The sequence below is a fragment of the Sinohyriopsis cumingii genome, chromosome 4, assembly GCF_028554795.1.
Source record: "Sinohyriopsis cumingii isolate HCF-2022 chromosome 4, ASM2855479v2, whole genome shotgun sequence".
NCBI classification, from domain to species: Eukaryota; Metazoa; Mollusca; class Bivalvia; order Unionida; family Unionidae; genus Sinohyriopsis; species Sinohyriopsis cumingii.
Window position 1 is genome coordinate 139,020,094 of NC_142964.1, and position 72,089 is coordinate 139,092,182.

General features: G+C 35.5%; 2 protein-coding genes across 3 annotated transcripts in view; one reads left to right on the forward strand and one right to left on the reverse strand.

Annotated features, from left to right (window-relative positions):
* The window catches only part of LOC149802180 (actin-related protein 2/3 complex subunit 4), a 19,424-nt gene extending 12,900 nt beyond the window's left edge, over positions 1–6,524 (forward strand). For both annotated transcript variants that reach the window (XM_089956595.1, XM_089956596.1), the window contains exons 5-6: positions 2,091–2,275; positions 5,543–6,524. In XM_089956595.1, the coding sequence (XP_089812721.1) occupies positions 2,091–2,267 (177 nt within the window). In that variant the 3' untranslated portion in view covers positions 2,268–2,275; positions 5,543–6,524. The remainder of the gene's footprint in view (positions 1–2,090; positions 2,276–5,542) is intronic.
* A 12,208-nt stretch (positions 6,525–18,732) lies between these two features.
* On the reverse strand, positions 18,733–59,113 carry LOC149802181 (mitochondrial carnitine/acylcarnitine carrier protein-like). The gene is made up of 9 exons (XM_089956597.1): positions 58,922–59,113; positions 47,374–47,466; positions 45,572–45,699; positions 40,629–40,719; positions 38,144–38,261; positions 35,756–35,828; positions 32,686–32,795; positions 26,283–26,407; positions 18,733–19,999 (listed from the first exon to the last, which is right to left on the reverse strand). Exons 1-9 carry the CDS (start codon positions 59,015–59,017, stop codon positions 19,922–19,924), a joined length of 912 nt encoding a protein of 303 aa, XP_089812723.1. The 5' UTR covers positions 59,018–59,113; the 3' UTR covers positions 18,733–19,921.
* Positions 59,114–72,089: the final 12,976 nt, after the last annotated feature.

Here is a 72,089-nt window from a genome sequence, read left to right on the forward strand (position 1 = left end):
TTCTTTTTGCCCAGTATAGTGCCAATCTCTTCAAGGGATTCTCATCGTTTAACTAGTCAATTTCCCCATTTTGGGTCTGTTAAGTGGAAATTTTAGGAAAGGAAATATTTTGAATGGGCACATTTAACAGTATTTTGATCTATTGAAATATGTGCCTTTGAATTATTCAGAAGTGCATCAGGAAACAGGATGTAGTAACACATATTGAAGAAATATGTGGTCAGCCAGGAAATACATTAAGTGTTTTTGATTCATTATCAAATGAAATGTTAAAATGTTTCAATTCAGTTAGAGAGAGAGACAAAGATGACAGATATCTGTACATATGATTTGTATGCAAGATTGACCAATAAAACGTTTTCATTGTATTTTGACTATAGTGTTTGACAACTACTCTAAATAGGATAGTATTTCAGATGGAATCTTTTTTGTTTAATTACTTCCAAATATGAACCAAAACAAGTTTGTGCATGCTATAATTTTTGTCAATCAGACAAAGTTCTCATCACAAGCACATGCTTGAAAAAGAGTGATAAACAAATAAAAAGATTTTACTGTTAGCTTCAGTGTTTCATAGCTACAGTATCATAATGTTGATTACAGCAAAGAATTTGTTTTTAACTCTTAGTTTCAATTCACATCAAGGAGAGAGAGAGGACACAAGACTTGCATGCACAAAATAAATATCACTGAGTTTGTGTTTGTTTATCCTATAATTTTTTTAATTAGCCTTATGTGAAATTAAAGACACCCTTTCCATGTAAAAGCCTGAAAGCAACAGTATCTGTGCAGAACACCTACAAAAGCCAGGCCCTTGATAATGTTCATTGTATGTCATACTGCATCAGAATTTCATTAAGGGTAACCATTTTGTACTTTTCACATCCTGCAAACACCATATTGACATAAGTAGTTCTGACGTTGTTGTGTGGTTTTAACACCATATTGACATTAGTAGTTCTGATGTTGTTGTATGGTTTTAACACCATATTGACATTAGTAGTTCTGTTGTTGTTGTATGGTTTTAACACCATTTTGACATTAGTAGTTCTGATGTTGTTGTTGTATGGTTTTAACACCATATTGACATTAGTAGTTCTGAAGTATATGACATACAGTGACATAGTAACATTTGGGCAAGTGCAGAAAGATCATCACTGAGAAAAATTTAACACGGTCTTAAGGAATGTTTGAATGCTATTACTATCCAGTCTCTAATGATGAAATACTAATAACATTTCTTTCATCTTCCAATCCTCCAGTAAACTAACTTTCATTGCGACATCACAGTATGTGACATTCAGTCCGGTGTATATACTGGATCACACCTTTAGGTTGACCTCGTCCTAATATGTCCACCTTCTTTAAGTTTGGGTTTTGCCATATGTGTTGTTTTGGAGCACATAAATAATGACCTTCTAGAGGAATATAGATGTAGGAGGATCCAAATAAAATGAATAATCAACATTTAAAGGTACATTAGATCCAATGCAAAAAACGACACACCTGTTACTGAAATAGTTAGCACTGAACACATACATGTTTTATATGCCTTTTTACTAAAGGTTAGTGCTGCATTCCTATGCCCAATGGATTTTAAAGACAGAAATGTTCTACATTTTTTAAAAATGTATTGTTGGTGTGGTTATGATTCTGTGTTTATGTTTATTTAATATGAGACATGGCAGTGCTAATTCTATTGGCTTTTTTATTATTTGAAAGTATGTTAAATGCTGAAAAGAAAACAAATTATGTTTCTTTTATTCAAATATAGAATTTACAGTCATTTTCTATAGACTTCTATGAGTAAATAACTATTCTCACTTGTACAGCATGAATTATTTGGGTCATGCACACTGCCCCACCCCTTTGCCCTCTTGGGACCACAATCATCTTTTTAGAGTTTAAAAAAACACTTCCTAGATGGTTGGTAGGTGTAAGATGTGTCATTTGGGTTAGTAATACTTATTTTAATGTCATTTAACATAATTTATCTTTTTCTGAAATGTTTTTGTTTTGTTTGCCTGTTAGTGCATACTTGATGTACAGTAAATGCATCTATTAATTTATCTTCCTCTTTTGTTTTGCAGGGCTTTGATATTAGTTTCTTGATAACAAATTTCCACACAGAGCAGATGTACAAACACAAGCTTGTAGATTTCATCATTCATTTTATGGAAGAGATAGACAAAGAAATCAGTGAAATGAAACTAGCTGTCAATTCAAGGGCCAGACTTAGTGCAGAGGAATTCCTAAAGAGATTCTAGCTTATTTGGTGAGTTTCCCCCATATGTTCTCAAGAAAGACATGCCATTCAAAGTTGCATTACCCTATTAGGAGGCAGTATAAAGTAAATATACATTTATATTTCAGATATATTGTCTTGCCTTTGAAGGCATAGGTAAAATGTTGCAAATTATACATTTAGGTATCATGATGGCTAAAATAATATTTGTGACTGAGAAAACGTTTTAGAAAAATTATATTAAAATATGTACACAAGGTGTAAAGTTGATATTTCATGTATCACTGCTTTTTTAATACAACATTCAATATAAAGTTGGAACCTTCTTAAAACTTTTGATAAATGTTTAGATGCACTTGTGTCTTCAGTTTATGTATTTTCCTAAGAACATTGGTCCTCTTTTTATAAAACCTCTCAGTATTTACCAGTGACCTTCCAATCTATAAAACCCATTAGTAAACCACTATTCTCCTATAATGCATTTGTGGTAATGGACCACATTCAATTAGACAAAGAACAAGTGTGATTTTAACAGGATTTAGGCTTTGAAATTGATGTTTATTTAACCCTCAAAAGTAAATTTCAAGAAGGCAAAATATGTTACAAAAATCAACATCCTGAAATTATCCTGGATAAAAAATGTCATGTTTTTTACCTTTAGATATTTTTTTTTAAAAGACTAGATTGATATTTTATAGGTTTTTTCCCCAAATTTTAAAACATTTTGCGCAGGAATGCAAGGAAGGAGCTCCAAAAATCTTGCTCCAAAGATTCTGCTAACAAAACACTGTAATTTTAATGATGAATCAGAGGTTCTTGACTGCATTCTGTGAAAAACATTTTTTTACAGTAGTTTATAATGTGATTTTCATTTGTAAATGTATCGGGGTTAAAAGTGAACGAGATTAAGTATGCAGTCAGTTTAGTTCATTTGGTGCAGTGATCATTGGGTGTTACTAGCAGTCTCAGATTCAGTGTTATGTATTACCTTTCTCCTTATTAACCAATCAGAATTGAGTTATTCTACTTCTTTTTATTATCAAATAACCTTAGACAATTCTTTATATTTCTAATTTATTGTTTTAAAAATATACGGTTTTGTTTTATTCTTGTTGGCTTTAGCAACATGTTTATCACATTGACTATATAATGCTAGCAAAATGGCAGCTACAATAAGTGACTTTCCCAAGGTCAAAACCAAGTGCTGTCCTGGACGGGTATGTAGCAAACAACCTTTGGAATATAAGCTTGATGCTTTAGCAACTAGGCTACTGTGGCTTATCTGAAAATATATGTAATTGTATTGAAGTAGCATTTTCGCTTCTCTGTTTGATAATACAAAGATGTATACCGTTATAATAGACTCAGCTGATTCTTCATACAAGTAGCAGCACTATAAATAGCTGATACGTGTGTCCGCTTGTATGAGCATTCAAACAAGGTGCTTTATTTAGGACATTTTCTCATCAGAGTCTGCCATGTACTTTCATCATTGCTACTTTTTTCATTTTCATCAAATTTTTGGTCACAAGAACCAATTATAACAAGATTTTACATAATTAAATACACTATTTTTCTCTCCATTGGTCATAGACCCGATGGAATGCTCTGATGTATGTTGTCCATTTGTGCCTTAGCACAAATTTATCACTACTTCTCCTAAACTGTTTGGTGGATAGTCTTGAAACTTTACACATGCTTTCATCCCATGGTTTAGTTGGTCCTAAACAAAGATAGTGGGGGGCCCCGAGTGGCCGAGTGGTCTAAAGCGCTCTCCGTTACGGATCACTGCCATCTCACCTCTGTCTGCGTGGGTTCGAGTCTCGGATTCGGCTAATGTGGGTATGTGAGAAAGCTTGCCAGTAGCTTCTCGTGGGTCGGTGGTTCTTTCCGGGGTTTTCCCGGGTTCTTCCTCCACCATTAATACTGGCCGCCATGTATAGCCTATCGTGTGCTGAAAAATGGCGTTAAACCCTACAACAACAACAACAAAGATAGTGATGCTTGGACAGCCAACATGATCACTGTAGCAACCATCTTGAATGTCTTGTTGCTACTCCTCCTGAATGGATGTTCATATCAGCATGGTGTTTTCACTTATTTTGATTTCTCGTTCTTCATTAGTAAAAATGGTGCAGATCTGATGTCTGATATTGTAAATCATATTATTGCTACTTCCTCTAAATGGATGGTCATGTTGAAATGTGGTTTTGACTTAAAGACTTATTTTGCTGCCAAGCTGATCCTGAATAAAAACGTATGACATTCAGTATGGCCGCCATGTTAGCCATCTTCTAAATCTTGCTTCACCTTTACTTAAACATAAAGTATTGTTTTCACCGGAATTATGTTGATACCCTGTTGGTCTTAAATGAAAATGGTGCCATCTTGTATCACGTATAGCCACCAAGTCAGCCATCTTGAAAATTGTATTATTGCTACCCCTTTATAGAAGTCATATCTTAAAATTGTTGCTCCCTAAATGGATGGTTATATCACCATGGGATTTGTTGTATCTAATTGATCCTCAATGAAAATGGTACCAGTCTCTCATCTTGTCATTACACCCCCTGAATGGATGATCATTATTAGATGGGGTTTGCACCAAAAGACTTCTAATGTCTGCTGGATCCTGATGAAAATGGTGCCAAGCTGACATCCAAATAATAATATTTCCACAGCAGCTAATCTGAAAACCCTTTTATCACTCAATAATATCAGCGTTGGTTTCAACATACTACAGATAGATGTCAGAATGCTCTTGAATTCCTGGGATTCATTTCTCCCAGTAAAGCATCAGTACCTTTGAAGGGCTCTTGTTGTATTTTAATACACTATCAAGACATAGCCTTGTTGAAGCATCCATCAGTACAAGACACCCTCACATATAATGTGAGTTACATTTATGGCTTTCCTGAACAGTGTAATAAGAAGGATTCTATGTATCATTCTTTGAAGCTGGAGAATGGAATTTTGCTATAACTGTGTTCAGGGCTATTGAATTTTTTATGCTGAGGAGGAGTTTCACTCATACAGCAATCAATGTAATGAATATGCTATTTTTATCTTTAAGACTAAAGTCAGCATACTTATAAAATCACAAAAAATCACATTAAATATAAATAATGTTTAACAGAAATGACCTGCCGACCCTAATTTTAAAACTAGTGTAATAGAAAACATGGACATTTGTTTTTGGGTCTGTTTGCATTTGTCTTATCATTCAAGTAACCTCACTTGTCTAGTCCTGTTCTCTCTGTTGGGATTATTAATGTGTTTGTTTTCTTTGTCTTACAGAATGGACTTGTCACAACAGATACAGCTATGATGAAAGAACATACATTATGGATTGAGTGACAAAATTATCATACTTGTATTGTTTTCTGAGTACTGAGATGTTCACAGACAAGTTAGAAACTTTGTTAGACCACTCCCGTCTTGACAAATATGTTCGCAGATTTCTTTTCAGTAAAAATCATAGAATTTTTTCCTTATTTAAATCGAACTAACTATTGGTATCTTAACTTGTTTTAAGCCATTTGTTGTCAGTAATCGTGAATAAAATCAAGTCAAAAGTTACTTTAAGTTTTAAAAAAAAAAAAGACTTAATATGATTTTGCCTGCAGCAATATAAATTTTAGCAGTAATTGTGACAACACGTGTTTAAAATCAGTAAGATGAGGAATAAAAGTCATGCAAGTGCACTTAAAAGCAATAAATGAAGAAAATCTACTAAATAATGTAATGAATTAAAGGCATGCGTCAAAGATTTTAATGAAGTCTAACCTCTTTTAACATTCAGAACGCATCATAGATCATAAGATCTTTGATTCAGATAATCTGGGCATTCATACAAATTTATGCTCATTATTTCCAAGAAATTTCAAACACCAAATCAAATCAGGAAATTTAAATCAATTTATGATCTTGTCTTGCTTCATAAATTGATGAAATTTGCCTGTAGCTTAGTATGATTTTTATGTATGCAAAAGTAACAAACTTTGGAATAATTGTAGTGTCAACTATTTCGTTACTCTAAGGTTCTCTCACATAGGCTGTTATTGAAAGGTATATTTTGTACAATTATATCATGATTTTTTGGGTAGATGGGGGGAAAAGTATCTTTCAAGATTTAATTGATATTAGGCAAGGGGTTACTGTAGTTGTAGAATATTAATACAGATAAATTTCATATTCATACTAATATTTATGTACCTAAGCACATCCATGTACTTAACACATTTACCATGCATATTAAATATACACATTTTATATGAAATTGTTGTTTTGGGTGGTGTTATTTCTTTTAAAATCCAAGTGGCAAGTTAGTCAAGTCACTTTTCTCAGGGGTAAAGCGAAATCTCATGTTTTACACTTGGTAAGAGTTGATTCGATTCCTTGAATGATTTTGTTGTTTCTCCATTAAATCCATTACCCATCCATATTTTATATTCTGGAACCTCCTGAATCTAGCCCCGAAAACAAAAAACAACTTATCTTTCCCATCTCTTCCAATATAGACCACACAAATAGAATCTGTATGAATTACCATTATTATTACCTGCCTTGGTCACCAGTAGGTAACTACTGTATACTTGATGTTTCAGTTTTAAATTTTCACACAATACAGGTAGCATCATATAAGCATACCTCCTGAAATCTGTTGAATGTCTTTAGAAATATCAGTCATCTTTGGCAAGATTGATACTGTTTTGTTGAATTGAGTTTTTTTTTAACTTATCATCAGTAATTTGCATATTGTGGACCTTGTTGCCGATTATGCCATTTGTATGTTTTTGCTGTTTGTCAGTATAACATTGATTTATTGTTGGCACTATTGAATTTGATTATTATAAATTACAGATTCAGTGCATTAATTTAACTACAGTATGCACCTTTTTGTAACTCATTTCATGGTTTTAAAATAGTCATTTGTATTGTAATTACACGTAAATGTAGTAACTGGATGCACCAAGTGTAAAATAATGTTCATGTTATTGGAGAACACTAGATATAGTAAATAGTGCTCTGGTGGTTGTTCAGAAGGGATATGGTCCAACGTTGTTGTTGTTGTTGTAGGGTTTAACACCATTTTTCAGCACAAGATAGGCTATACATGACGGCCAGTATAACTGGTGGAGGAAGAACCCTGGAAAACCCAGGGAAGAACCACCAACCCACGAGAAGCTACTGGCATGCTTTCCCACATACCAACGCTACCCGAGCCTTGGACTCGAACCCACGCAGACAGGTGAGATGGCAGTGATCCGGAACAGTGAGTGCTCTAGACCACTCAGCCACTCAGGGCCCCATGTCCAACATTGTGCAAAAACAACTGAAGGGTGGGAACAAACACTCAGGATCAGTTGTGAGTATAGTGGGAGATGGTCCCACCTCCCAAATTTCTCAGAATTTGACATTGGTGAACATAATTTCTGGAGAGCTGAAGCAGGAAGAAGAGGATGTTATAGATGCCATTTTCTTCACTGTTCAAACTTTAGATTAGATGACTGATCCAAAAATACTTTGAAGATGTTGACTTCTGGATATTTCCTTTTTCATCTTTCTTCTACCATTTCACTTCTGACTTCGATAGAGTGGAATAACTCACTCCGTCTTTTGGGCAGCACATTGGGAGCCTGTCCCCCTACATGCCAGAATCATGGCACATTGGTAGCTTGTCCCCCCCACATGCCAAAATCATGGCACATATAGTTTCTGTCAAAGTTTAGTTTTTCTTTCTTTGCACCAGCCTCTTTTACTATGTGCCACTATCACAGCACATGATCAGACAATCCAGCTGACCAACGAGTCATTCATTTATACTTTTTCTTATCAGATCAGGTCACAAATGGGCCAACAATTTCTTCTTGTATGGCCTGTTATGGGCAACTCCTTAGTTGTGTATGTATGGCCATCACACTTTGTCTCTTTCAGCATTTTCACCAATTGCTGATCTGTCGGTTCCGACAATGGCTCCACACTTTAATGCATATCATGTGCATAGGTTTCAGAACTGATACTGCTTCTTCCCATCCACCAGTAATGATCAATGCAGAGAGGTTGAAGGCTGGCATGACACATAACAAAAAACACATTACACTGAAGTTTGAGTTTAGTTTACAAGCTGTAATCACTCACCACCACTGTTTTTTAATTGTGTGTGTCACGGTCTCACTGAACACAAATGATGTCAATGATAACTCTCCTTCCTGCAACATTATCATCACATCATGGAGGTTACTGAATGTATCTCCAAGAGGATTCAGAACCCTGGCAACTTTGAAGCATTCAGATATTTAGACATTTGACATATAGTAAATTAGAATGGACAAAGATTTAGCCGCAGAATAAAAATCAGCTCTGCTTTTATGTAAAACATGCTATTGGTGAGAAATATTTTTGTTACCTCATCTTTGACTTGCAGTCTTCAGATTTGTGGAGAAAATGGGTAGCATACATGCCTGGAAGTCAGCATGATGAATTGCAAAAGTTGTTAACAGGGCAGCTTACAACTGTTACAGTACAATAATACTTGTGTAACCTGAATTTAGTGAGACAGGATGCTTTTCTTTGTTTATCTTCACTTGGGCTCCACACCACTCTATGCTTTCATTACATATTGGTTCACTCTTACTGTTTAAAGGTTGCAATACAGATGCGAGGAAGCAGGTTGCAAGAAAAATTGCCTCTTGAACTCACCTTGCCCTCTCTGTCTTTTCTCTGCCTGCAGCTGTTGCAGCCCAAATTGTGAGACTTGCTAGAAGGACAAAGTCCAATGAGCTGTAGTAATTTTACTGAAACAGCATTATTCCAGATGGTAACAATCTTCACAGTACAGAAAAGTCTATTTTTTCATCTACCAAGACTTAGAGTAAATTGCAGTGATTCTTAGACCTTGCCATTCTGCAGAATTAGCTCTGGAGGAGCCAGGATCTTTCATTTCAGCAAGTTTTCCTTGACATATTAAAATGAGTAATCCAAGGTGTTTTCAGGATCTAATTCACTGAGATCACATTTTGTCCTCTATTGTGATGTAGATCTTGGCAAGTCATGTGAAGGCAGCAATTTTCCAGACGGAGGTCCTGACTTATCACTTTTTATGGTGATCCAGCTCAACAGGTTTATAGCTGTTCCAAGGCTTGAGATGATCTGTATGCCCTTTCAGTTGGTTTTTGGTTCTGCTTGGATGGTTAGGTGGTAGTAATGATACAACCAAGATTCAAGACCAAGAACCAGTTGCTCTTCATTGGTAATCAGAAAGTGATGTTTTGTTCAATCACCCTGCTAAATCCTTCAAAAGAAGCACATTTCCAAAATTCAGTTCATACTAAAGTACTACCAGGAGGATGGACCACTCTGGTGGCCTAGTGGTTAGAGCGTCCGCCTCAGATGTGAAAGGTCGTGGGTTTGATCCCCAGTCAAGTCATACCAAAGACTTACAAAAATGGTACTAACAGCTGCCTCGCTTGGTGCTCAGCATTAAGAAGTTAGTGTTAGGACTGGTTGGCTTGGTGTCAGGATAATGTGTCTGCAGCATGATGCCCCAGTGCTAGACATAACTATAAACTGTCACACTGCAGACATTGTAGCACTATGACTGATTTTGTTTTTAAAGCTACGTTAAAATCCAAATCACACACACACCAGGAGGATGACAAGGACTTTTTTCCATTTACAGAGGAAAAAACAGGACACTGCATGCCAAGTTTTGACTTCTTGGCTTAACTGGATGATTCGCTCAGCATATTTGGAGCTCTGAAGTGACTGAGTTATACTAATCAGTTGAAGGCATTATTGAACCCATCAGCTGGCATGCACAGCCCGTTTTTTCAAGCCTTTATCTTCATGATTTAGCCTCACAGAGAAATGACCTAGCTGTGGCAAGTACAGTATCTGTTGCCCAGACAAACACCTGACTTTGTGAAGGCCAGCACAACCTCTTCAAAATTGAAGCTTTTTGTTGGATTTACCCTGATTTTTTTTGTGGCAACACCATATGTTTATCATTGCTCTTTAAGATATCATGGTAATCACATGTTGCTGGCAATTATCACTTGGTTGTGCTACCTCCTGGTAGGAGAGTGGTTTTATCCTTCACATGAGAAGCCAAAGCAAAACATCTGCAAAAGGGTAACGAAACTGGATGCTCATGCATTTCCTTCATTTACCTAAAATGCAATATTTATTAGAAATTGTTCTCTTAGAATGCTTACACAATTACAGATAAATCTGTTTGACACTTCCCTGCAAATGTGAGTGTGCTTGTTGATTTATTGCTCAGACTTACTCTAAACATCTGTTAAATGTAAGCCACCCAACTATGACAAGGGGAGGTAATTATAAGACATAAGATTTACTTCCCATATGTACATACATAGTGCTATAGTGGAGCTAAGTGGGAAATGTCAAAATTTGTTTATTCTTTCTGGAAAGGTTGGATTCTGGAGGAAGCAGAAATTCATAGCTAGTGTGATCCAATATATATTCTTCCAGAAATTTTATTGTAAATTATACTTCTCAGAAATGCATTTGGTTGACTAGACTTCATAGGAGTCTTAATCAGACTTTTTGGAGAAGTTATAAAAACGTAGCCTCTGAAGGCAAGTTATTACTTATAAAATGTTAATTTTTACAATAATATGGATCTTGAAAGAATGGTTAAAAGGTACTACATGCATATTATGCTCTGATTAAAAAAACAGGTATGATTGCCTCGACGAAAGTTATGAATTTTGTCCTTTTTTAAGAAGAATAAAAGGGAAAAGTTAATAAGTAAAACAAAATTATGCAGGCCAAATGTAGTCATTTGTTTTGTGTGCAGCCTGGAAAAGGAAAGAGTGTAACAATCCATCAGGGCATCAATGGTGTGTGAAATTCAGGGTTGACATGTTCATACATCTTGTCCAGAAATGCTGCACATTGTTATGTAAGAATACGTTACAAACTTGTTGCATGCTTTTCCTGCATTCTGTATATGAAAATTTGTGATATTTACATGTCAACACAAAAGGGGTACAATGAGCTATTATTAATAGTTCAAAATACATAGTGGATAATGAATGTAATTTTTAAAAAAAAAAAACAAAATCAGTATAACAAATGCAAGTAGAAGGAAATTACATGAATTAAAACAACATTTTCCTTGGTATTTCAGTTTATTTTTGCTTTTTATTTGTTGTCGTAATGGCATGGCCAACACATTATTGGATATATCATGCCAAGAAAAGAAAGTCACGTGCCTTTCCCAATGACATGCTGAAGCATCTGACCCGAGTTATTGATCTGGCTACCCTTGGATTTCAAGTCCATTGCTCTACCAGCTGTTACTTCTTCTTCAGTTGGAAGCTTTAAGAAAGGTTCAGTTATTCCACAGTAGAATTATAATTCATTGGGTCACAACAACAATGAAAACCATGACAGTTGGTATCCCATGAAAAATAGTATAATCATCTGATGATAGTAAAGACATTGTATAATTTAAAGTGTTCATCATCACTGTCTTGTGGACCACACGAAGAAAACAGACTGAAAGGGATGACTGGGATATTTCTTTTTATTGGAGTATAAAGTCTTCATTTTACCAACTTAGATTTGAAAAGAACCCTAATTCTTGAAATCATGGAAAATGTCTACAACCAAGAGTAGTGTACATAAAATAATATAACATTTAAACATGCACTCTTCAATTACAGTTTAAATAGCAAGAGTGGTTAGCTTGATTATTGGTATCAGTATTATTGTTGTCTGTGGTGCTCTCAATCTGTAATGCACCTAAGTCTGCATCATTACAGTCAGTGATTCTGTAATGATCCAGATCATTGTGTAATTGATGCAGCAAGCATTTTGCATCATTGTTACATGGTGATTTTATGAACAAAGATCTATCTTTTGAGGGGGAAAATACACTATATTTTCACTCTAAAATGAGTACTAAAAAAAATGAAGTGAATAATCATATTCATTTTGAAGGGGATAAAGATAAATAAAAGAAGTGTTCATTTTTTATATCAGAAATATTTTTTTGAAAGATTACAAATATAACACTATGTAAGTCATACATTGTACAGCACAATTTATTAATACCTGTTGAAAAGGCAGTTGGTCATTGCGTAAAATTCTGACACATGACATTTGAATATTAAGTTTTACTTTTTGGATGTCATTTTGTCACCTCAAGGTCATGTCATTTTGCCTTAGCACTTCCCCCTGGGCCTGAATAAGGCATAGTGATTATGTCCCAGAAGAGCTACTTTCAGCATGTATCAAGTGGTATTTTTGGGAACTGTTATTATTATTAGTAGTATTAGTATTATTATTGAAGGAGACAGAGCAAAACCATAAACCCTTAGGATCAAATAAAATTGTTTTTGAGAGATTTTCTGTTTAAATAGGTTTTCACATATTTGAAAAAAAATGTCTTTTTCTAAGCACATGTATGAATATTATGAAAAAGCATTAGTGTTTGTCTAAAAGTACTTAATATGAAACAGTTATTTTAAAAAAAAATATTTAGTATAAAATTAGCTGAACAGCATATGTTCATTCTGAAAAGAGCGTCTTGTGACATGAATACAGTTGTTTCCAATAGAAATGGTCTACCCAAGTGTGGAAGGCATTGTAAATGGCTTTCATTTCCAGGAGACTGATGTAAACAGCCATCTCTTGAAGCATCCACATGCCACCGACCATTGCAAATCCAGTAGTAAGTAGTGTAAGTGTGCTTTCCACCCTTATAAACTTTCAGGTTCAATAGTGTGTTCCACAACCTGAAAAACTGGCATTGTAACAGGTGAACCTGCTTATGGAATAGGCCAAAGAACTCTAAGAAACTTCCTCAGCTAACAACAGCTTGCTTTATGCTTTTCTGATACATGAGTTATACTTTTCATGCATTTGGGAGAAAGATGCCAAGTTTATGTGTTAAGAGTTCCAAATCTTGATGGAAACAATATTGAAAAGGGATAAAGTCCACTATCAGTAAGAGTAGTTAGGTTGATCATGTTGTGAACCAAAAAGCATTAGCATGTACTAAAGAGCCATTGTAATTGGAGACACCTCTCAAATCCATTCTCTGTAACCTTAAATTATTTACACTTCTTGGACTTGGTTGTCAACACTGTAATGAAGAAGAGGAAAAATTGCATACAAATATATATAAAAATTGAAATAAAATTGAAAACCATTTTCTCTGGATGACTAAGAAGTGTAATAGTTGATAAGTACAGCACCTGAAAATTCATCCAGTGACAGAATGTTACCAGTGAAAATCTCGTGGGACAATAATGAACAGTACAATCATTGCTAAAATAGTAATAAATTCACCAGAACTCAAAAAATGTGTATACACCATATAAAACAATATTTTTATAGCTAATTCACTAAAAATCAAAATATGGATAATGAAATTTGAGGACAATATTGATATATTGATGGATTCTATGTAGGACACCTTTATACCATGAGAGCAAAAGTAAAAACTGGCACATCTGGGTATAATGGTAACCATGGAGGCGGGGGGGGGGGGGGTGTTGTTGAATGGAAGTTAACCTGTAAGAGTTGCTTCCTTTTGTCAATAGAGAAAGAGAGATTTTTCACTTTTCATTTTTCAGGCAGATGCGGAAGTGTGCGGGTTTGAACCCTGGCCAGGTCATACCAAAGACTTTAAAAAAATGGTACTTGCAGCTGCCTCACTTGGCACTCAGCATTAAGAAGTTAGTGTTAGGACTAGTCGGCCTGGTGTCAGGATAATGTGACTGTAGGACATGATGCTACATGTCTTTGGCATGATGCCCTAGTGCTAGACATAAATTTAAACTGCGCCACTGCAGATATTGCAGCAATATGGCTGGAAAATTGTTAAAGCTACTTTAAAAATCCAAAACACACTGTACAAAAAATGTAGTTTTTTATGGTGGGGGGGGGGGTAAAACTAATTTTAATGACATAATACATATCTGTTGCCATTAAATAATTAGTACTTTTCCAAGTGGAAAATATCCCAATAATATGGTGAGAAATTGTCCTCCCGTTCGGCTCAACCAGAAGATTCCAGAACAAAGATAATTTACAGGATCACCTATAGATATGTCGCCATTTGTACAGCCCCTTTATTCTTTTACTAGGGAGTAGCCTAACTTGGGACATCACTGTAGGGTGAAAAGAGAGAATCTAGCAATAGCAACAGGTAAGTATTAATAATTAAAATTAGTTGTACTCCACCTAAAAAAATCACTACATTTAAATATCAATAATACCATACCTGTTGCTATTGCATAGCTGACTTTGTGAGTTTGATGGAAGGCTAAAGATTCTCCAACTGGAGAATAAAAGCAAACGCTAAAGCTTGTTGAAGAGCTGGAGACTACTGGAGGATAAAATTCACATGGGCCACTTTTTGAGCAAGACAATCAAGTCCAAAAAGAAAATGTCTTCACCTTGTTGGGTTAGCAAGCGAAGGTTAAAGTCGAATGTAGTGTGAGAGTATGTAGCTTTAATCACATCCTCCATAAATAGTTAAATAGGTCCATGAGGCAGCAATGGTTTGAATTTCATGGTCTTTAATTTTCAAGAAAGACAGGTCCTTATTGTTAAGGGAATGCCAAGCTCACTCAATAATCAACCTAGCAATTGTGGAAGCTGGAATGTCAGCTGAACCATTCATGCAGAGGAAAAGATGCTGCTTCCTACCTTTCTTTTTGGGGCCCTGAGTGGTCTAAAGCTCACACCATTACAGATCACTGCCATCTCACCTCTGTGTGGGTTCGAGTCTTGGGTTCAGCCAATGTGGGTATGTGAGAAATCTTGCCATTAGCTTCTAGTGGGTCAGTGGTTCTTTCCGGGAATTTTCCCAGGTTCTTCCTCCACTATTAATACTGGCTGCCATGTATAGCCTATCTTGTGCTGAGAAATGGCATTAAAGCCTACAACAACTACAACTTTTCTTTTGCATTTAGAGGCTTCCAAATAAAACTGTTATGTCCTAACTGGACATAAAAGCCTATCTGAATTATCCCCAGAAAAGATACCGGGGATCTCAACTGAAAGTATAGACACCAAAAGAATCTGAGAGGTCTTATTTGCTGAAAAAAAAACCTGCTTGGCAATGGAGATTAACTGACTAAGAATTCCTGTTGAACCTGATGCAGCCCTGCTATATGGACAAGACATAAGCTTACTCCTTTGTCTTGAAGATGTTAAAGTGAGTAAGACAGGGGATACCCCCAATGTGGCAAGGTCATGGGATGGTCCACCAGTTCACCAACATCATTGAACCATGATTGCTGGGATCAAAATGGGCTGAGCCTGACTTTGTTGGATGGCAAAATTGAGCATACAATCCCACTTAAGGCTGAAACCATCCACTACCCAGGTGGTCTAATCATGGACTGGGGAAACATAAATGGGGAACTTCTTGTTTAGCTTGATGGCAAACAAGTCCACCAAATGAGTCCCCCAAAGTTAGAACAGGGAGTCTGCTTTGGATTGGCAGAGTAACCATTCCTTGAGGATTTCACTACCATCTTCCCTTTCCTTGACAGACAGCCAAAATGGTTTCTTCTGCTGGGAATGTGGCATACTCTGAAGGTAATTCTTGCCAAAGTTGCCTAGTGAAGGAGGTTCCAATCTCCATGCAGACAGAAGGTGAATGTTTGCCTCATTGTTGCCCGAGGTACAATGCCATAAATGTGTTGTCAAAGACCATCACACATCAACTTCTTATTTGGTGGATGTACACTGAAGGTCTAAAAACACTGCACCCATTTCTAAATTTTTGATGTGGGGGTAGATTGTTTCCAGGACCATGAACCTGGCTCTAAATGAATGTCCCACCCTAAATCTGGTGGGTCTGCAAAATGGGAGGAGGGAGAGGGTGTATGGGGGACTCCAGCCAGAAACATGTTTATGGCATCTCCCAGAGGCAATCATGAGCGGAATCTTCTGGTTCATCCTAATGACAGAAAAAATTCTCATCACATGCTGTGCAAAAGAAACTTTGGCCCTGGGCTGGTGACTTTTAAAATGTCATAAGCCCTGACTCAAATTAAATAAGCCCTGAAACCAGTTTCCTAGTGCACAAAATTGCCCCTTTTTTAATATTGTTTGTCACATACCACTGCAACTGTTGCACTTAGATATGAAAAGATAAAACCCAAAAAATCACAAATTGTGTGTTTATGTGGATCTCAAAATATTTCACTTAATGTTTTCCAAAAGATCCTGAGGTCAGCCACTGTCTAAGTGCTCTATTAATGTTTTTACTCAGTGGATAAACTATTTTATGTTCATTAGCATCTGAAGTGTGTCTTGATTTATAGTTTTTGTTTACACTTTTGATGTTGATTATTGGTGCATTTTAATGTTTTTTTAACCATTGCTGCATTACACTGGTATAAGCGTGAGTAAGGGACAGCTCAATTATTATTCATTAAACTTTATTTTGAAACATCTTGAACAACACAATAGCTATTAAACAAGACCATTTGAAAAATTCAAAATAATTAACAAAGTGTTTTGGCACAATCATTTTTGTGGGTCTTTACCTTTTATCTCCACTCCACCAAAGGATGGCCAATATTTAATCAAAGACTCAGAAGCCAAAATGATCACATTTTATCCCATTATTACTTGCATTCCTCAAAAAACATCCCATTTGGCCCAAACTCTCCAGATCACAACAATAAAGTAATCAATTAATAGCTTGTGTATACACACTATACTTATTTTCATTACACGGCCACACAACATTGCACTGGTTACAGTGATTGCTGGAACAGTGCTGGTACCCGCTATATTTGTTCTGACTGATTTCTGCACTGCACATAAATATCCAAAATGGTATTTTAGAATTACATCTATGTAGACAAGTTGCACTAGTTGTAGGTAAGCCCGGCAATCTGTTCCCTATTAACAAGTCACATGCATCGCTTTGTACCCAAAAGTTTTGTTTTCAACAGCCATATGATAAGTAGATGATTTTCTTAAGGCAAGGGTATACAAGGGATAAATATTAACAATTTACTAGTTTTCAACATCTTAAAAATAAATCTCCACATTTCATCAGCAACAATAAAGTTTAAATTGATCAAAGTTTTCTCAAATTGTTTTAAAAATACCTAATGGGCATCGCACTTAGAATACAAGAGGGGCCTAATCTAAAATCAGACAGGCCTCGAGCATCGGGCTATGATTTTTTTAGCACTGATATGGTCTGGGTATTTTAACTCGGAACAGTATCAGCTATGTAATAGCAACTGGTATTATACTACTGATATTAAAATTATCAGATCATAATACATTTGTCATATAAAAAAATGGTTCCATATTCAATTAAATATGGTCTGAATCTGCTGGCACCAATGAGATGTATTTTAAGTTCATCAAAGGCTGAAACTAACATGAGTACTGTAAAATGTTACATTATACAGCCACCAGGAGTCAAAAAGTACAATACTTTTATGTAAAATCTTCATTTACTGGTCACATACTCAGGTACTAATAAGAATGGTACCAGTTTAACTCCTGTGCTATGCCACTCTCATTTTGAAGTTTAACCCCTCAACCCCAAATCAGTAAGTTTCTTCCTAGCCTCATATGCAAGTCATCTACAAAGTTTAGTCAAATTGAATATAGTCATCTACAAAGTTTAGTCAGGTCAAGTCATCTACAAAGTTTTCTCAGATCAAGTCATCTGCAAAGTTTAGTCAAATCAAATGTAAGTCAAATACAAAGTTTAGTCAAGTCATATGATACTGAACATGATTAGTTTTGCTGATATAGTTTTTCCATCTTTCAGTCCCTTGAAATTGACTTTTGACCCCAACATGAACTGGCATCTCTGCTCTCTCAGATGCAAGCCAACAACAAAGTTGTCAATATAAGTAATAAAAAAAATTTAAGATATTCTGCAGAAACCTTTTTATTTTCTTTGTACGGTCATAATGACCATGATATATTGACCCCCAAATCAATAGGCGTCTTTCGTTTCTCAAATGCAAACCATTTTACAAAAGCTTGGACAAGGTATCTGGGATACAAGTCAGATTCTATGCAAAGTTTCCATCTTTCAGTCCTTTGACCTTGACAATCCAAAATTAAAAAGTTTCTTCCGTGCCACAATTTCAAGCTACTGAAAACATTTGGCAACAGTGATATGGTGGAAAATTCAAAAATTCAAGTTAATGTGTGGAAACATAATTGGGAACAGAGGACTGGATGGATAACAACAACCTACGTAAAGAATGTGTTCTTCACTTAAGTCATCTTGAATTTCCCAAAAAAACTTGTTGGGAGTTGATATTAAAATAAAAATGTTTGAATTCAGAATGTTCACAAGCATGTGCACAAATGATTAGATGGAAAGCCAGACTGGAGAACAGATAGACACCATTTTCCATGTCCTTTGCTGATGTGGTGGAGAACAACAAGCTGTCCATGTTCATGAGATATATTAGCCAAGGAAGCATATATTTATAATAACAACTCTGTGCATAATATAAAATTTATTAAATTTTATTATGATTAAGTACAAGTAAGTTAAAAGGTGAAAAATCAAGATAATGGCAAATACGAAGCATACATCCTCTAATGAATCCAAAATTTGATTAATATGAAGGTTGTAACATTTTACTGGATATTATTATCTTTTGTTAAGTGCAATACATGACTCAAGTCTTAAAAAAAGATCAACTTCATGTGAAAAATCCTTCATAAACTTGGTTTTCTTAAATCTGAATAATGGCAACAACAAAAAAACCAAATTGCAAAACTCTACTTTCTATTACTGTTTCAAAGTTTCTAGTTGTAATGCCCTAGAATAATATAAAAAAAGGATGTATATCAAGACTGACAAAGGCTACTAACTCAAAATCTTATGAAAACAGGAATGTAAATACCTTCTACCAATGTTCATATCTGTAAAGGTACATTTATGCCATGCAATATAATTAAAAGAATAAAATCAAGATCTGAAGTATTAATACAATCGACCAAACAGAAATTAAACCAGAAAACTCTTAAGCATCATTAGTCTCCTATATAAACATCTGGAACATACAGAAAGCGAGTAAAAAAATTTAAACTTATTTGTTAAATTGAAAGCCCATATTTTAAAGGACTTTCAACAGTAAAATCAGACAGATCAAATGAAGATAATTCAATTATTTAAAATTATAGCAATTTACAAAAATAATTTAATACAAATAAAGTATCCTGTTGTATTTGAGTTAATGATCATACATTATTTTAAGTATATTGTATATAAGTTTATGGAATTGTGCTTATATGTATAGTTTCTTATTGCACCAATTAATTTGGAAGTCCAAGCTTGAATGTAGTATTCATCGACATGTACCTGTCATTCAGTCAATGAGGTAACAAGGTTTTCAAACACTTAACATTGAAATAAAATGTCTGAAATTAAAATTCACTGACTATATACAGGCAAGACAAGTAAAACCTTCAAGACAGTATCACCTTAATATGGACAAACAAATCTTTAAATCCGTATAAGGCAGAGGAATGCACAATCACAGATACAGATGGACTGATAGTTGAACTCCAGTCCTAGAGAAAAAGTCTGTATAAAACTCATGATTTATGAATGAAAAAAGTGGCACGAAATCCAACCAACTGTGAGTAAAAGAAACTCGTTGTGAATAGCACTGGGTACATTTTTTAAACAGCTGTGACTTCTTTTTCCGGGAACAACCAATTTAGGAACTTCAGGGTTAACTCGTATCCCATGAAGCAAGCCTGTAAAGAAATTATAATAACAATACAATTAATGTTTATGTAGCAGGATGTAATACAAAAGATCTAAGGACAAATGTAACTAATAAATTTGTCACATAAATATCAATTTCTGTGAAACTTCCAACAACAATAAGCTGATCAATTATTAAAATACATGTGTATGATCTCTTCCTTAAAACACTGTCCATAATATTTCCATCATTTAAACTTTTGGATGATGATGGCATTAGCACAGTAGACGTGTGAATCTAACTCGTGACCAGTTGCCCCTTGCTCAATGCAATTAGCAAGTATTGTCAACATTTGATGATGCCTAGAGCCCACCAAAGTGGGAAGGTAATTAAATTGGAAATCAATGGAATCACTCATTTGTTTGAGCCAGTCTCATGTATGAACCAACTTCAACCATTAGACTTTACTTAAATCCTTGTCAAAGATTAATGCTGAATGTATGTGGCTCAAGTGAAAATGCATCAAAGATCAGACCTAATTATCCATGGTTGTAAGAATATTAGACTTGTTTAATTCAACAATTTGGGGGTTATTTACCCATCTAAGATTTGTCTACCAGTGTTCTTGGTGGTACCAGTGTTCTTGGTGGATGTGATGTTGGCAACATGGTTTTGTCAGAAAATCAGTGAAGTGTGCGCTTCAATACTCTGGTGTTTCATTAGTAATTGTGCCTCAAGCGTAAGCTTTAGTATTTTCCAGTCATAAGCTAAGGCTCACAATGAAATCCACAAAAATTGGTCCACCGTGAAAATAAGTAATACCAAAGTAGCATGACTAAAAGACAGCAGATATAATTATTTTTTGGACCTTATAGTGTCATAATTTATGAGATAGCATTACTTACTGACAGAGGATATCACAATATCCCTGATATCTAACTGTACCATAGTTTATGAGATAGCATTACTTACGGACAGAGGATATCACAATATCCCCGATATCAAGTCATTTTATTAAAATAATAATTAAATAAACAGATCTATATTTTAACCATTATGTATAAATACTGTAAAAGCACACAAAAAATGCATGTGAATGATTTTAAAAAACGAAGACTTTAAAAATTCTTTTACAAAATCAGCCATCTTGTTGCTCCTAAGTTTATTAAAAACTGAGGTTGCCTGTACTTTGGTTGAATTTGGCAACTGTTATTCAAAAGCATGTTCAAGAACCATACAGGTCTATTAAGCAAAATCAAACCTAGGATACAGTGTGAATACATACATGCCAACCCCTGGCAAGGAAAAAGTGTAATCCAAGTGGACAAAAAGAGTAATCCAAGCAAAAGAGTAATCCACATGTAATATGATACAAATTAAATGAGTTTATGTGCAAAATGATTTATTTATTCTCTGGACTTATAACATCAATTACTGATTCAAATTTTCTTATATAACACTTTGAGCTTTAAAAAGCAATAGACTCTCATATTGCATTTCAAAACACTTTGTACTAGCTGAGACTATAAATGTTTTGCACACCAGTAGAGCATTAAGTGCTGGGTTACAGAGCCTGGATCTGAATTCAGTTTTACTTTTGTTAACAATGCTAAACAATCTCTCACAGTCAGCATTAGAATGGTAAAGAACCAATATTCCTTTCATAGCCTGACAAAGAAGAGGAAATTTATATCTTCCAGTTACTGGATCTTTTAGCTGGTAAATAAGATGAAAAAAATCAACCCTGTCCATATGAAGTACATTGTCAGGTAGGGTGCCAACTTGATACTTCAGGCGTTCTCCTTCTAATTTATCAGCAGCCTTTCCTACACATAGAGCATCATATGACAGAGACAACCTGATATGAACAATAATGGAGTAATTTTTCAAAATACACAATGCAACTCCTTTATGAATTTCAGTCATCACTGATGCAGCATCAGCTGAAAACCCCAGACAGTTCTGCTGACTTATATTTATTCAAAGCATTATCAAGCAAATAAAAAATTGTTTTCTCCATTGGAATCTACTGTTAATTCTGGTAATGAAAGAAGAGCACTCTGACTTTGCACTTTTCATTGTCAAAGTCTCTTACACAGACTGGGTACAACTTTTTGTCATCATAATCACTACTCCTGTCTTGTTGCAATACTAAACGGCCCAATATTCATGGTTTCTGCAATTTTACGTGAAGTATATTCTGCTAAACACCAAACAATATTAGATGATTTTGTTCTTGCACATGCATATTTTCTGCAATTCTGAAATCAGGAAACATCCGTTTGAACAAAGGACCAATGTAGTCTTCTACCGCTAGGGGTAGTCTGTGTTCTATTAAGAATTCGGTACATAATAAATCTGCATTTATAAAATTGGTGTCCACAATTTAGTTCTGCTGTAAAAAAACGAAGTCACCTTAGTACTGAAGTTAGTAAAACGAGCTAATTCAATGCTTTTTTGTTTTACCACCATGACCAATATTAAAATCCTTTACACACAGCCTGCAAGTGGCGTGAAGCTGCCCTAGAAAGGAACACTGTAATATGTAATTCATGTGTTAATCTCTGAATAGATTTTTTGTCTTTTCTAATCCATCTGTGAAATTATTGGAAAAAGCATAATGGCTGGCATGTATGCAAATACGATTGATTGATTGATTATTCTTCTGTCCAGGATGTCAGTCAAGGTTCAGTCTAAGCAGAGATGCGAATCCATAATAAGAATGATTATCAGTAATCTTAGTACCATGTATACTTGCTTATAAACTGAATCAAACTGCAAACAACAAAGATCCTAATCTGCTATAGCATGATGTACATACACATTAGGGTCTATATTGTTGGTTCTACTAATTACTCCTAACAAACTACACAGATATAAATCTGCCTGCACATTATGCGATGGTAGATCTAGGTCTTTGCAGTTTGCAAAATTGGAGTCATCTTATGTGCAAGTATATGTTGTATCAATTTTTTTCTTCATGATCTACTTAGCCAATTCAAAATGGATACTGTGTTTATTAAAACTAACAAACTTCTACTGCATCTCTAAATAATCATTTATATACAGTTCCTACACACAGTATATAAAAATGGTACTAACAGCTGCCTCACTTGGCACTCAGCAATAAGAGGTTAGTGTTAGGACTGGTCAGCCTGGTGTCAGGATAATGTGACTGGGTGGGACACCATGCTACATGTCTGTGGCAATACCCCAGTGCTAGACATTACTATAAACTGCCACACTGCAGACATCATAGCGATATGACTGAAAAATTGTTAAAGCTACGTTAAAAATCCAAATCACACACACACACACCTACACATAGTAACAATTAATGTCCAGTAAGAATAAATGGTGAATATTTTATTCTATCAATTCCAGAACTCATTTAGCATTACTTGCCAAAAACAACAACCATAAACATTGTTTTTTCTCACAACTATCTTAATTATTCATTTCTGTCAACATCGTTTACATATTTACAGCCTAATCAACTGAATTCTTGTTTACTTATAGAATGATTAGCACCCTCTGCATAAGAAAACCATAAAATGACCAAAAATTGGATGCTCATAGCTGCCAACCTTCCAGGCTCACAATTAGTGAAAATAGGGATAAAAAGTCGTGAATTTGGACACGAATTCGTGAATAATACTATGACAATAACTCCATCCACTCTGACTACTCCGACCGTCAATACTACACTATATCAAGTTAGCAAAATAAAAATAAAACACTATATATATGCAGAAATATTTATTTATCAAGACATGATATTGTGGCAGACTTGAACTTCCTCAAATGCTTGATCGTAAATTTGTTTCTAAACAGTTCCGACTTCTTGCCTGCTGGTTGATCTTGGGGACTAAAATTGCTGACAAATTTTCTGCAGCTAAGGAGGCCTTAAAGTCTGTCTTATTTTTCCTCACTAAAGAAAATACTCTTTCCTTGTCACTGTTGCTGTGAGGAATGCACAGGAGCTGCAGCATTTTTGGTTCTTCCACAGGAAAATTTGGAAGCGATTTTCGAGTCCGGGAACATATGTCAGAACAAATGTTTAGCATGGTCTCCAACTGATAAAGGTAGATTGTGTTCGACACAGGAAAACTCACAAATAATGCTTAAGCGTTGGCAGCCTGCGGGTCTTCCACCAATGGTTTAAAATATTCCAGAGCTGAAATCTTCGAATTCTTAATTTTCCCAACTTATACGATTTCTTTGCAACCGACATTCTTCCTCACATCGTCTCTGCGATGGCACACTGAGTGCAAAAAGCATGAATGAATATCAACGTTTAATGACAGAATGCACGGCCAAGTTTTGATATATTCTAAATTAAACTTCACTTTTTGAGTAATACATTTCTTTTTCCTTGGCGGTGAAGACATTTTCAAAATCTTACATGCGATGCTGAACGGTAACTCGAATCAGTGTTTCGACGCATGCGCGGAGCAAATTTCCGGTTAGGCCCCAGTTTCTCTCAAAACCATTTGTAAAACTACTCTTATACATATAGATTAAAATAGGCTAAAATGCTTGCGACCGGGCCAACTGTACTAATCGGCTGTAGATCTACTAATATTATGACCAGCGGTACCGGACCGTTTCGGCAACTGCGAATATCATGACTAGCGCTTAACGGGAAAACGGTTATTTTATTAAAGATTTAAAATAACTGAGGATCGGAAAATTCGTGAATTTTTGTCTTACGGCGTGAATTCGTGAATCGCTGAAAAAGTCGTGAAATTCACACCAAATTCGTGAGGGTTGGCAGCTATGGATGCTGTCAGATCTTTCTACAGTACTGTGAAGTTGGAAGTTGTAAGGTCCTATTTTAATCATACTGATTGCAATTACAAACTATTTCAAGATTTTATACAACAAATATTACTGACATATTTAAAGATCATATTCAGGGCTACAACAATTTTTGTTTCTGACATAGGACCAGGACAAGTGGCTTTTAAAATTTGACTTGCCATACCTTAGACTCCACTTGCCCAAAAGGGCCGTATTCTTTATTACCATTGTTATTTTTATATGTTGTAAGAAACTATTAGATTTAAAAAACTACAAAAACACGATTTTAATCACGTATTTTCTCTGTTTATTTGTCTCTCAAAATAAACTTAAGAAAAAACGATGACTTGGTTTACGAAAAGAAAATTTGATTCCACTCCATATCAAGGCAATGTTTATCAAGATCCTTACGTCAACCAGTACTCAAATAGTTCATACTCTATAGTGTACTTCAGCAACAATTATCTGTGACTTTGTTTATATAAATTCTGATTCCATTTCACTTAAAGCATCAATTTATATTTTTTTTATTGTAATCAGTACTATTTTCATCTTTCAAAAACAACAGCTTTAATGTTCACAATTAATTGCTGTCACAGTGCTGAGGATGCATCACAGTTTGGAAAATACCCATGCCATAATTCAGTGGAAACAGCAGCTAGCAGCTCTATTAACTAATGAATCAAAATAATGACTGTGCAGTAAATGTGAAAAATATTCTCATGGAAACTTTTAAAGCTGCTAATCCACTTACTTTCCTCAATTGGCATTCAACTGAATGGGTACCAATTGATGGGAGAAACCCCTTATCAAAGTGTGAACAAGTGACATCAAACACACAAACAGCTCATTTTAATGTTCCTAAAGGACAAGTGAGTGCTAATTATAGGTAACTAATGAAATGTCAAGAGCAGAAATAGTATTGTTCCTTCTTCATTTGTCATGTACACAAACAGTTTTACATACAATTAAAGAAATAGTCTTCTTAAGGATGAGGATAGAGTAAACTGAGTATTTAATCATTTACCAGTGTCTTGTTGAAATCATTCCACAATGCTTTTTTGTGAGCAAGAGAAAAATTAGGCAAATATTTTAAAAATACTGTAACAAAGTTACTAAAATTATACAGGGGTATGTCCAAGAATAACTTTCAAGTTAATTCTGCTTTTAATCAACATTACAAAATTTTGAGAAAAAAAATCATTTTTCATCACTCAAGGAGAAGAAATCAGGCTATAAATTGAATCTCAAAGTTGTAACCTTTAGACATGAACTTTATAAAACTCACTAAATGATGAAAGAGACCTCCTTAAGGAAAGAGAATCTTTAACAATGAGGCTAATTTAACCTGTGGGTGAATGGATGGATATACACACTGACAGCAAAATGACATCTGTGTTGAGATTCGGCCAAAGAAGGCTGGACAAAAATAGTCCACTTCCACTGAAAGCCACTTACTGGAGACAACTCTAATCAACTCATTTTATAAACTTCATGTTTGCTGGTATAAGATCATCCATGTAACTTACAGCATTTGCAGGGAAAGCTCTTATCATCACTGGTGTAAAGCCTTTGTACAGAGAAAATATGCCTTCCTCTTTCACCAGATGCCTGAACACATCACGAATCCCATTAGGGTATGTCCCTTCAGGAGCTGGAGAAATAAATAACAATTGTTAATTCAACAAGACAGCTTATACAATCACTAAATACACAAAGCAGTAGAGTTATTATCACTCAAATAAAATTAAAAAATAGATCTGGATGTGATAATGCATCTTTGGCATAAGAAAATGCAATTTTTCTACGAATGATTTAAAATAGACCAATTAACAATGGTGACCACAGAGAAAGAGAATGGCTACTAACCATGGGCCAATAATGTTAGATTCTGGCTAAGTTTGTGCTCTTTCTGTTCTAGACTTTTTAGAACATTTCATCTATGGCAGCATGAAGTTTATTATGTGAACAAGGGTAATTCTGTCCTGGAAGAGGTAAGCAAAGCTGGAGGGACAGGTAATTTATTACTGCTATTGTAATAAAACTACTACCAGTATAATTACAAATCAATCACCTGTAAAGATAATCCCTTACATCAGTTGTTTTTAATCTTTTATGGATGGCAGCCCAGAATAGGTTTGTGGTGTTAGCCTCACCACCCATCAAATGCTAAGAAAGCACTTGGGTAAGAAATTTAAAAAATCAGGTTTATCTTGGTCACCCACTCAGAACAGCATGTCAACCCATGGGCTAAGAACCACTAGTTTATATCATGTTTCTGTTAAAATGCTTGCTCAACCTCAAGCAAAGCTAATGCAGCCAACACCACCAAATCAATCAGTTACTGGAGTACCTTTTACTCAAACCCCCATCCATAAAGATGCACCTTCAGTACTTTCTGATGACCATGGTGTTAAGAGTGGTGAAATACAAGTTAGATTACCCAGAATAAATCATCTGATAGGACCTAATTAATGTGACTTGATAAAGCTGGATTTAAGTTTTGTGTAATTCTGCAACTGTTTTATTATTTATGTGGCAAAAGCTTGCATCTATAACAGAGTTTAAATGCTATAATGGTAACTGTGCTTCAGTAATTTTTTAAGAGAAACATATCAGATTACTTACACATTTCCATTCTCCTTCAAATACTTTCCCCAATTACATAATTTTAGGAGGATAGGTAATAGGCAGAGGGAATGGTGAGCATCCTACCTTTACCTCAGTTAACCTCCAAGGGAAGTTGTTGTTGTTGTTGTAGGGTTTAACACCATTTTTAAGCACACGATAGGCTATACATGGCAGCCAATATTAATGGTGGAGGTAGAACCTAAGAAAAACCATGGAAAGAACCACCAACCCACGAGAAGCTACTGGCAAGCTTTCTCACATACCCACATATGCTGAATCTGAGACTCGAACCCACGCAGACAGAGGTGAGATGGTAGTGGTCCGTAACGGAGAGCGCTTTAGACCACTTGGGGCCCCCTCTGAGGAAAGATGATTGGATTCCCCTTACGAAGGTTAACCCACTCATGTAAAAATTTAATTTTTTATTTAATGATCAATTTTCTTTCTTTAATATCTAATATTTTCTCTGTCAAACTGAAACACCTGTACTCTGAAAACTGAAACAAATTCTTGTTCCTGAATTTTAATTTTACACTATAAAATTCCATAAGAGAGTAAACCCACTTCAAAATTGGAAATATATTTTAGCCACTAAATTTTATAAAACTTTGAAATTTACTTTCTAGAAAAAGCCTGTGGTCATGTGTTAAGTGAAACACACGCCTAAAATATACCTGGCCGGATTATTTACAGTTAGCATATACTGTGGTAGGTTCATTGGCCAGTCAATGACCTGGAAATGTCCCATGGCCATAGCTGATAAAAACAATACTGGAAAACCAACAAAACAGTATTCAGAAGGAAAGCATGTTGTTCTGCTAATTTTCATAAAATGTTAAAAAATAAAAGTTTTTAAAAATCTTTTGCACTCTAGCACACACAGAGACACAGATGTTCTCTCCAAGTTACATTCTTTATCTCTAAAGTTGCATAAGCAATTTCCCTATTTCAAACACATACACATTACAGGGTCGATGGGAGTGTATTAAAAGTACTGTGATTGGCTAAGTATTCTCGAAGAAACATGAATTTACTGAAAAATTTGCCATTCCTTGATCACATTAATGTTAGAAGAATGGATAATAGGCAAAGGGACTGTTGAGCATCCTACCTACTCCTTGGTTAACTTCTGAGTGAGGTTGTTTTGATTTCCTATATGAAGGTTAACCCACTCTCCTAACCTGCAAGCAGCACAACCAAAGGTACCATGGTTACCATAATGTGAACATCATACAGCATCAAATTTCCAGGTGAATCCCAAGAAAGCTGCAGAGGGGTGGTGCTGATGTCATTTGGATCTGGTAGCCACATACATGACTAAGACTAGGCCTACCAGATATACATTGTACTGCTGTGGAGCCAAGTCTAATAGATATAAACTCAAGAAGGTTGACTGTGCATGCCAACCTATGGCCTAAACAATAACTTTAATATTACATGATGGTTAATGGCAAGGTTTGCAGAGATTGCTCTTATCTCACGAGCAGAGATCTTATTTGAACTCCACAAACTGACACAGTCCACTTCAGATAAAGTCTAAGCAAATGTACTGGGTTCTATCCGAAAGCCTCAAGGGTTCTGTCAATATAGAAGAGAGGTCATACGATGACCTTCTGATTGCCCACTGATGGCAACCAATTCCTGGTTATGAAACCAGGTTGTGTCATAAGGACAGTCAAGAAATTTGATTGAAACTGAAGATAGATCTGGGTCAAAAGAGATGGCAATAATTCACTGAATCTGCATGTCAAAGCGAACACTATCAGGAAACAGGTTTTGTATGAAAGGCGCTTCAGTGAGGTCCTGGCAAAAGGCTTGAACTGGACTGAATTCAGCCAAGTGCAGGAAAGACCCCAGTTGGGAAAATGTGTGCGTGATTCAGGGCTATGCAAATCCAATTGAACAACAAGTCAGAGAGGTCTTTGCTATGACCAAGAATCTCTCTAACCTGATAATGGAACATGCCCATTATCATAGAACAATAGCCCTTAATAGTAATCGGAGCCCATATTTTCTCCTGAAACAGCCACCGAGATGAGTCAGCTATTAATGAAACAGAAACAGTTATAGGGATAAGTTCTTAACTTGCACCAATCCCCGAAAATGTGTCACTTCCCTTCATAAGCTCTGAAAGTGGAGGGCCTTCTAGCTCATGCAATTCTTTCCATAACTGAAGGGATGAATTGTTTATGCTGCAAGGCTATCCAGACAAGACACATGCAAGAAGAAGTTGACAGTATGGTCAAGGATGAACAGTTGGGTCCAAAGCTGTTTAAGAAGATTTGGCCTGGCCAGGCACAGAACCTCCCGACTGACAAAAAGAGAACTGATGGACCAAGCCTCTGGATCCAAACCTGGGGAGACAAAGGTGAGCAGTCTGCAATTCTACCAGGTTCCATCACTGCACACCCCCAAAGTTGGAAAATCTGATAAAAGACTATGGATGGATGGAGGGACCATTCTGTATGCAGAATCTGTCCCTTACTTGACAGAAAATCAGGCAAGTCATCGAGTCTGCTGGGAATATGTCTGATCAGGATGTTGATGCTGTGATGTGCAGACCAATGACGAAATTCACAGACAAGAATGCTGAGTTGGGGTGATCTGGCACCACCCTATTTGAGAAAGTATGTCACTATGACCAAGTTGTCTAAGATGAGGAGCATGCCCTTGCTTTGAAGAAAGACACTCCAAAGATGAAAGCCTTTAAAGATGGCTCCTATCACCACTAGACTAATGTAAAAATCTTACATTCAAGCTGGAAAAGAGCATGCAAAACTGATAACAATTTCTTTGTTATGCAAACTGCAGGAATTTTCATACAACAGATGGACATGAATTTGAGAACATGCACCTGTCAGATTGAGACAGATGGTAAATTCATTTGGACAGATGGAGAGGTGCACTGATCTTAACATTTCCACCTTTAATTTTGGTCAAAGTATGAACTAATTTTGATGACTGAAGATGGGTCTGAGCTTGCCAATGGCTGTCCTGTCCATAAAAGTTTGGAAGAAAGCCCTGGAGATTGTGGATTCTGATTAATCCCCCACTGCCCACTTCTCTCTCAGTGTCCAGATATCTTGCTGCAAAAGTGTGTCCCTTACTGAGTCTGACAGTACTTCCGTTAAGAATGGAGAGGACAAAAGGAGAGTAGGTTGATAAAATGACAGCTGAAGTGCTGAGACAATCTGGATCATCCATTCACCTGTTGGAAAGAGATTGATTGAAGAGCAAGAGTCAGACACCAAATGGATAGTGAGGTACACGAGTCAACGGCAAGAGATCCCTTTGATATAACCACCTCTGAAACTGATTAGCAGATTGTTTCCACATACAAGACTGGGACTGCAGCTGGTTTCTGGGTCACATAGGAAATGGTCTTGTATCCTTGTATCCCCTTGTCTTCAGTCCTCACATCATTGAGGGTGAGTCAGAGATGAACCATAAGGTACTAGTTGCTGCGCAGAGAGATGGTGGGGCAGCTCTTGAGCTGCTTGCTTCTGCACTTCTTCTATCTTGCCACTGAACAGAAGAGGCAATCTGTAGGACTAGGTTTGCATAGTCAAGGTGCCCTGTTAATTACCTTTGATACTAACTCTAAGGCATGTGTATTGCTAACCTTGTCAGCAAGCTTGAAGAGACGCTAAGTCCAACAAAGATGACGTGGCCACTATACTGCATACGAGCTTTGATGTGGTGCTCAGAATGCCTTTATCCACAGTAAAGTAATCTGACTAACTCAGATTGCAGCATAATTCTTGTCTAACACCAGAACGTCTGTGAAGAAGGCATCAGAATGGGCCTTACATCTCCGAGATTTCAAGGACACTAGCAGCTGACTCTAAGATAAATAAGCTTTGGTACTGCCTGGGTCACTGACCTCGATTTATTTCTGACTGTGGTGGAAGAAAGAAGGGCCCACTTCCTTTTCATCAAAATCAAATGAGGCATTGACCCTGTATGCCAGTGTAGAAAAGGGATGGTGGCAGACATTCTGATCCATATGCTCTATAAATTTTCATCCACAAGTCAAACCATAAAAGCCTGTGTCACTCAATATCTGGAGCCATTTTCTTTAAAAGTTCTGACTTACCTGCTAACTAACTTGATTATCAATATAATGAATCTGCATGGCAAAGTTCCAAATTAAAGAAACCCATCTGTGTTCTTGGAAATGGGTCATATACAGTTACTATAAATAGAAAATTAGGAAAGTGCATGTAGGTCTATGATGGACAAATTAGCTCATGTGCCATTTTTATGCAGCAGTCTTTCTTTCCAGGATATTCTCAAACTTTCATGACAAGTGGAATTAACGAGATGATAATATAAATGACAAACACAACTTTTAACTGCTTGTTTTCTTTTTTTAATCTACAGGAAAAGTGTAATCCTTATGCTGGCAAGTGTAAGACATAATTCAGTGGAAAAAAAGCATAATAATTACACCAAAACCATAATAGCTGGCATCATGAATGCATACCATAAGCTTGTTTGACCTTATAGCCAGGTAAGCAAAACAACCTCAAACTCAAAATCTTAACATTATTAATGATGATGTCATTTCTGTCTGAAGAGAGAGCTAACTTACATCTTGTTATCTAATGACACATTAACACTTCAGGAGCTGGCATATTCATGAAAAATTACTAATTACGATGAAAATGGTGATCAAAATAATAATATGAAGAATGATAAGGAGGAAAAGGTAGAAAAAAGTAAAACACCAAAAATATAACCATAATAGCTACTGAAACAATTATTTTTCAATTATTTATAGCAAAGCTATAGCAGGACAGACAATTATTCAAATTTTGTTCATGTTGACCATCCCACTGAAATAATTTCTTGCCATATCCAGCCAGCTGCCCATTCCCTTTACATAATATCCTGTTTTGAAACGTAACATCCTTACGGCAGTCAAAATTAATTAATTCTTTTCACCTGGTGATTCAGACAGACTGTACATGAGGGGTAAATAAAATTACCCTATATATCCAGACAGCATGTGACATCCTATGATAAAATATTCAGCAAGTCAACCTTTAAATCTGATCCAAAACCAGGCATGTAGAATGTGATCTCTCAGTCAACATTATCATCTTTAAACAAAAATTATAAAGGTATAAAATATCTTTAAATTTCAGCTGAAAGCTAGAAACCAATTTTCAAAAGACAACCTCAATAATGACTAAGTATGGATGACCAATATATATATATATATATATATATATATATATATATATATATATATATATATATATATATATATATATATAGTAATTATACAAACACTACCTGTTTGAAGCCTGGACTTAAGAACATCTGCTGGAATGGCTACAGCCCAGTTAAATATACCTGCCATCCCTCCTGCAAACAGTGTTCTGCCTACACTTAACTGTTCACGGCTGTAAAAGATCAAAGAAAATTCAAAGCTGATAACACTTTAAAGAACTGAAAACAAAAACAGTGTATATTCAATGTTAAGTTATGCTTGATGCTAATATATCACAACTTTTTTAAAAAAAATTGAGAATTAGGGTTATATTTTTTCCAGTTCATAAGCCCAGACCATTTTTGAAATTAACAGGCCAGCATCATGGACATTTTGCTGGTTAAATACTGTTCATACTGTAGATAAGGTTGCCGAAAATGTCTAGAAAAACAAACTTTTAAATGACTGAATTAAATTATGCCAATGTTGAACATTAAAAGACGTTAAGTATGGTCCCCATACACTGACGATTCCATGTACAAAGTCTCACAAAGAAGGTCCTACTTTAATACTATGAAACCGGTCTCTGGAATCTACTGGCAATATGTCCTGATTATATTCCAGTCGCTGCCACATTCAGCTCAAAATGTGACACTTACTACTTTTATAATTAAGCACAACACACAAACTTTAAAAAAAAATTAAAATTACCCATCACCTGGCTATCCCATTGTTGACCCGGCTATGAAAATCAGATTGGTGACTCAGACTCCCAAAGAGGAATTTCCCCCAAGAAAGATCACAAGAAAGAAAAGATGGATTTCAGCAGAAGATTTCATATATCTGGGTCAAAACGTCTTAATCAGATGGTAAATTCTCTATATTGCTAAATCGTAGTGTATAATTCCAAGAGCACTATTACAAGCTATTGTTTTATTCTTTATTGTAGGAGTAGTATTACTAATAGTTATTACTGTTGTGGTTGTTGTCATTCTTGTTATTTTCCAGAACATGTCCCATGGAAAATTTTGTGAGTAAAAACTGCATCTCTGCGTGCTCATATATTTATTTAATATACTCTCATGAAGAAAAAAGAACAAACTGTATAATAAACCTTGACTCATGTGTGTCATGCCCTTTTTAATTTTAAAGTTTTTTTTCTTCCAATTTTACCTGTTCTGAAAACATATAAATAAAAAGTTTTGGATTACACCTTCTTTACACTATTTCTCCCACAATAAACATCTAGTCTGGAGCTGAAATATTTTACAATATAAATTAAGTGGTGATATTTTTTAATCTGTATATTTGCTGCATAATTACAACTCATCTTTCTATTTGCCAGAATTGTAGAAAAAAGCACAAAAAACTCATTCAGTAAGCTGTTTTTACAATCTTCATAACTACCACAGATGAACATAAAACAATGTGTTTCTGACATTTAGAATAAACTTGGACAATTTCATTGTTTAGTTAAATTCAAAGACTAATGAGTGTTCATGCAAAATAATGTTATAACTTTGGGAAATAAAGAATACAATGTAAATATATGTACTTCTAAATTTCATTGATATTGATTCATTCTTTTTTCATTTTATGATGCTAACATGTGCTTACCTTGATGATATCACAATGGATAGTTCCGATCTGTCAATCCAACTTAGCACATTAACTAATAAAAAATAGGTATTGATTTCTTTGTGCAGTTAGGTGTTGATATTCACCATATTTGCTCACAGGAGACCACACTGTTTATTCTTGTATTACATTGCAGAGGGATTTGAAAGATTTTGCACAGAAAATGACCAAAAATTTATCAGAAAAATTGTTTGCCATTATGCTTGGGGCCCTTGTGATGCAGACTGGTTATTATGAAAGGTTTCAAGAGGGATTTTGTAAAAGGAATTCCCAAATCAAATACTAAAATGGAAAAATGTCTGCGATGAACATAATGCATTATTTATATTATATTTCATATATAAATACACAAAACTGTTTTAAAATAATTATAGTATTTTTTGTGCCTGTGATAATGTTTAATACAATTTTATGCTAAATGTATGTTTATTTTCAAATTGTATATCTTATTGGAGTCATAATATTACAGGCAGTAAAGAAACTTTGTGTATACATCTTGTTTATTTTTGTATTTTTATTACCTTGGTTTTGTTTTTCTTTTACAAATTAAATTTGGAATATTGGAATTCTGCATCATGCTTCATAAGTGATGCTTTTGTTAAAATGTTCAAAATTGAGCATTAACTTATAACTGGTGTCAAGTTGACAAAACACCACCCTATACATTAAATTTTACAGTGGCCAAATTCTTTTCATATCTATAATTGCAAGGCTGGGTATTGACATCAATTCGTTCACAAATTTTAATGTAATTTTTTTATTAGTTTTTATTATGGAAGGTTTTAGAAGAAAAAATTTATAACGAGGCGAAACTTTAATAAAATATTTATTTTTGTCTTCATCAGGCCTGAGATTATAAATTACCTATGTCCTGCCATTTATATATATGTTTGTCCTCTTGACTTCAAGTAAAATTAATCTCTTACAAATCTGATATTAGAACACCTGCAAAATGTTATGACATGAATGAAGAAAATTAAAACAAGTTACACTAATTAGCGAACAAAGGTCAAAGCAGATGCAAAGATATCCCCGCAACATGCATGTAGCTGCTTATTTCGATGTGACATTATTGTTTCCTTCTTTTTAAGACATTATGATAAATGATCATTTTACATGATCTAATGTAATTTAAATTTACTGGTTTATCAATGATACCCATATTAAATGTTGCATCTTTGCAACTGAGTGTAAAAGCTACTGAAATTATACCTCTTGTACAATTTTAAGCACTTTTTAATAAAACCTTTGATGGACAAAAGTACCTAGTTCAACCATGAATAATATTCATCAAAACTAGGAATAATATTCAGTTAAATATCCATTCATCCAGTATCCACATTTTAAGTTTGGTCCCAGCATGAGTACTCAAATAACAGTTAAAAGGAGGATAATTGGATGAATGGACAGATAGAAAGTCAATCCTGCCTCTGCCATTTCTCACAGTAGCCAAATAAAATGAATTTAATTTTAAAGAAAATGAACTGAAATTAATTTTAAAGAAAATGAACTCACTTTCCACCTTTAGGGGTTAATACATGTTGAAGCCATTCATATGTCATGAAGTACATGCCTGATGCTGGAACATCTGTTAAATGAATGAATGAATAAATGAAATTTCATTATTGTTTCACAATTACATACTTGCAGATTTCAGTCATAGAAAGAAACACATACTTTTGCAGCTTTCAGATCAAACTACATTCTAATACTGTGACAAATTAATGGTACAGTTTCATTTAAAACTCAATATTAAATGACTTTAATATGTATCAAACATTTCAGCAGATTAGCATGGTTATAATTACTTAAACTTATAATCTATTATTCAGTTTTAATTTCTTCTATGGGTTTCTAATCATGGCTCCATTTTCAAGTCTTTATTGACACACCATTTAGCAGTGAATTTGACATTAAAAAAAATATAGCAAGGCCCATGAACAGCCCCAGCCAAATTAAATGAATGACTGACTGGTCAGGACAAGACATATTTGCTGAATGAGCTTCTGCATGAAACTTTATTTAATTTCGTAAAACAAGCACTACTGTCATTCAGACTAAAATTTACTAAAATTTAATCAGTCATTTAATAGTACAGACAAAAATATACTCACACTTATATAAATCAAATTTATTTTGTGCACTTTGGTTTTTGCCTAATTGTGCTAACAATGTTTTTTTTTGGCTAAAAAGTCTTAAGTCCAAGAAATTAAAAATGTGTAAAAATTGCAGTATTGGCTGTGATCAGTTCATATACATACAAATACAATTACAAACATATCTATCAAATTTCATTAGAATACCTCAGGTGATTTCTATCTAAGCTTGCAAAAACAGTTCCAAAACATGCAAAAATGTGGAAATAAATTGAAACATTGCATTGCTGAAACAGCCTGAAATATACTACCTAAATTTAATTTTTCTACCCTAGTGGTTCTTGTGCATTCTTTATAAGAAGCAAGTCTGTAAAGACTGCCATAACCAAACCAATATGCCCCAACTGCAAGCAGCAGTGGTGTGAGGGGCACAACAAGGATTTATGAACTGAAAGTTGCAAAATAATTTCCTGTCAAAACACTCTTCCACACAAATTCCAATCTCACAATAACTCACTGAATAAAGCAGTAGTAAAACGACAGTATCTCAAATCAATGAAAAATACAGCATGCAAACCTTTATTACCTGAATTACTCATTACAATCAATAAAATAACATTCTATGTCTCAAATATATTGAAACTTGACATGTGTTTATAAAATATACGCAGATATGATGATAAAAAGTTCAAAAATTTTGAAAACTTTAAAATGCTGTTTTAATTGCATGAAAATATAACTTGGTCATGTATGAATGCATATAAACAAGCATAACAAATTTCATGTGTTTGCATGATGTGGATTTTGCCTTAATCAAAGTAACAAGGTTTCTTCCAAAGAATAATTTTTTTTACAAAATCCAGAACATTTGAATTAGTCTGAAACTCTTTTCAGGTCAATATATATAAATATAAATATGCCTAAAATATTGAGTGGTTTTTATAAACTGTGCCAGAAAAATTATGTCAAAGAAAGTAAAAAAAGCTATTAAAAATATGTAATGATTGAACAACAGCTGTAATGGCCTAGATTGAACAATAACTGTAATGGCCTAGATTGAACAACAGCTGTAATGACCTAGATTGAACAATAGTTGTAATGGCCTAGATTGAACAATAACTGTAATGGCCTAGATTGAACAATAACTGTAATGGCCTAGATTGAACAACAGCTGTAATGACCTAGATTGAACAATAGTTGTAATGGCCAAGACTGAACAATAGCTGTAATGGCCTGAAAATCAAATTATGTCTGCCACATATAAATACACATAACTTTATTAAATTGTGAATTCTACCTCAAGTGGTTTTATACAACTGCGCAAACAAGTTCTTATGAAAACATGTCCCCACAAATTTAAAATGTGTAAAATAAAATTTGAAAAACTGCTGCAATGGCCTAAATAGCTAACCCGGCCAGTTACATATGAAAACAATTAAGCCTAAAAATTGTATCTGTTGACTTTAAGTAATTTCTCCGTAACGCTTGTGGAAACAAGGTTTATGTCAAAAAGGTTTCGAGTCCAAAGAGTTACAAAATGCATCAAATAATGAACAAATGAAAATCTGAATCAGGTGACCTACATATGCATACAAATAATACTATTACAATTTAATTTCTCTACATTAAGTGATCTTTGGGCAATCTTGCTAACAAGCTTCTTGAGATGGATAGACAAGACCAAATCTAAATGCTACCGCTGCATGCAGTGATGGCATAACAAAAACATTTTTCATCGTTCAAAAATCCCACTCAAAAAGCTTAAATAAATACCTAATGCTAATTCTTCAAACTATAGCATTCTGACCTCTAAGAAGTGTTGCTGCTGTTCCCTTGTATATACTTCGAATGCCTCCTTCTCTATATAATTGTTTGACACAGTCAGCAGGGCCTGAATATTTCTTATGTTTTGAATCGGCTTGGACCTGAAATAATGTAATGATTGCAGCATTGTTATCTAATGAAAATCACCCATATGATCAAGATGATATCACTGTCAGATGGAAAACATTGACATTGCCGTGATGTTGCTGTAATGCATCGGTTGGGGCATTTTTATGAAGTTGAAAATCACCCACTGTGCTCATGTGGTCAAGTTAATATGACATCCACATGGAACAAACTGATATAGCTGAATTTTCCAAGCTTAATGTGAAAGGAAACAAAAAATGAAAAACATGAGTGAATGACGGACAATAAAATGCGACAAGCAGTGCGTGTGTGTGTGATTTGGATTTTTAACCTAGCTTTAAAAAAATTCAGTCATATCACTATAATGTCTGCAATGTGTCGGTTTATAGTTATGTCTAGCACTGGGGCATCAGGCTGCAGATATGTAGCGTGATGGCCCACCCAGTCACATTATCCTGACACATAGCAATAATACCTTCATTTGGACATTCAGATGAGCAGAATATAGAGAAAAATAATGACATGATATGCATTATTTCTTGTTGTTATTTCTTTAACAATTACTGCAAAATACATCTGAACTTGTAAACAAGACTGTGAGGCAGTTGATGGAAACTACCTACTAATGCTAAAGTACAAATAATAACTCAGAGATGTTCTTAAGCAGCAAACGTCACCCACATCGACCTCCAGAATGGGGATTCAGCTGGGAAGGTAAACTACGATGAATGGTAGCTGATGGGTGACAACATTGTTAAATGGTGCATAAACACATTTAAAACCAGTATTTAATGATTTTTATCACTTCTTTGAAAATAAAGGTATCTGCAAACCTAATTGTTGCTCAGCTGGTAAATATTCTTCCTTGTTTCTTATCTACCCCTTTAAAAAAACCTAAGCAAACTGAAAATAATTTTACTAGAACACACACATTTGTATAGTCATCAGTTTATTTACTGTTTCAGGTGTTAGCCCATGAGCCTTTAAATTCTATCAATGTAGTAGAAATTTTATGGGGAAAAAAATCCTTTCCATGAAGATATATCTTACATGTTATAAAGGCAAAAACTGTTGCAATTAAGTATGAATAGATTCAAGAACTGCTTCTTACAATATATATTTGAAACACAATTTTCCACAATTTACAGATGTTGTTCCTTGAATATTTCTGTAAATGTGTTATATTTTCTGCAAGGCCTAAACTATAGTAAATGACAACATGTTGGTTGTTTCTGTATCACCACTTTCTGTGCTAAGTTCAATTAGCAGCAAACCATCCAATATCCTCCCACATTTCATCCGTAATGGATGATCTTTCCATCTCACTGACTTTCTAAAGAAATCAGTTTATCTTCTGTTTCAACATGACACAATGCTGTTGCACTTTAGACATTTCCCTAATGGCCAATCAATAGATCAATTTATCAGAGATCAATTCAATCGGAATACCTCCATAGTTTCTGCCATACTCCAACAATCTCCATCATAAAGAGGATTGTATTCAAACAATATTCTCCAAAGATATTTAATTAATTGATATCATGGAGAAAAGGCAAAAGTGATGATGATCTGGTCAACCTTATTAAACATTTAAAAAATCATGCATTTGGTACAAGGAATTGAGGGATAACTTAAGTAATCTTTCCCCCCTTGAGTTTTAAATTTGCAAGGCAGCATATTTGCCAATTAATAAAACAAGAGTGCTTGCAAAACAATTTTTTAAAATAAAAACGGCAGACAGGTGGTACATAAATATTCATACCACATAAACCATGTGTAAATAAAATTAAACTCTAATGGGGTTTTCAAGGATTCCTAATTCGTTTTAAAGTATTGCTACTGAAACATATTTATTGATTTTAACATACATAATTTACTATAATTTATTTAAGAATGTTCATATTTTTAAATGCAACAATGCAGATATATTCTGGGGATAGTTCAGCAAGAAAATATAACAGATGCAATTAAAATGAGTTCTAAATGGGCCTCATGACCATATGAAATATAGCTTTTGTTTTGCTAAGAAAGGAATATATAAAAATTTTCTTGATGGTCCATTGTTTTTTTTGTGATTTTTTATGATTCAGCATTGCTTCTCATTGTTCTGCCCTTAAAAATAAGTTCAACTTTAGTTACCACCCATTATTAACTTTCATAACATATCTCAACTGGAAAATACTCTTTACTATCAGACATCTGAGACTTCAAGGTCAAAAATGCAGAGAACACCACATGCTCATAAATTATCTGAACCCAAATACTTTGATTTTAATGAAACGAATCGCCATGTGACAATCACTTATGCCAACATAGCATGCATTATATATGATCAAATAATGATGTTTGCAATTTTTAATATTAGAATTTTTTTCACATACCTGAAGAAGGCACTTTATTCTTTCACCTGGGGCCATTATAGCAGTTGTGAAGACACCAGATAACATACCAGCCATGAAAAACTGAGGATATCTGAAGAAAAGAATTAATAATTATTGTACTTAGAGGCAAGCATCATCCATCTGACATTTGTTTACCAACAAAATTAAATAATGATAATGGTGACACCAGTGGTCTAAGGTGCTTACCTTTACAGTCCACTGACACCTCACCTCTGCCTACATGGGTTCAAGTCTCAGGTTCAGCCAACGTGGATATGTTAGAAAGCTTGCATGTAGTTTCCTGTGGGTCAGTGGTTCTTCCCAGGGTTTTTACAGGTTCTTCCTCCACCAAAAATACTGGCTGCATTGGACGATAGCATTATGCCCATAACCAAAACAACAAAAAATGAAATTTAAAAATTTAATACACAGGTTGATTGTCTGTAGAGAGAAAGCTAGATAGCAACTGGGAATGTGTTCTAAGAACACAGATGCCTCTCAAAAGCACCCAAAATGTTTGGTTTGCTTGTTTTTTTAGTTGCACAGCAATACAAGTATGTTATTAAGTGCTCAGACCACTGGACTAAAGTGCCTTAATCATGGACACAACAAGGTACCCAAACTGCATTGATCCAATTGTAGGATTCAAACCCTAACACTTTCTGTCACAAAAGCCTGCAATTAAAAATCGCAACTGCTTTTCTGAACATTTATTTTCTTGTCTATTCTTAATCATTTTAATTCTGTGAACATGTCTGATGATGATACATCAATGGAGATGCCAAGAATCAGCTGAGCTGCTCGTTTTCGAAGTTTGTGAATTTTGTCGATTTGGGAACTAGTACAATTTCCCCATATTGTTGAACAGTAGTCAATCATTGAAAGTATATAAGCATTAATGAAAATAATTCTACTGGCCTCTCTAAGGCAATTTTTTTTCTTCTATTAAGCAATTAAATCTTAGATGCAAGGGACCTACAGACACTGTCTACCTGTTTTTCCCAATTAAGACTTCTGTTAATTATTACTCCTAACAGCTTCTCATCATTTCCATTTTCAACTACCTTATTATTAATGTACAGTGACTTTGACTTCATAAGTTTTTTTTTTTTTTAGATTTTCCAATAAGCATGCATTTTATCTTAGATTCATTATTAAAAAGTTTATTTTATTTTGCTTTTTTCATAGCTCTTCTAGTCTTCAATTTTATGAAATTTTCCCCATTTGTTATCCATTTGGGTTGATACTGATGTTTGACGATTTGTATTTTTATTGGTTCAGGTTTGTTTAGAACTTTGTTTACAAGTCCATACCACATGTTAAAGCAGTGTTAACGTCAAAAATAGTTTTAATCTCAAGGAAAGGCATCTGAGTTGTAAAGAACTCCTTTTTATCAAAATATTTCATATCTCTATACTTTATTTCTGTGTGATGACCAGCAGAGAGATGTGGAGAATATGTTTATACACAATGGATATTGGTCACTTAAGGCATAAATAGACATTTTCATTTCATTAATATTTTCCAGTCAGTTAGTGTAGATATGGTCAATAAGCATAGCATTGTTTTCAGTTACCCTTGCTGGTTTATCAATCCTCTAGGATAAATTATGTTTGGCAGAAATTTAACCATTTTTGAGGAGTATCTATCAACAGATCAATTTTAAAGTCACCTGCAATGTCTCATATTCTACAGTTAGAAAGGCCTTTTTGGTTTCAGTTTCTATTTTATCAACCCATTCAGTTGAACATGGGGTCTATATGCAGAACAGAGAAGTGGTTGTCTGGATTGTGGAAGTGATATTTCAATCCAAATTGTTTCTGTATTGCCTATTTCTAATTCCTTCCATCATCTATAGCTTACTGACTGTGCAGTGTATAGCAGAATACCCCCTCAATGACCATTTCTGTCTTTCCTTTCCAGTTCATAATTATCTACACTAAGTATGTCATTAGAAACTGTAGAATTCAAAAAGGTCTCACATATCCCCAAAATATCAAATGACTATTTTTCATGGAACGTTAACTTAATTTCATCTTGTTTAGGTATAGCATAGTAAATATTTCATTTTGCTATCCTTAAACCTTTCCTATTTAAACCAAACACTGCATGGTTAATAGAGGCAGTTTTAGTATATCATTTGATAAGATATTATCTCTTAAAGAATTTGTATCATTACTGGAGGAAAATTAACAATTAGTATGGTAGCTATTAACTTCAACACAACAAGAATTACATAACCTGTCCGATATTTGAGAGCCCTCATGGGAGGGAAGAGTGATTAAACATTGAATTGTAATGTGTATTCATTGTGTACTGCAGGCACAGTCACATCATCTTACCTTGCACAAGTCTGTGTGTGCTCCCTCTGAAAGCAGACTGACAAAGTCTCTAAGGTTCACAGTTATTCATTATGTACTTGTGAAAGCAGACTGACAAAGTCTCTAAGATTCACAGTTATCTCAATGTTTTTCTTTTTAATGCTTGCTACAGTATTTATAGAATGATTTATGTATATTTCACAGCTTTTACGTGTAAATGAGTCACACTCTCTACACAGATCAAATAATGCCTGAAACCTGTTTAAAGACTTTTTACATTCAGAAGTGTACAAAGTTTCTAATCCAGTTTGTTGCTGGTTATGTGTTGTATTTGCACTTCAATGTCTTTCTGGTATGTGCGTGACTTTTGTTTATGTCCCAGTTCATTACAAACATATCAATGAATCTGCTTTCCATGCAGACACCTGTTTTACATGTACCTGCTCTCCACAGAACTGATAATATTCTGACTCAAGCCTAACCAATTTTATAAATTTTATGTATTTTCACATTTTTATCCTTCAATATATTTGTGTTTTTTATTTTCTTGGTTTCTTGGCACATTCTTTTTGTACAGGGTTTATCCTGTTGAACACTGCAAACCATTTGATTTCAGTACTGAGAGTTCCAGTTCTAATCTTGCTACATGGGGCTGGAGGTCAGCTATCCTCACTGCGCACTGTATGGTAGTGCAGGATGGATTATGGGTTCCATGAGAAATCAGTGGAACTTTATCATATACTGCAGTCCTGAGGTTTCCTCCAAATTACTTTTTACCTGGCTTACTTCATGACAATTATTTTCTCTAATAAGAAGAGTATATATAGTATATGTTATCAGGTTTACAGCTTGTATTTGTTTTAGTTCTGTTTGCTCTTTTCTGTCTTTACATATAGTGATAAAGTGGTAAAGCCAGTCATTGTGAACTGTACCCGAAGTTTATGTGTAATTGCATGTAAAGTAAAAGTCACCATATGAGATACATGCTGAATTTTGTACAAAGTACCATGATGAATGGAGGTACAACTTGGTCTAACTAAGAATCCAGCATCAGGTGATGAATTAAAAACACTGTGCAAGGGATTGTGGTACTAAGAGAATTATGAATAACCTGCACATATTCAGGAAAGGCTGCCATATTGGATTCTTCTTCCTGTGCACTAGTTTCAACCTATAAGCAATCTTAATGGTCCATATCAGGAATATCAGAGGGACTAAATCCAGAGAATGAACTTGAAAGTGAGCTTGACTGTGTTGTTAACAGATTTATGTTGGTTTCCGTATTTTCTGTGAAAGGTTAACTGTCTAAATTCAAATTAGATGCATAAATAGTCTGAGATACCACTGAAGGAAACATTTTTATGATTTCCCACATTGACAGATTTGTTTATACTGATTTATCTTTTCAGTTCATAAAGATTTCTTCATGAAAATTCTATCATCATTACAAATTGATCAGTCATTCTGTACATCCTGACCAAGAAATGGGTTGAAATAAAGTCCCAGATTTTCAGGAATGCAAAAGTCCCAGGTTTCAGGAACAAAGGTTCCAATGTCAAAAGAAAAACTACAGAAATTGAAACATTCAACCTACTTACATTATGCACAAATTTTCAGCTGTTGATGACGTAAATTGCCAGTGACATTTATGAATGTTTGTCACAAAGTCAGAAACTCAACTGTGTCATGGTAGCCATATTGCAGTCAACTATTACAACATGCAGAAGACTGCATCAAGATTCCGTACCAAGCAATCATGAAGTTTCAAAAGACTTTACCTTATCTGACTGGCCAAGAGATGAAACTATCTTAAAATCAAGCTTTAATGACCACTAGATCATTCAGTTTAACTTATATTAAACTTCAATTTAAATCAGACACAAAACTCTTAAAAGTAAGAACCAGGATCAGTTATATAAAATATCATTTAAATCTGGCACACCTGTGAAAATAAAAACAATATGGCACTTCAAAAACTGGTGTGATTGTAACCTTAATGGAACTAAAGTTGTAGTAAACATTTTAAACATTTAGACATTGTCCTTATAGTTTTGTGACTACTGGTGCCAAGCCTTGTATACTTCTCAAGTTTAAAACTTTGTTAGTGCTCCAGGTAGGAATTATATACAAATGGGTTAGTCAGTAATGCACATTTCTACAACAAGGGTACTCTTTTTATCAAAGTGGCTGGTAAGTAAGGTGCATTTTCACAACATGAAGTACTTTATTATCATAGGGGCTGATACAGCATACTTTCACAATAGAGGGTACCCTTTTATATCAAAGGGGTTAGTAAGCGAAGCACATTTTTACAAAATGGGTACAAAAGGGATGGAAGTGATACACATTCTTACAACAGAACATATTAATTTTTTTAAACAAAGGGATATGTTTTTAAAACAAAGGGCATGTTTACAAATGATGACAAAAAATACTGCATTTAAAGTAAATTTCATGCTTCCAAAAAATTAGTGATCTGGAGAGAGACAGAGGTCACAGCTTTAAATGGACAGTGAATATTGTGTTAGGAGCAAGAGGACTATGCTCTCTATGTTTAAATAGTTGTAATAATGACAAAGTGCTTCCCCCACCCACCACGAATATGATAAACATTGTGATTACGTCAAGTCATCTGTAGGATGTTTCTGCTGTATTTTTTTTCCAATACCAAAACCTAAAAAGCAGACTGCAAACATTGGGGTTACTCCAATAACTGGTGCAGCCATTCCTTTGTACAGAGCAAGGAAACCCTGCAAAAAAAATACATTTTTGTCAATTCAACTTCAAGCAACAAAAGGTGGAAAATATAAAAATAAAAACACTGCACAAACTGCTGCTCAAAAGTTTTAACATGAAGTTGTTGCTATTTTATTCCTAAATGGAATTGCCAATGGAAGTGAAATATGCTCCTGAATCTATCAAATTGGCAAACTGATAACAATGAAACAAAGAGTTATGGCACTATCAACCTTAGAAGAACTAGGTGCAACAAAATTTTAAATAAAATATTTAAAAAAAACAACTTAAAATCCCATGGCAAAGTCTGCCACACGTTCAAGGTATGAATTGAAATATGTATGCATTAGCTGAATTAATTATGATGAGATTAAATAATAAAATATCAGGTTTATAAACTACTGGATAGGATCTATTGGAATAGCATACAGTGACATGCAAAGAATCGGTAAGAAAAGATTGAAGATTAGGTCAAAACAGTCTATTAACTTTTCATGTAAGAGTAGACATAAGAAAACTCAGGGTTAAACTATATTTCAATTTTAGACAAGTAGCAGCAAAGAAAGAAAAAATGTGTGCATGTGCATGCATGCATACATGTGTTCTGGTTCTCTTATTTGAATTGTGTCCTGTATTTCTCATGCATATTTGCTCTTAACAATGGTTTTAAGCACAACTTTTTCTTCAAGCAGAAAATTCTTTATGTTGTATGTAAATTATAAACACATTCTGTAAGTGTATCAACTTTTTAAGTGTATTCATTCTTAAAAAAGTATATTTTTGAGATGGAGAGAAATGTGCAGTGTAAGCACAGCAGAACTAGACACTGTAATGAATTGTAACTGACAGGAATACCTAGATTACTGTATAGTAATTACAAATAAGAAATAATATTTAAGCAACTGACACTAAAGGAACAAACCCTGACCTTAAGTTACAGCATTTATTGATTCCACAGCATGGCATACATTTCTGGCCAACAAATTTTTATTTTTAGACCAAAAAAAAATTTATCACATAATAGTCACACTTAACTTGTTATGAATTGTACAATTTCCTTAATTGATGTGCCCAGTGAATTATGAAAACAGACTGTCTAATTCAGTTTTGAAATTGAAGTTTTCATCACCAAATAATAACTTGCAGAAATCAGGAGCAATTTCTTGTTGGGGGAAATAGTTAATGGTCAGTCAGCTATCAAAACACAAGCCTGTAAATGTGCAAGAGTTTGTTTTGTCAGCTCAGTTGATATCGACACCTGCAAAGGTAACATGCAATCCATTTTGCCTGGGGCTTAAGTCTAACTACTTGCCTGGGTTGAGGGAGCATCTCAAAAGCCACTAATGTCACTCAGTGTACATCTAAAAAAAGGACAGGATTAAGCAGTTTTCACTTTTGTAAAATCAGAAAGTGAAGTTTACATTTTTTAGGCAACTTAGTTATCCATTTTGCCCAGTAGCATGACCCCTTGTAAACACTGCACATTCTGCCATCACACCTTTTCAAGTTTTTGTTATGCCATGGTAACCATTTTATGTCATGATCATTTGTCATGGTGAACATTTATTGTGATAATCATCATTTGTTTATGAAGTTTATTTGTCACAGTGATCATATGTTGTGTTAATATTTTGTCAAACTTTGTGAAATTGTTGATATTTTGTCACAGATACAACAACATACAGTACCTCTTTCCTAATAGTCCGCATAAGGCAGTCTACGGTGCCCTTGTATAGTGGGGCCTGACCAGGAGGAGGCTTTGGCATGGTCTGTAAGCGAACCTGTTGGGAAATAAAATAATACGAAATAAAGTAAAAACCACTGGAGAGTATGCAAAAATGCAGCAATGTTTGTGTGACTATAATAATGTGTACGCTGATTTGGTAGGACATGTTTGTACTAACTGTAATAATGTGTATACTGACCTGGCAGTACATGTACCCCATACACTGGAGGAAATCTAGAATGACAAAGCAACAATATCACACAGTGTAATAGAAATGTTTTGCATACAGGCATGCAAATTTTCTCAACTGTGCAACCTAAATATTTTTCACAGTGCAGAATAACAGAAACTTGTATGGTAATGGTTAGGAATAGGCATATTCCACCTGAGGGGTCATACTTTGTCAGCAAGAATGTGCCTTTGCTGAGAGTTCCTGTCCATGAAATATATGAGGGTGGGATTTTTACAGCACCAATGATAGACATAGTTGAATGTAACAGTGCAAAATTTTTTAGATAATTTTGCAGTACATTCTGGCATGGTCAGTGTGACACATAACCATTAAGTTTGACATATGAGCTAGACTCTTGATAAATTGACTGCAAGGGATGGGACAGACTGTTTGGGGCATAAATTGAATTTTAATTAGTGTCCTTTCAATGACAGTCTAACATATATGTCAGTATAAGGTCATGAAGAGGTAAATGATGAGCTAAGACTAACCAGAGCAAAATTTAGGAAGACATGGGTCATTTGAAAGAAGTATCATAAAATGATATTTTCCAGAATAGTTAATAATAAAGGCAGACTGGAGGGAATTATTCTGACTTCAATTGGAGTGATAAAATTTTGGGCATTTAAAGTAATCCTGACTGGCTAAACGTAGGGGTGTGGGTTACCAGATGGAATTCAGGCTTTTAACAAATTCTCCTTGCCAAATTATTCAGTCTAAGTTTTTGAGGCAGGCCAGAATTTAACTCAGAGATCAGTAGAAAGTGCTCTTCTCAATAAATTAATAGTGAAAGGAGATTTGGAAATTGTGAGACCAGAAACTAGAAAAGAAACCAAGGGAAGTCCCTGATGATAAGCAAGCAAGGACATGGGAAGGCACAAAGGTATTGTTTCAATTGCATACAGTAGATGTTCACTGATGTGATTTTATAAATATCTGTTGAATTTATTCATTTTGAATTCATACTTCAATTTTTCCTTGAGTTCTGAAAATAACTGTGCATGCCATATGATTCACATATTGTAAGAATGTCATGCAATATTTCGTTGGTATGAATGAGTTAGGTTTAGTGGTTTTGTATGAAACATCATGTAGTGTAAAGAGTTAATGCATTTCTCATGATATGAACTGTGAGAAGTAAATCATGTCTTAAATGATTTGTATCATGTATGCTGAGAATTGATTTTTCTATGTCTGAAAATATGTCAGTAAATTGCTAGCTAGCAAAGTAAAGTACTTAGGACAAGGAGTCAAGTCCATCAATTCATTGCGTAATTAAGTTGTCAATTCTTTTCAACAGAGCACTAGGAGCATTTATCGACAGGCATAGTTGACCTGGTAATTCATAGCCACTGTGGCGCAGTAATGGTTTATCTGAAAGGTCTAATTATGTCAGGTTCTCAGCTAGGAATGTGAGTAGTCGCTAGAAAGACATATTTCTGATAATAGGGCGAGTGTGTATTAGGAGGCAAGCTAACCGTAATAGCTTAGGTCTGTTGTATAATGATAGATGATATTTGATGTATGAATGAGAATCCTGTTGATCACAGGATAGAAAAAAAACTGACATGTATTTATGCCGGGTATTATATTTTTATATTTTCTATCTGAAGGAAAAATATATCCATACTGTACTGCACAGTGGAAAGATGACCATCCCATAGAGGAGAGAGAGAGAGACTGTGAAGGAATTGAAATATGGCAATGCTGACCTATTTCAAGAAAACTGGAAGAAACTAGGTGATGCTGACATACCGGCAATTTGAGTTCAATCTGTGACTCGATTATATCATGAAATTTGTTCTATCAGTGTAACAGAACAGCTAACTGAATTTTGCATAAACATCGTAACTCTATTTCTAAGAGAAATGTAATCATTAAAATGTCATGTTCAATTTCATTTTGTTTAAGTAATTGATTAAATCATTATACCGGTATTTTACAAATGGGGGCTCATTTCATTCTATTCTATATTCCTGATCATATTTCTGTTATTCCATCAATTAATTTTATATTTTGTTATTCTTTATTCACAAACACCATGACCAATCATCTCCTAGATAATGATAACCAAAACCATAAGGAGTGGGAATCTCACATATCATCCCACCACCTGCCGACAAAGTGGGTTGCTCATATTCTGGGATTTGAACATTCTGTTCAAGTAAATAGTCTGACAAATATAGGATAGAACACAATCTTTTCAAAAAGTGATAATTTCTGTATTGCTTGTTAAGAAATATCCACTGGAGTGACTCAAACTATAGTCTGTATATTTTATATTTTCAGTACATGGATCATTTTTTTGCCATTTCTTTTCATGTTGTGTTGACAACATTGTAAGGAACTGAGACATGTGCTATTGCTGTTATTTGATACATTTTAAGTGTGTATGGGAGATTATCTTGGTATTCTCTCATAGGAAGAGATAATTAGGTAAGCAAGCAATAGTAATGATGCCTTGCTTGGTGCAATCTAGAAGCTGAATTTTGGGAGAAATTCATGTTTTTACTGCCTGTTTATTGATTGTTTTACAAGGGATAGTCTGACTTAATATAGTCCATTGGCAGGGCTATACCAGAGTAGGTAAATATATGTAGAGGTATTCTGAGTAGGGCAGTAAATCTAGAGAATTTAGGTCTTGTGACACTGTACAAGTAGACCAGGATGGTCACAGACAGACAGTTAGGGAATTTAAGTTAACTGGTAAGGACGCGTTAGGTTATGAAGGGACCTAGTTAGCTGAATTTGTGGAGTGAAGTGTTAGAGAACACAAAGAAAGCCAAGCAGAAGAGTGAGAAAAGGAAAGATAAAGACACACAGCTGAGTAAGAAAAGAAGAAAGAGCTTGAGTTGGCCAGACTGCAAGCCAAGGAAAGAGCAAGGGAATGCAAATATACATCAGCCATGGAGAGACGGAGGACTGAAGTCAAGGCTAGAAGGGATGAAGACCCAAATGAACATACAGGACCCACAAGTTGGTCATCAGAAGATGACCTATACAGATCACCATGCCCATGTTCAACGACAAGGAAGAAATAATTAACAACTTTTATGCAATTCAAGAAGTTGTCAGTGTTTCATCAGATACCCAAAGACCAGTGGCTATCAATGTCTTAGCATTCTTGGATTCCAGCTGTTCCACTATGCAGAATATATGTATCACAAAACAGCTTGATTTGCATGAGGTGCTTTGTGCCATTAGAACCACAAAGCTTTTATTACAATATATCGAGGATTTAGATTTTCAAGATTTCTTTTTCAACTAGTCTAAAGTTTGATAGCATAAAGTATGATTGTTTACTTCAATCAAATGAAGAACACCTTAAAAATACTTAAAATGTAAAAAACTAAAAGAAAAACACAAGAATATAGAACAAAATACAGACAACATGTTACGGAATTTGCAGCATTACCTCATTTGTCAGTCTTATGTGCAATACCAAGCTAACTCACTTTTTCCCCCAAGGAAAATACATTTATCAGTGTTGCAACAAGAACAATAAATGAGTACCAAGAAGTTCATAACAGTAGTTAAACACAGCCTCAATGCAGCTGGCACATTTTACTGAGCATTTCATCAAAACAAGGTAATACAAATTAAAGTGTAAAAAAATACATTATCATACTTGTTAATTAACATTCTATATACCGATAATATACAATGTAAACAGACCCATTTGTGACCTTACAAATTTTGCTGACAGTGCAGCAATACCAAAAAGATAACAGCTGTATATATCAACCCAAACTGATAGTAAGTGTGACAGTAAAATTGATCTTCTTCATATATAACTTTTTGTGAAGAATTTACACTCGTCTGTACCTGTAATTATACAAATTTTATTTACAACTTCAGCATATACCTGAGTAGAAAGACAGATTTTCCTTTGCAAATAAATTCTTAAATCTTGGCATGAGAGCATCATCCACACTCAAAGTGTTTTACAGCCCACCCCAATTCAAATAAACAGTAAGCAGAGAAGACATCCAAACTGAGATGTCAAAGTTTTGGGAAATTTCTACCTGGTACCTGTCAGTCCTAACGATCGCTTACCCAGGTATGCAATCAAATGGAAATTGTATTAAATGTGAACCTGAACTCCTTTGTTGTAGGCTCACACATGCCAAACCCCAAGAGAGGTATAAACATAATTCATTAATAATATAAGTGGCAAAAATGCATAATCTGAAAATAAAAAGAGCAATCTATATATTACATGCCATAATTACAGAAAACTGTAAGAAAAAGGATATAATTTTAACATACATTTATTTTTGCCACTTACCTGGATCTGAAGTTAAAAATTCTGTCACAAATTGGCTAAATCCATGTGGATTAGTACTTAATACAAAAGCATAGACACAAAAGAAAAACTGATAAATTATTTATGCATAACACACACTTTCCATAGTCTACATCTCTACAGTAACTTCTGCAAATAGTCATAAGGTCCAAAAATGATGACTGTTGTATTATCCTCAACCTGTCATGGTTCGTCCCTTAATGACAGTCCGGTGCAACATGTTTTTATGTTTAATAAAATCCCTCTCCTGTAACATTTTTCAGTCATATAACATCTAACAGACACATCGATACATCCTGTTTTTTTATGATATCAGGTACCATTTATTTTCAATTTAGATTGGTCCACTATGTATGTAGTATCAAAATAGAATGAATCTATGACAAGCGGTTTCACATTCAAGAATCCTATCTGTTTTCTTGAACTGTTTCTTGTAAAAGGAATGCAAAAATTACCATATGTACACATATGGTCAATTTTTATTAGATTTATTTTTCAGTGTTATTAAATAACAAAGATTTCACTTATATTTAAGTATTTCAGTGAAAAATTTCATTCTGTTTAGTTGTCCATTTTTTTAAAATTTTCCTAACATGCTAAATAAAGTGCATGTTATGGTAACCATGTTTTTGTGTTGTATTTGCCATGACAAAAATATCTGTCCTGGGTTTCCCCATTAATAAATAAAAAAGTCCAGTAAACAAACATGTGAACAGTGGCCCTGACTTGAACAGCTACTACTTTTTGCCCTAGGGCTACAAACTTGAGACAAAAATGGCATTAGTAATACCGGACATTTATACTGTACTTTCTTTAATTTCAATTGTAGTAAGTATTTAAATTGTATTTCATTAAATATTACTTAATCAGTACTTACTGTCGCTGTTGACAAAAGGTATTGACCTGGTTAATGTCATCAGGATCTCAAAACAAGCACATTTAATTCATGAGAAAAATGGCACACAAACCATGGACAGACACAAAGTTAGGACGGTCTAGCTTTAAATATCAGTGTTGATTCTTAAATAGATCATGTGAGAAAGGAGAGGTGTCCTCCCTTGCATTATTATATGTATGATAAGTAAATTGTAAGCAACAATACGGGCCCCTGCGATAAAGAATAAATTTGCACATGACACAAGCCTCGAACTGTAATCGTTATCCTGTGTCTTGATCTCATCTTAGAATACCGTTTTTTTTTTACGGGTACCAAGTTGTTCATTTTATACCCAGGTTATTATTAACGGGCAGGTACCCAAGTATCCGGGTACCTGCTGGCATCTTTACATCCAAATGAATCAATTGCTGACAAAACTTTAAGAACATGAAAAAAAAATCATTTTTTGCAACTGCAATGTAACACTCTTCTGTTGTTATATATATATATATATATATATATATATATATATATATATATATATACAGTAATACCTCGTGCATTCGAGTTTCTGGATTCGCGAATTCACGGATTCGCAAAATTTTCATTGGAACCTAACTAACTGCTGGAAGGGTTGCAAGTAGCCAATCACACAGCAGGGTACCAGCTTTCCTCGTTGCTGATTGGCTTGTAGCTCGGATGCTTTGTGTACGTATTGTCACTAGTATATGAGTGAAGCTGCGGTTCATCTTCCCGCATCTCAGTTCAACACGCGCGTATTCCGTACAAGTGTGATAAGTGTTTTCAGTGCTTTTTTCCTTGGTTTTTACTTAATTCTAAAAACCCTCAAGATGCCTAAACGTTCCGCGCATTCTAAGGTTCCTAGCAGTGTTCCTAAACGTCAGAAGAAGGTGACGACACTAGAGGAAAAAGTAAAAGTTTTAGATTTGGTGAAATCTGGCGAGACTGCTACAAGCGTAGGACACCAATATGGCATGAATTAAAGCACCATACGCTCTATAAAGAGTAAGGAGGCCGAAATTAGAAAATTGGTCTCCAAGAGCTACCTGCATGAAGCAAAGCAGGTTTCGACCAAAAGAGACCCGTACATTGTTAAGATGGAATCTGCCCTTTCATTATGGATTGAAGACTGCCGTAAAAAGGACATCCCCTTGCAGAGCAACATGATTCGGGAGAAGGCTTCAAATCTTTATAAGAAGCTTGTTGAAGAGGATACACAAGACCTGTGGCCAGGAACACTGACACCACCACACCCTGGAAGTTTTCAGGCCACCAGGGGGTGGTTTGAAAAGTTTTCAAACCGTTATAACCTAAGGAGTGTGAGATTGCATGGAAAGGCTGCATCTGCTGACGTAGAAGCCGCAGAAAGGTATCCGGAGACCTTCAAACAAATCATCCAGGAGAAGGGATATAGGTCTGAACAGGTCTTCAACATGGATGAGACTGGATTATTCTGGAAGAAAATGCCAGCGAGAACATACCTGATGAAGGAAGAGGCCAAAGCTCCTGGATTTAAAGCACAAAAGGACAGAATCATGCTCATTATGTGTGGGAATGCTGCTGGCCACTTGCTCAAACCAGGCCTGATTAATAAGTGCAAACCCCAGGGCCCTCAAGAACAATGTACATGTTTTCTTTATTTTATTGAATTGTACCTTCGTTATATGACTTCTGTGACATGTGAAGTTTACCTAGTTTACCTTCCTGACAAGGACAAAGAAAACGTCAGTCATTAAGTTTACAGTCCCATTCGTTACTTGGTTTTACCTTACTGTGAGTGCAAAAGAAAACGGCATCCAATGAATCAGTATAGGGGTAATATTAGTATACCGTACTGTAAATGCGCTAGTGTGGCAAATACCCATTAGGCGATACTGTACTCTATTTTTACGTCAACCATTTATTTCTCTTTTTAAGGGTAATGTATTAAGCTAACTTTTAAATGAAATTAAAGTGCTTTGGGAGCATGGTTTGGGTCATATTTAGGGTTTAAACCCTAGAAATAAGCATTTATTAGCATTTTTAGTGACTCATACCAAACATTCACGATTCCTCCTTATCCGCGACTGGTTCTGGAACCTAACCTCGTGAATGTTCGAGGTATTACTGTATATGTATATATATATATATATATATATATATATATATATATATATATATATATATATATATAATTTTTTGGTGATGTGTGCTTAGTCATGAGGGAATATGGGCTCATGTGTGCAGGCAAGGCGATGGGTGCCATTTACCCGTGTACCTGGATTTGAATCTCCATAGAGTATGAATTAAAAATTCTCTAACCTGTATGATAGTATTATTTGTATTAAAATATTAATTCTGCCTACTATTATCAAGCATTCTTCTGTATAATCCAGGAACAGCACATTCCGTTCTGTCTGGTGTGTGTGTGTGTGTGTGTATATATATATATATATATATATATATATATATATATATATATATATATATATGTGTGTGTGTGTGTGTGTGTGTGTGTGTGTGTGTGTGTGTATATATATATAGATATATATATACATGCATGAATATGTACAATGTGGGTTGAGCTATGAACAGTTTCTAAGCTAGGACTCAGAAGGCAACTACCCTGAGGTTAGTGACATATCCAAGGTCCAACAACCACATGAGGTCAAGGATTGACCCAGAAACCTACATGTATATTAAGTGCAAACATTAATTCAGTCTTTCCTGTATTTTTCCACAAGGTCTCTTGGTCATATATATTTTGGAGGGACTGGAAATGAGGCCAAAATTCAATCCTACAAAAAGGTGTAGGAAAATCATTGATCAAATACCTTACAAATGGTTTTTATCCAAAGAAGTGTTACATCTAACCAGTTACTAGAAAAAGTAGTAAACACAAGAACAATATAACATTACAGATCATCAAATACAGACAGTTCATTATTATCCCTACTATGGGATGGACATTTCTGACATCAGCTGGATATTTCGGAAAGTAATTCATTCTAGGAGGGGTGCAAGTCCCTATGCCTGTCCTCTCCCTCACCCCTTTCTTGGAAAGGAAGACAGTTTGCAGAACTTCCTCATAGAGACTCTCCAGTGGCTCTGGGCCAAGGACCAGACTGATGAGGAGGTATCTTTTCAGGTTACATATTGGACTGTTTGAAGAATTTAGCAGGTGGACCCTGGAGGAGATTCATATCAGTATGCTTCCTGTTCAATTGCAAGCAGCCAGGAACAGTTGTGAAGAATAGATGCTGATGATCCAAGTAAGACCTTTGAGAAGTCTAGTGCAACATCATGGCAGATGCATAATTCCACCAATAAAGCCACTGTGACAGAAAGTGAATGCCAGGATGTCTTGACCACAGTTTCCATCACTCACTGTAATGAAGCTGGGCTCACTGTGACCTCCTTTATCATATTAAATGAAGTAGTCGAGAAGAGGTCAGTATGGGAAGCTATGGTGACCAGAATCCAGATTTTCAGCTTAATGGACACACAATAAAAATGTCATGTTACGATGTATCACACATTATATTCAAATACAATGGTCAAATAGAAAAAAATTGCTAAATGATGTTTAATCAATTATTTAATTAAAGGAATCAAGAATTCCTATTACTTGAGACAGGGTCTATGTTGAATTGTAACTTAACACCCAATACTTATCTATAAACCAATTGCATTTTGGAAATAAGATGGTTGTACAATAATCCCTAAAGGGTAAGATACAATGTGGTAACAAAAGCTATCTCTCCTGAACTAATTACTGAAAAAGGACAGGGTTTACCAGCATAAAAAGAGAAGATAAGAAGAATAAATATAACACTAGATCAAATATTGTTTAAGTGAGAACCAAATGTGAATTTGTCTTACAACAAGCAATTTTCCTCTGGTCATGTTATGAATAACATAGCCATTAACAGTGTATCCTTCAAAAAGGTGACTCTTCCAAGCATGGACATGTGGACCATATCTTACTGACAATTCTCCACTCTGTTGGAAGATGCATTCACATGTTGGCTGTGATTTTTTTTATTTTTTTATTTTTTGACACAAAAAAGTAAAAGTTATGCAACAGTAATAGGTAAGATATTACTGCTATTAAAAAGCAAAATGTTATTCAGTATCATATATGTTGTCTTCATATCTTTGAATTTTCATCAGATTTTGTTAAACAAGACGGAAACTACAAATACCAGTTACCAAACCAGAATTGCATTATAATTATTTTTTACTATAACTAATATAATGAATTGGTCATGTCATAAATTTCTCTTACATAAGATAATATTTTCAACCTAAAAATACATTTCAACCTGAAGCTATTACTACTATGTAAGACACTGACCCCAATATTAATGTTTTGGGGGTTGAGGTCTTTTTGCCTAAATAACAGCACTGTGTGTGTTTTGATGTCAACAAACATCGTAATCTTATGTCACTTGTTTAGGCTCGAATAAACAGTAACACAAGAAAAAGTGAAAACAACAAGCTTTTAAAACTACAATAATTTATTTCCCAGGAAAAATTCTGTAAAAAATAGCTGAATATTTTTATATACAAAAAACTGTCCTTGCTCTGTAATATTACATCAGCACATGTATTTTCCAGAAAAATAACAGAATTAATCCTTTTGAATCAAAGTAATTTGAAATAACTCTGAAATAACTCCAAACAGCACAACATACCACTAACAGTTTAACAGCCCAACTTCAAATGAGATTATTTCTCCAAAACATCTGTTATATGGGCTTTCTAAAATGTAAACAAGGGTCACGTGATCATCTTCTGGCAGTTAAAGAAGCAAATACTTGTTAAAGATCACGTTACCCAGTGTGACCCTGACGAAAACCAATCATTTTTACTCTAAGTAATAAAAATTTTAAAAAATTGTTTATATCTTAAAGACAAGGTCCCATCATGACCTTGAAAACAAACAATCATTTTAAAATAGAACTTATTTACAAAGGTTGCTACAATTTCTTTAACAGGGTCAGGATTTAGATCAACACCTGGTGTTTATAAACTAACAGTCAAGGTCAAACTATTTTCTAAAAAAAAAGTATTATCTCTAGTGAATAAACTGACATTACAATATCATGTAATGAAATATAAAAATAATTAAAACTGACAAACAATTAAATTGAAATAAATATATATTAAATCAGATATAATTAAATCAAACATACATAACAGTAATGAAAGTCAAATTTTCAGGAATATCTCACACCTGACAGCCCATATCGGTACTTTTCCACAAATTAAAGTCATGATGTTTTAATCAGACCTTACTTACTCTGGTGTCTTTTTTCTAAGAAATTCAAATTCTCACACAAGCAAATGGACCTGTTTTCAAGTTCATTTCATTTGGCCAGAAAGCAATGGAAGCCAGTAATGCCAAAATTGGGTTAAGCTTAAGTATATTTCTTTAACAAATTGAATAAAAATATATTTGTATTGAAGAAAGTGTTTGGATAGCTTCATTTTGTTCAAGATTCAGTTCTTATCATCCTTTTAACCAATTTCGGTGTTGCCAGATTCCATTGCATTCCATTCCTGGGACACCAAGAATTTTCATACATGTACAGTATTGAACTTTAATTTACAAGTCTATCAGAACAATGGGGTGATAGTCATTTGTTAAGATATATTTAATACAATTCTTGACCTATATCTATATATTATGTACTAAACATTAAATTATCCAAGTTATAACTTATACAAACACAGGGAACAATAAACTAAAGTATATACACCATGATTCAAGTGCGTTTTGGTGTATCCACCGTATTCGTGTGCTTTTGTGAATTTATACATGCCACCAAAAGCTGGATGTGAATGACAAGTCACGTGACCATGTTGCATAACGTAGATGGGCTATTCACCTACGTAATATCACATCACCATTACAGTGAAGGTAATTTGATCTAAGTCGTAAATATTGTCAGCATCAACCATTTACGAGATTTTGCTTTATTATAACGGTGGGATTCCAAAAACTCAATGAACCTTGCAGGTTGATCCTGTATTCCAAAACTGGCAAAGTAATGAAGTTCTCACATCCGAAATACATTGTGATAGGTTACCTTTATTGTATCTAGCGGATGTCCAGACACTACCAAGCACACGCCGCCAACTCCACCAGCCACGAAATCATTAACAGGATTCACTTTTCTCCCCATTTTAAGATCCAGTCAGACACTAACGTTACCAGTAGGATGCTCTAACAGTCGGTCGCCAGTGTCAAAAATTGTACCGGAACTACGTCAACACGGACTAAAGAGTAAGAAAAATCACTCCATCCGGGTAACGTAAGTTGTCCGTACAAGTAACCCGGAGGACACCACTTCGAACCTATATAGCATAGACATCCCAGAAATAATACCCAAAACAAATACTCATATGAAAAATATTATATCAGATCTAAATGAAAATTAAGAACGATAATACTTTATACTTTAAATGGCAGTACCGTGAAAAAGATCTCTCTCTCTCTCTCTCTCTCTCTCTGTGTAAAGGATCTGCAACAGATATTGCACAAGTTTTAGTTTATTTGAGGGGTGTGTTTTGTTTTGTTTTGCTTCAGTTAATATTGGTTAGAAGGGTCGGGTCCCTCAGTGGAAATGATTGCTTCGATGAATATGCTTATGATTATGTACATAAAAAGAAAGTAATAAGTTGGAAAACATTCTTAAAATTGTAGACCACAACACGTTTCTCATTTCGTCTTGACAATTTTAATTATATATCTCAATCGTCATAAAATAAGCATACTACCAATGGTATGGTTTCTGTTTTTGCGCAGTGAGGTTCTCTTATCTAATGTTGTATAGTGTGTAGTGTGCTTGTAGAACTGTTTCATAATTTGTTTAAGCACAAATAAAAGACATTTCACAAACCTGATAATAGGCCTCCATTCACAGTGGCGACACGCGGGTGTTGGGAGGTTGCAGTTGCCCCCACCCCCCCCCCACCGGCGCCAGTCGAAAGGGGCGCCATCAGTGGCTCTTTTAAAGTTACAATTTTCATAGTATTTCACTTTCACCTGAGTGTAACGGGTGCAATTCCTCACAAAACTTATCGTCAGGATGTGGGGATGGTGTAGTTGGCAACTGTCATCAAAAATAAAATAGGGGCGTTTTTAAACTGCATTCCCCCGACGCCCCGGTCATCTCTGTAGAGGAACCACTAAAGAACATTGGCCTCAAGTTCCATAGTAGTTAAGTGGGCCACTATACGTACAATGGAAATTAGCATTACGGAGACCCCTGGGCCACTATACGTACAATGGAAATTTAACATGGCGAAAAATCGTGGGTTAATATACGTACAAGGGGAATTAACATGGGAAAAAACTGTGGGCCGATATACGTACAAGGGGAATTTAACATGGGGAATAGATCGTGGGACTGTCTAGGGACAATGGGAAATTTAACATTACGGAAACCCCTGGGGGGATATAGCCTCAAGGGAATTTAACATATGGAAATTGAACATGGTGGGTCTGTATAGCGTCAAGGGGAATTGAACATGGTGGGATTGTCTAGGGACAATGATGGTAGAGGGTCAAACACAACAGAGACAGAAACAGACATACACTAGTACAAGCGTGAGATTTATATATAAAGCATTACCAAGACCTGAAATCTTTGTGGGGTGTTCAAAAATTTGCATAATTGTAATGATGCTATAAATAGCTATAATCAAGGAAATGCTCAACGACAAAATGGATGTGACTAAAAGTGACGAAATTGTCCCAGAATTTAAAGGAAAATAAACATATCCCCGAAAATTAAGTTACAATGGTTTAGACTAAAATGGATAAAATTAGTAACTACTTACAATATCAACTTCTGTGACGATCGTGGATAAATACCTATGTATCTATAATCAGCTGAAATTCCTATGAAATCCCACTATCTATTTATAGCTCCAACTTGTGGGTTTTTCCTTTGGAAAATCCCACTATCTTTTTATAGCCTCAGCTTGAGTGACGTTCCTGTTTATGAATTCTAGTATATATGTATAGCTACAAAATGTGGAAATCCCCAAGTCGATATTTATAGTCTCAAAATTTCCAGCGTCAGTGACGTCAATGTACTGAACACTAGGGGATAAATAGCAACAGTGTTGCAAGTGGCTGACCTGAATACGCGCTACTGTAGGTAGGTAGGTAGAGTGTATCTGATAGGGATAAAGTGAGTTTTATAGGGACAAACAGAGACCAATACACACACACACACACACACACACACACACAACATACGCGCGCAGACTCACACACACACACACACACACACACACACAGAGGGAAGAGGAAAAAGCAAACCCCAAATATACTATCCACACTCGGGAGGAAGAAAAAAAACAACCAAATATACGATCTACACAACGTACGCGAACAAACACACACACACACACAACATACGCGCGCAGACTCACACACACACACACACACAGAGGGAAGAGGAAAAAACAAACCCCAAATATACTATCCACACTCGGGAGGAAGAAAAAAAAAACAACCAAATATACCATCTACACAACGTACGCGAACACACACACACACACAACATACGCGCGCAGACTCTGTCACACACACACACACACACACACAGGGAAGAGGAAAAAACAAACCCCAAATATACTATCCACACTCGGGAGGAAGAAAAAAAAACAACCAAATATACGATCTACACAACGTACGCGAACACACACAAACACACACACACACACACACACACACACACACACACACACACACACAGAGGGAAGAGGAAAAAACAAACCCCAAATATACTATCAACACAGAAGGGAGATAATACAAACCCCAAATAAACTATCCACACAAACGTACGCGAACGCATACAAACCCCAAATATACTATCAACACAGAAGGGAGATAATACAAACCCCAAATAAACTATCCACACAAACGTACGCGAACGCATACAAACCCGAAATACACTATCAACACAGAAGGGAGATAATACAAACCCCAAATAAACTATCCACACAAACGTACGCGAACGCATACAAACCCCAAATATACTATCAACACAGAAGGAGATAATACAAACCCCAAAAAAACTATCCACACAAACGTACGCGAACGCATACAAACCCAAAATATACTATCCACACAACGTCGTTAACGCATACAAACTCCAAATATGCTATCCACACTCGGGAGGAAGAAGAAAAAACAACCAAATATACGATCTACACAACGTACGCGAACACACACACACACACACACACACACACACACACACACACACACACAGAGGGAAGAGGAAAAAACAAACCCCAAATATACTATCAACACAGAAGGGAGATAATACAAACCCCAAATAAACTATCCACACAAACGTACGCGAACGCATACAAACCCCAAATACACTATCAACACAGAAGGGAGATAATACAAACCCCAAATAAACTATCCACACAAACGTACGCGAACGCATACAATCCCCAAATACACTATCAAGACAGAAGGGAGATAATACAAACCCCAAATAAACTATGCACACAAACGTACGCGAACGCATACAAACCCCAAATATACTATCCACACAACGTCGCTAACTCATACAAACCGCAAATATACTATCCACACTCGGGAGGAAGAAGAAGAAAAACAACCAAATATGCGATCTACACAACGTACGCGAACACACACACACACACACACACACACACACACACACACACACACACACACACACATACGCGCACACCACAGAGGGAAGAAGAAGAAAACCATTATACACTATCCACACGCAGTGAAGAAATAACCCTTTATATATATACTATCAACAGAGAGTGAAGAAAATAACCCATTATATTCCATCAACACAGAGTGAAGAAGAAAAAGTTTTTTGAAAGCACCTAAGCCCTCACCTGCAATGACCAACTCTGCCAAACACCTACACCCCACCCACCCCCACTCCCAACACTACAAAACCCATTTAACCCGTTATTTTATGGCATCAGTGTGTGATTTAGGAAACATCAAGACACAAAATGATGGACGAATAGACTGACTATTGTTTACGGACTTGCATGCCTAAAGAGCGTGCGTGAAGGAAAACATCCTTCCATTTCAATTCTAACTAAAACATGATCCAGAGGGATAGAGAGAGGTGAAAGAGTACAATTTCATAAAGTGTGAGTAAAAACAAAACACGCCATCCTTATTATACAATGTCAAGATCAAGAGACACTTACGTTTTCTTTCTGGTCTATTCTCTTTTAGAAGGTAGTATGAAATTTCACATCAGGGCCAACGCATCGGCTCACACTGTCAATTTTTCCATTTCCATCTTTTTACTGGCACAAGTTCTTCATCATCTTCAATTTCTTCTTCTGAATCCCTCTTCTCTGTTTCGTCTTGTTTTTGTTTCTTCTCTTTTCTCGTAGGGCACTCTGAATTCCAGTGTCCTTTCTCCTGACAACGATATTAGGTATCTTGACTTTTGTCTCTCTTTCTTAGACGAAGCAGGTATTCTGGAGACAAATACCCATTTACCTTTGCAGATATAGCAAACTTCATTAGCACTTACACACTTTCGTATGACTCTCATCAAATCAACGACCAAAAGAGTAAGTTTTGTTGCCACTTTCGCCTGTGAATTATGCTTTCGTATGACTTTTAGCAAATATTTGACCAGCAGGTCGATCTGTGCTGACTCTTCCATCTTCTTGATCGTTTGAGAGTGGGATGAATACTCTGACGCTAAGACACTCTCCTTATATACATGGACCTGCTGCATATGAAACCTAGTCAAATGTAATTTTGCAATAAGATGAAACGATTTCATTGAGGAAGTAAAAAGCAATGATGTACCGTATCGCCTCACACAAAACCTGAAGTTTTAGTTCAAATCCGTGTCAGCGATTTCGAAGACGACATAACTGAGCTTTAATCAATGCTCTCCAATTATGCCACAAAACCACGAGTCCTGATTCACGCCAAAAGAAATTTCGTTCGGTCCATAAAAAATAGTATCACATCTGAGAAACGCAAAAACGAACTTCCAGAAAACTGAGAACGACGGCTTACACCTACAACGTAAATGTGTGAGTTCAAGTAGTGCGTAAAACTTAGTCAAATTAGATTTTTATAGTCAAGACGAAACGATCTCTTTTCGAACAAGAAAGCAGACACCAAGCGACAATGGCGATCCGTGTCACACAACACTTTTCAAAATGTATATTATCAGAGGTATGTTCTAGCGATCTGCACGGTTAAATTAAATGTTGATGTATTTTGCAATAAGACGGACACAATTTCCATGGGATCGCCCATTGTACGATTGTTCGTGCATTAGTTTAATTTTTAAAAATATTTTTTTATATAAATCGCCTATAGGATAGACCCAGTAAAGCATGGCCATTCTCGTCACTGTCTGAATAGCTACTCAAGTCAATTCGAAACGAACGCGGTAAGAAAATAAGTATAGCCAATGAAATGGCTTACAACGGGTGATGCATTGTTTTGTTCTAGGGCTGTGTGGCATAATAATCCCTATGTTCTTGCGTTGTTACCATTACAGTGCAGACAGACTGAAATGTGAACTTACAAGCCCTCTTTGTGTGTGTTGTACCATTTCCTCTTACCACATCAAAATACTGAGCGTCACAGTATTGGTTCGCGTTTTCAAGCTGACCATTTTTTTATATCTCACTTAAACATTTCGACATAAACACTCACATCGGTAGAGTCAGAACAGACGTGTTACAGTATTGAGGGGCATGTTATCTTTTCTTTTTCAAACTAATAAATTTGGGGTTTGTATGAAGTAAAGAACCGAAAGTACAGTGAAACTCAAGGATGATGACCCAATCTGTCTGTCTATTGATGCGTGTATTTACTTAAGAAGAAATATGACCTCTAAAACACAAAGAGATACGGCAAGCATGATTAGATTAAACACAACGACGTTTTCCTTCACGCCCGTGTAATTTAGAGTTTCAATGGTCTTTGAAGACAAACTTGGTCTCCTTTTGTAGGGCTTGAAATAATAAAAAAAACTGAAAAATCTTAAGCACTTTGCTATAGATAATTTCATCAACAGACCAAACAACATAAATACCGTTACAACAATAGAAAGCCTTAAATCTTCTATCAAAAAGAAATGCATGAAAAAAATTAAAGATTAACGATAACTAACCAATGAAACCGAATTTAACAAAGGCAATGACATGTGAAGAAATGCCTCTCACTTTGGAAAGGTAGGCGAATGTACTCTGTCATGCACCGTCAACTTGAAAAAAATTATAAACAGAGAGAAACCTGAATTCAAAATTCAGTTGTTTCTTTTTCTTCAAAATTATTTCGTTTCTTTTTTCTTTTTTTTTTTGGAACAAATCTAAGCACTAATATAGAGTGGAAAAGGGAAAATGCACATACAAGCTTTGATATTTCTGAAAAAAGGAGGGGATATTCCTAACGTTCATAACCACCTATATATGCTTGGACTTGTCTGTGACTTATCCACAAAACAAGATATACATATTTCTGGTCAAGCTGCAAGTGTGTGCGTGTTTTTGAAAATGGTAAAAATTGGATATACAATTTTCTCGTGACACTTATAAAGTGAAGAGTCTGTGCAAGTGTCAAAAGCCAAAGTCATATAAGTTTTGTATTTTGTACGGCTTGTAAAGATTTCTACTTTAGAAAATGTGAAGTATCACAAGTTATTATCACAAACAGAAGTGGAACATAGGGGCTTGCAAGAAAGAAAATAACCCAGACAGTTGGTGTCATCAAGAGTGCTAGAGACGGTACCCGAACTTGCTTGCCAGCTTACTTGAATTAAAGTGATTTTCGCTCTAATGGAGCATGTATCACTGGTTTAATAACGCACCGCGTGATTTTTAATTACTCCTGGGGAAGGAAAGAGAGCCTCATCCCCCAGGCTTTTATGTACTCACAGACTATTTTTAAATTTAGCCACTCAGGTGTAGGACTAACTAGTCCTTAACAACCTGACTGAAAGACTTTAAACATGAGTGGGAATTGTCTCACCACACACTCATTTTTTCTGTCCGAGCGTGGTAAAGGAGGAAAAAGGTGCTCAGCAAGACAGCCATGGATGTTAAGTACTCACCAAAACGCTAGCCCGTACTTATTTCAAATCAAGTCCCGTTTTTGCTAATGAACAATAAAAGGTACCAATAATGTGTTAACCACCTGTGCAATTAGTTCAAATCTAACGAGTCTGTTAAATTTCCTACTTCCTAACATATCTGTCCAATATTAGTACTTAGTGTACATAAAAATAGCCATACTGATCTTATTTTAAATTATTATGTCTAAGCGACATATACCAGTTTGGTCACTGTTAGGTTTAAAAAGTTAAGTTTGTTGTGGTGTTCCAATGGGGCAAGTTTGTTTCGAGAATAGTTTAGTCAAGGAGGGATACCAAGCCAAATATGGTTTCCTATTTAATAAAAAGCAATCTTTTGGAGCCCTTAAAAAAAGTCTGTTTTTTCTGTTAGAAGGTAACACGTCTCTCTTTTGCTTTCACGTTCTTTCCCGCACTCCTAGTCTCATGATTCTTGATATCAGGAAATGCGTAGCCATGATGGGCGGTAATGTAAGCAGCGGTTTCTACCAGTTGACTGAGGGGGTATCCAGTGTAGGCTTGTCTGTAGAATTGGGGAAGAACTCTGACCCCTAATCCCCATTGAGAAGGTCTTGGTTTAAAGGTGTCTAGAGATTTGTAGGCAACGTATTGTATGGCTGTAATAAACTGCCCTGCTATGTTGACGTCATACAATGCTTGATCTAGCCCCATTTCGGTGTACTTCTCAACGAGGGTCAGCGTCCCCCTCCTCCTCAACCGCCTCAATTTCCTCTTCTGGTTCTGATACTAATTCTTCAGTTGAGGTAGATAGTTTCAAATCCGCTGCTATGGTGTCTGTCGCTGTTATTGTTGTTGTGGTTGTTCTTTCAGCTGAGATTGCCTGTAGTATCGGAGTGAGAAAAGAACGTAGTGCCTCCGATAATTACATTTGAGTTTGCCATACCGTTTGTGTAACATAATTGGACCTTTGTTTTGCCACCACTCTTTCCGGGACGGGTTGTTTGTTAGGTATAGTCGGCTGTTGACTAGCTGTTATTTGTGTTCTCGAGGTGGGTGGAGTGCTAACTGGCTAGGTCTGCATTTCTTGCTCCCGCTGCTAGTTGCGTATATTTCTTCCCTCCACACCGAGTTCTGGACCTAATTCTTTAAATTTCGTTGTACCCGAACTTACATTATCCATATTATCACCAACAAAAGAAAACAAAACGCACAGACCTAAAAGAAACACTCATTCACTTTTTACAGAACATTACTATTTTTAAAATTTTGATAAGCGACGGAAACGAACAACTTAGAGTCACACTTTCTAACCAAGATAAAGAAATCATGTGCTGATAGACTCACTTCTGTATTTTTTCTTCTAACTGACTAACGTATCATAGGCAATGGAATGTGATTTCTTTTCGAGAGTATGGGGTAGCCCTGAAATTTTTTTTTTGGAAGTTGAAGCTATGGCGATCGCTTAGGTTATAAGATGACGGCCTCCTCTGACGACAGGCTTTCTCACAGGATAAGGTCTGCTTCTTCGGAAAGAGAAGAAGAACTCTTTGGTGTCGATAAAACTGTTAACAAAGCCTCTGCCAGGTTCATGCTGCTGCTGCTGTTGCTGCTCTCTCTGCTGTTTATGAAGTTTATACTTCTCCGTCCATTCTTCTTTCTCCTTCTTGAATTCCTCCTTGAAGAGCTCTTCTTTCAGGTCTTCAGTGACTTTCAACATTATGATATTGTCTATCTCTTCAGGTCTCGGTATCAGACTTGTCATGACCCTATGCAAATTCACATAGGCTTCGTTCAACTTGGCTTATCTTGAGCACATCTTCGTAGGAAGATGAGTCGACAATGGATGGACAGACTGGAGACACAACACAACACAACAATTTTGAATTCAAAATTGTTGAATTCAAAATTGTTGTGTTGTGTTGTGTCTCCAGTCTGTCCATCCATTGTCGACTCAACACAACACAACACAACACAACAATTTTGAATTCAAAATTGTTGAATTCAAAATTGTTGTGTTGTGTTGTGTCTCCAGTCTGTCCATCCATTGTCGACTCAACACAACACAACACAACACAACAATTTTGAATTCAAAATTGTTGAATTCAAAATTGTTGTGTTGTGTTGTGTCTCCAGTCTGTCCATCCATTGTCGACTCAACACAACACAACACAACACAACAATTTTGAATTCAAAATTGTTGAATTCAAAATTGTTGAATTCAAAATTGTTGTGTTGTGTTGTGTCTCCAGTCTGTCCATCCATTGTCGACTCATCTTCCTACGAAGATGTGCTCAAGATAAGCCAAGTTGAACGAAGCCTATGTGAATTTGCATAGGGTCATGACAAGTCTGATACCGAGACCTGAAGAGATAGACAATATCATAATGTTGAAAGTCACTGAAGACCTGAAAGAAGAGCTCTTCAAGGAGGAATTCAAGAAGGAGAAAGAAGAATGGACGGAGAAGTATAAACTTCATAAACAGCAGAGAGAGCAGCAACAGCAGCAGCAGCATGAACCTGGCAGAGGCTTTGTTAACAGTTTTATCGACACCAAAGAGTTCTTCTTCTCTTTCCGAAGAAGCAGACCTTATCCTGTGAGAAAGCCTGTCGTCAGAGGAGGCCGTCATCTTATAACCTAAGCGATCGCCATAGCTTCAACTTCCAAAAAAAAAATTTCAGGGCTACCCCATACTCTCGAAAAGAAATCACATTCCATTGCCTATGATACGTTAGTCAGTTAGAAGAAAAAATACAGAAGTGAGTCTATCGGCACATGATTTCTTTATCTTGGTTAGAAAGTGTGACTCTAAGTTGTTCGTTTCCGTCGCTTATCAAAATTTTAAAAATAGTAATGTTCTGTAAAAAGTGAATGAGTGTTTCTTTTAGGTCTGTGCGTTTTGTTTTCTTTTGTTGGTGATAATATGGATAATGTAAGTTCGGGTACAACGAAATTTAAAGAATTAGGTCCAGAACTCGGTGTGGAGGGAAGAAATATACGCAACTAGCAGCGGGAGCAAGAAATGCAGACCTAGCCAGTTAGCACTCCACCCACCTCGAGAACACAAATAACAGCTAGTCAACAGCCGACTATACCTAACAAACAACCCGTCCCGGAAAGAGTGGTGGCAAAACAAAGGTCCAATTATGTTACACAAACGGTATGGCAAACTCAAATGTAATTATCGGAGGCACTACGTTCTTTTCTCACTCCGATACTACAGGCAATCTCAGCTGAAAGAACAACCACAACAACAATAACAGCGACAGACACCATAGCAGCGGATTTGAAACTATCTACCTCAACTGAAGAATTAGTATCAGAACCAGAAGAGGAAATTGAGGCGGTTGAGGAGAAGGGGGACGCTGACCCTCGTTGAGAAGTACACCGAAATGGGGCTAGATCAAGCATTGTATGACGTCAACATAGCAGGGCAGTTTATTACAGCCATACAATACGTTGCCTACAAATCTCTAGACACCTTTAAACCAAGACCTTCTCAATGGGGATTAGGGGTCAGAGTTCTTCCCCAATTCTACAGACAAGCCTACACTGGATACCCCCTCAGTCAACTGGTAGAAACCGCTGCTTACATTACCGCCCATCATGGCTACGCATTTCCTGATATCAAGAATCATGAGACTAGGAGTGCGGGAAAGAACGTGAAAGCAAAAGAGAGACGTGTTACCTTCTAACAGAAAAAACAGACTTTTTTTAAGGGCTCCAAAAGATTGCTTTTTATTAAATAGGAAACCATATTTGGCTTGGTATCCCTCCTTGACTAAACTATTCTCGAAACAAACTTGCCCCATTGGAACACCACAACAAACTTAACTTTTTAAACCTAACAGTGACCAAACTGGTATATGTCGCTTAGACATAATAATTTAAAATAAGATCAGTATGGCTATTTTTATGTACACTAAGTACTAATATTAGACAGATATGTTAGGAAGTAGGAAATTTAACAGACTCGTTAGATTTGAACTAATTGCACAGGTGGTTAACACATTATTGGTACCTTTTATTGTCCATTAGCAAAAACGGGACTTGATTTGAAATAAGTACGGGCTAGCGTTTTGGCGAGTACTTAACATCCATGGCTGTCTTGCTGAGCACCTTTTTCCTCCTTTACCACGCTCGGACAGAAAAAATGAGTGTGTGGTGAGACAATTCCCACTCATGTTTAAAGTCTTTCAGTCAGGTTGTTAAGGACTAGTTAGTCCTACACCTGAGTGGCTAAATTTAAAAATAGTCTGTGAGTACATAAAAGCCTGGGGGATGAGGCTCTCTTTCCTTCCCCAGGAGTAATTAAAAATCACGCGGTGCGTTATTAAACCAGTGATACATGCTCCATTAGAGCGAAAATCACTTTAATTCAAGTAAGCAGGCAAGCAAGTTCGGGTACCGTCTCTAGCACTCTTGATGACACCAACTGTCTGGGTTATTTTCTTTCTTGCAAGCCCCTATGTTCCACTTCTGTTTGTGATAATAACTTGTGATACTTCACATTTTCTAAAGTAGAAATCTTTACAAGCCGTACAAAATACAAAACTTATATGACTTTGGCTTTTGACACTTGCACAGACTCTTCACTTTATAAGTGTCACGAGAAAATTGTATATCCAATTTTTACCATTTTCAAAAACACGCACACACTTGCAGCTTGACCAGAAATATGTATATCTTGTTTTGTGGATAAGTCACAGACAAGTCCAAGCATATATAGGTGGTTATGAACGTTAGGAATATCCCCTCCTTTTTTCAGAAATATCAAAGCTTGTATGTGCATTTTCCCATTTCCACTCTATATTAGTGCTTAGATTTGTTCCAAAAAAAAAAAAAAGAAAAAAGAAACGAAATAATTTTGAAGAAAAAGAAACAACTGAATTTTGAATTCAGGTTTCCCTCTGTTTATAATTTTTTTCAAGTTGACGGTGCATGACAGAGTACATTCGCCTACCTTTCCAAAGTGAGAGGCATTTCTTCACATGTCATTGCCTTTGTTAAATTCGGTTTCATTGGTTAGTTATCGTTAATCTTTAATTTTTTTCATGCATTTCTTTTTGATAGAAGATTTAAGGCTTTCTATTGTTGTAACGGTATTTATGTTGTTTGGTCTGTTGATGAAATTATCTATAGCAAAGTGCTTAAGATTTTTCAGTTTTTTTTATTATTTCAAGCCCTACAAAAGGAGACCAAGTTTGTCTTCAAAGACGATTGAAACTCTAAATTACACGGGCGTGAAGGAAAACATCGCTGTGTTTAATCTAATCATGCTTGCCGTATCTCTTTGTGTTTTAGAGGTCATATTTCTTCTTAAGTAAATACACGCATCAATAGACAGACAGATTGGGTCATCATCCTTGAGTTTCACTGTACTTTCGGTTCTTTACTTCATACAAACCCCAAATTTATTAGTTTGAAAAAGAAAAGATAACATGCCCCTCAATACTGTAACACGTCTGTTCTGACTCTACCGATGTGAGTGTTTATGTCGAAATGTTTAAGTGAGATATAAAAAAATGGTCAGCTTGAAAACGCGAACCAATACTGTGACGCTCAGTATTTTGATGTGGTAAGAGGAAATGGTACAACACACACAAAGAGGGCTTGTAAGTTCACATTTCAGTCTGTCTGCACTGTAATGGTAACAACGCAAGAACATAGGGATTATTATGCCACACAGCCCTAGAACAAAACAATGCATCACCCGTTGTAAGCCATTTCATTGGCTATACTTATTTTCTTACCGCGTTCGCTTCGAATTGACTTGAGTAGCTATTCAGACAGTGACGAGAATGGCCATGCTTTACTGGGTCTATCCTATAGGCGATTTATATAAAAAAATATTTTTAAAAATTAAACTAATGCACGAACAATCGTACAACGGGCGATCCCATGGAAATTGTGTCCGTCTTATTGCAAAATACATCAACATTTAATTTAACCGTGCAGATCGCTAGAACATACCTCTGATAATATACATTTTGAAAAGTGTTGTGTGACACGGATCGCCATTGTCGCTTGGTGTCTGCTTTCTTGTTCGAAAAGAGATCGTTTCGTCTTGACTATAAAAATCTAATTTGACTAAGTTTTACGCACTACTTGAACTCACACATTTACGTTGTAGGTGTAAGCCGTCGTTCTCAGTTTTCT

What these genes read in the sequence shown, in the direction of transcription:
- LOC149802181 (XM_089956597.1), bottom strand. Translation starts at nt 59,017, where the DNA reads ATGGGGAGAAAAGTGAATCCTGTTAATGATTTCGTGGCTGGTGGAGTT. An exon ending in ATCCGCTAGATACAATAAAG is followed by an intron (nt 47,467 to 58,921) that starts GTAACCTATCAC and finishes ATTTCCCAACAG; the next exon opens with GTTCGCTTACAGACCATGCC. An exon ending in GAGCTTTCCCTGCAAATGCT is followed by an intron (nt 20,000 to 26,282) that starts GTAAGTTACATG and finishes ATTTCTTTACAG; the next exon opens with GCTTGCTTCATGGGATACGA.